The sequence below is a fragment of the Sapajus apella genome, unplaced genomic scaffold (assembly GCF_009761245.1).
Source record: "Sapajus apella isolate SASKATOON/1434 unplaced genomic scaffold, GSC_monkey_1.0 scaffold52, whole genome shotgun sequence".
Lineage (NCBI taxonomy): Eukaryota > Metazoa > Chordata > Mammalia > Primates > Cebidae > Sapajus > Sapajus apella.
This window is the reverse complement of record NW_022436992.1, coordinates 14,191,262-14,263,105: the sequence shown is the minus strand read 5'-3', so window position 1 is coordinate 14,263,105 and position 71,844 is coordinate 14,191,262. Positions and strand designations below refer to the sequence as shown.

Genomic DNA, 71,844 nt, shown 5'->3' with positions numbered 1-71,844 from the left:
CTTTCTTCCTCTCTGCCATCCTTTCCCCTCCAAGCCCTACCTTTCCCTGTGATTCTGGCCCACATGCTGCATTTCATGGTTTTATGACCTGCTTTCTGAGAGGGAATTTAATTTTCATGATTATTTATGTAAGCAAATAATTATGCTTATACAAATGAGAAATGTAGCGCTTCTGGACTTCCTGGAGATAAACTCTTATCACTTGGCTTACATCCACATTGCTAATTAAGGACCCAGGATGTGGGCGAGATATGCTAAAAGTTGGGAGGAGGCTCTGACTATGGGCCCACACCCCTGGGCAGGCAACACAGCAGTCTTCTAGGTCATTCTCACCCCAGCTTCTAGTTAAATCAGATGTTTGTGAATTACTCAGGAAGGCTATATGAGGAATGAAGAATGGGGCGGGGAAGAGGTCTGTGCAGAAGACACGCTGACTTACCCCTCTACCTCTAACCAGGATGTTGTAGCAGCCAACTACCCCCTGTCTGTCTTCCAGACCATGAGTGCTTTCCCCCACTTTTGTATCTTTCATCTTCTTCCAGCCCAGATACTTGCTGACTCCAGTCCAAGCCTGTAGGAGAGGCCACAGCCTGTCCCTACAGAGTACCCATTGCAGAATCTGACATCAAGTTGAGTTCAGACACACTGCCTTCTCCTCTCCAGGTACACAGGCTCTCCTTGAAAGCTGGTAGAAGCTGTGGAGGTGTGGTGTGTAACCTGTTTCAGAAAGACTGCCTTCTTCCAGTTGTGTTTGTGTACTGGGTTGGATGTGGGGAGGGTTATTGACTTTCCCCAATCAAGTTATTAGACCCTTTCCATTTAGTGGTAGACCATTTCTCCTTTCCAGGCCAAGGACACATAGTGCAGAGAAACAAGGAGTTGTTTGTTACCTAGGGAGAGAACTTGGCTCTAAACCTGTAATAGAAAGATCGATTCTGGTCTGGAGGGGCAATTTTAATGTTTGGCTCAGGTCTAGAAATTGGAACCCAAGGCTTTTGAACATTGTAATGCAGGGGATTAAAACAATGATGTAAGTCATTCACAAATATATTCGCTTAACATATAAAGAGATCCATCAAAACATTAGAAAAAAACAAGAACAAAAATCTAATAATACAAAATTTGTTAAACACATTTACCAAAAATTTTTTTTTTTGGTAAAAATTCAAATGTCGTAAATAAAGCTAAAGTTCCTCTTGATGACTCGCTCCTCCACTCTGTTCCACTCCAAGTAACCACTTATTTTCAGTCTGGTCAATACCCTTCCAGGACTCTCGGCCTCTGTATACCATTAGAAGCACATGGTTATGCATTGTAGAAGTGCAGTGTTTTGTTTTACATAAATGTTATCAGTTTGTTCTTTTTCCACAATTTGCCTTTTTCTCTGAATGATTTGCTTGGATATCATCCCATTTCAGTACCATCTCCTTTTTTATTTATTTATTTATTTATTTTTTTGACTTACCATGGTTTATTTAACCTTGCATCTACCAGCAGATATGTAGCAGGTTGTTTCTAGTAGATTTTGTTAAGCATTTATAAACAACACATCAGCAGATGTCCATAAATTCCTTTAGGGAAGATGCCAAATAGTGGAACTGCTGAGCCAAAGAACATACTTAAAAAACCCAAAAAAGTAGACACTACCAATTTTCTCCCCAAAATGGCTGTACCCACTTACCCATACAGAGATGATTTGGAATCTGGCTTCCTCTCAAGGTGAGATACCTTCACAATTTCATTCTTCCTGGCATGTCTTCCCTTTTGGATCTGAGGGGGCTTGTGGAATTGTATCACTCAGTCAAGGAGAGGGGGCTGAATGAGAGCTCGAACTCACAGGCTCCTCTGCTTTCTTCCCAGACCACCTGCTTTCCTGCTACCATCTATGTTCCATCTTACAGTATGGTTGCCACTTGGGTGTGTGCTCCAACAGCCGTGTCATCCTTTGCACTGCAGTTATGAAGCAGAGCTAGGAGAGGGGCTCTGCCAGCCTCTGCCCCAGCTTGGAGAACTTCAAAGAAGGAGAGTATTGAGAGTTAGCTGCCAAGCACTGGCAGCCCCCCTCAGCTCAACAGTTGTCTTTCCATGAGAAGTCAGATATATATTTTTTGATAAAATCTTTAAAAATTATTATTTTATTTCTGTATAATACATTTACATGATTCAAAAATCAAACTGTAGATCAGGCATGGTTGCTCATGCCTGTAATCCTGCAGTTTGGAAGGTCGAGACAGGAAGATCATTAGAGCCCAGGAGTTCAAGACCAGCCTGGGCAACACAGTGAGACCCTGTATCTACAAAAAAAATTTAGAAAATTAGCTGGGAATGGTGGCTGATATGGTTTGGCTCTGTGACTCAACTCAAACGTCATGTTGAATTTTAATACTCAATGTTGAGGGAGGGTCCTGGAGGAAAGTGATTGGATCATGGGGGTGGTTTCTTCCTTGCTGTTCTCATGATAATAAGTGAGTTCTCACAAGACGTGGTTGTTTGAAAGTGTGTAGCACCCCCCTCTTCACTCTCTCCTGCTCCACTGTGGTAAGACGTGCTTGTTTCCCCTTTGCCTTCCGTCACGATTGTAAGTCTCCTGAAGCCTCCCAGCCATGCTTCCTGTACAGCCTGCAGAGCTGTGAGTTAGCTAAACCTCTTTTATTCATAAATTACCCAGTCTCAGGTCATTCTTTATAGCAGTGTGAGAACGGACTAATATAGTGCGGTATGCTTGCAGTCCCACTTACTCAGGAGGCTGAGGTGGGAGGATTCTTGAGCCTGGGTGACAGAGCAAGACCTTGGCTCAAAATAAAATAAATAATAAATGGAAAAAACAAACAAACTGTATAAAATGTGTTCATTAAAGTGTCTTGCACCTACACCTGTCCCTATATATCTTACTTCTCAGCCTCCGACACTACTTTGTTCATTTCTTATGTATCTTCCAGAATTAACATAATCAAATGCAAGCACAGTGGAATGTATTACTTCCCCTATCTTTTGTTACTTCAGAGTTAGCATATCATCTTGTTCTTTTTCAGCTATCAGCATGCCTTGGAGAGGATTTCATGTTTGTGCAGAGAGCGTGTATTGCTATAAGGAAATACCCGAGACTGGGTAATTTATAAAGAAAAGTGGTTTTAATTGGCTCACAGTTTCACAGGCTGTTCCACGGGAAGCATGGCAGCATCTGCTTTTGAGGAGGCCTCAGGGTTCTTTTACTCATGCAGAAGGCAAAGTGGGAGCAGGTGTCTTACATGGCAGGAGTAGGACTGAGACAGAGAGAGAGAGAGAGAAAGAGCGAGAGCAAGAGAATGAGAAAGAGAAAGAGAGAGAAAAAGAGAGAGAGAGAGAGAGAGGAAGCCACACACTTTTAAACAACCAGATCTTGTGAGAACTCTATCACAAGAACAGCACCAAAGAACTCCACTCCCATGAGCCAATCACCCCACACCAGACCCCACCTCCAACATCGGGAATTACAGTTCAACATGAGATTTGGGCTGGGACACAGATCCAAACCATACCAGGGTGCTTTCTCATTCTTTTATATAGCTGCATAGTATTCTACGTCCTGTAGTTCATTTAGCTAGTCTCTTTTTGATAAACACTTGAGTTACTTCCATTTTTTCTTATTACAAATGATGTGCAATGAATAATTTTGATTATTTTCATTTCACGTGGGTTATGTCCATCTGTAGGGTCAATCCCCAGGAGTGAAATTGCTGGACCAAAGGGCAAGTGCACTTGTGATTTTCATAGTTAGCAAATTTTGTTCTATAAGGGTCGTATCAATTTATAGTCCCACATGTAATATTTAACAGTGAAGATTTCCCCACAGTTTGACCAACAGGTTTTGTTGTTAAACTTTTGATTTTTGTCAGTATGATGGGAAAATATTAGTATCTCAAAGTGCTTTTAATTTGCCTTTCTTTTTTTTTTTTTTTTAACTTTAAAGATCAGATTTATTTGGAGAAAACAAAAAACCCACAACCCAAAGGATGGGATTTTACATCTCAAGACATCTCCCAGGTAATAAGTCTACAGATACAAATCATTTTCATAGAAGATATTTTTGTACAAATTTTACATGTATTCAGGAGAGGGACATTAACCAATCCCCGTTTATATTTTAATGGGGCAAGGTAGGGGAGAGGGAAAAAGCGTTTTGGATACAACTATTTGGAAGGAGAGTAGACATGAAGAGGGCAAACCCTAGCTTTTCATTATCTACAATCAATGGTTTTTCTTTAAAAAAAAAAAAAAACCTTTCAATCTTTAGTATCTCTTTAAAAGCCCACTCTTAGCTACTGGCCAATCCACACCAATTATTTAAATTCACTTGGGAATCGGGCGCGGTGGCTCAAGCCTGTAATCCCAGCACTTTGGGAGGCTGAGGTGGGTGGATCACGAGGTCAAGAGATCGAGACCATCCTGGTCAACATGGTGAAACCCCGTCTCTACTAAAAATACAAAAAATTAGCTGGGCATGGTGGTGCGTGCCTATAATCCCAGCTGCTCAGGAGGTTGAGGCAGGAGAATTGCTTGAACCCAGGAGGCAGAGGTTGCAGTGAGCCGAGATCGTGCCATTGCACTCCAGCCTGGGTAACATGAGTGAAACTCCGTCTCAAAAAAAAAAAAAAAAAAAATTCACTTGGTACACACCTTTGATTTGCCTTTCTTATTACCAGTAATGTTGAACATTGTTTTACTCTGACCAAGATCAAATAGTATTTTCTTTTCTGTGAACAGACTGTTAATATCCCTTGCCTCTTGTTTTGCTGGATTTTGTTCTTTTTTTTTCCCAATGTTTTGAGGTAGTTCTTTACATGTGAAGCAAATTATCCCTTTACCTGGAATGTGAGCTACAAATACTTTTCTCCTGGCTTGTTTCGTGCTTTGACTTTTCTTCTGGTGACTCCCGCAATCCTGACAGTGTACTTTTTGCATCATTCATTCTTATACCCCCATGCCCTTGTTCACGCTGGTTCCCCTACCTGAGGGCCTTTTCTTTTCTACCTGGGAACTTTCTTTGAAGATAGGGTCTCACTCTGCCACCCAGCCTGGAGTGCAATGGTGCGATCATAGCTCACTGCAGTCTTGACCTCCTGGGCTCAAGCGATCCTCCTGTCCCAGCTTCCCAACTAGCTGGGACTACAGGTGTGTGCCAGCATGCTTGGTTGATTATTTTATTTTTTTGTAGAGATGGAGGTCTCACTATGTTTCCCAGGCTGGTCTTGAGCTCCTGGGCTCAAGCTACCTTCCTGCTTCTGCCACCCAAAGTGCTGGGATTAAAGGTGTAAGCTACCACACCTGGCCCATGTGGGGAAATTTTCTGCTTCTCCCGTTAGGCTTGATTCGTATGTCACTCTCCTCACTCCTTCCTGGATACTCCTTTTGTATTTTCTCTTACTCTACTTGGCACATTGCCTTGTTATTGCTTTTACCTACCTGCCTCTCCTATCTGAGGAGGAACTTCTTACCTTTCTTGTCTATGTATTCTTGTCTTCTAGTACATAGCACTTGCTCAACAGATGTTTGCTGCAGAGATAGAGAAATCACTGGCAGCTGTTAAGTGCCAATCCCAACTAGTTGCAGTGCTTCAGCTGATCCTGTTCCAGATGTGCACTGAATATCTTTTGGTTGAACAACAGAAATAAAGGGGATGGGTAAGGAGGATAGTCTTTGGAGGCTAAAGATGTTTCCAGGTACTTTGCAGCACTCAGCCATGAGGAGTGGGCTTCTGGTCCCCCAAGAACTCTCACAGCCCTGTTTATCTTTACTATTCAGTGTCAAATCCAAGACAAGTCAATGATCAGGAAAGACCTTTTTTTTGTTTTTTCAGTGAAGTTTATTTCAGAACTGTTGAACAGTGTGATCATACTTGCTCATTCATAATTATTCCCATTTAAATAATCTGAGCTTATACATTTTCAGTCTTAGTGAAAGGACTTGATTTTAGGAGAGCACACCAGTCCAAATTGAATTGATTCCATAGCTATTAAAAATTGGACTCTTTTACAGACACTGCTACTTTTTTGACCTCTTGAATAAATTAAATAGACCAATCAATAACACAAACAAATAAATAAATAAATAGGGAAGCAGTTGCTCATCAGAAGGTGGAAGTGAAGGACAGAGGGTTTCTTAGAACCAAATGTGGCTGTGGGTTCTGTCAGGAGGGCTTTACCTGAGTAGGAGAGGTGGGAGAGGCCTGGCTCAACAAACGGGCTGAGGATTGGCCCTGAAAGGAGAGAGCTGACCATCTTGGCTAGTGAACAGGAGATCCTCTTAGCACTACCCTAAGACAGGCACTGGGGCATTGGTGTAGACAACAGGAATGTCCAGGCTATAGCCACATTTGAAACCTTTCTGTTCCCTTTCTTCCAGCCCTAAGTGTTGAGTTTACATTCAGCACAGGACCTGCTGGATACAGCTCTCTTTAGGACACAAATTGCATGGTGAAGTCAGTTATATCTTGGCCGCCTTTGGTCCCTCCCAGGAAGACAGGCATGTTTTCTGCTTGGGAAGTGCTGATGTACCAGTTGGGGAACTGGGCAGACTCAAATTCCAGCCTGTTATTGATTTCTGTCTTGTTGAAGACAAATCGCTTTTCCATCTTCTTCTTTGGGTAATTTCTGGGGTCTACACTCTGCAGCAAAAGAGAAAGAATTTTTGTGAGGAAAGGGACAAAGATACTGTGGGAAAGATGTTCTTTGGGTTGGCTGGAGAGGAAATTGATGAGTGGGTCACAGGATCAGGAGCCAGACTCCTGAGTTATAATTGGACCCCCAACTTTCTGTATGTTTACTGAAAGAGCCCTTATTCTTTTCTAAAACTTAGTGCCAAATGCTGAGGAGCATAATGTAGGTGAGATTTTTTTTTTTTTTTTTTTTTTAAAGGCTAGACCTTCTTGAGGTAACTAGTTCCCAGGGACTTTTTACCGTAGTTTTCCTTATGGTCCTAGAATGACATCAACTTGGAAATGAAGCTTTGCTGGGAAAGCTGAAGTTGATAGTAGGGGTGATTTGGGGAGTGGAGTGGACGTGATTATGCGATTCTTTAGGTCATTCATTTTCCAAAGTGTCTATCAAATGAGAGCAGCCCTAACAATATATAATCTACAGGGTCATAACTCCAGTAGGACATAATAACACCAGCAAAATGATTTAATTTTTTGCAGCAGGATTGAAGGTTGCATGCATTTATAAACTATATTACATTTATTTATGTTAATTCAACATTGTCAAATAGGCCTGCTCTCAGCTTTTCCTAGGGGTGGGGGCAGGGAGAAGGTGGTTGTCTGGGAATATGTGACAGCTGGAGGCTGAGAAGGGCTTCATTCCATAGCTTCACTTACCTCCAGCTGTAGAGTGGGCTTCTTATCTTTCAGCACACAGGACAGGTACAGATTCTTTTCCTTGAGGCCCAAGGCCACAGGTATTTTGTCATTACTTTCTTCTCCTTGCACAAAGGACATGGAGAACACCACTGAAGAAAGAAGGGGGTCTTGTGGTTAGGGACACAGCAGTGCAAGGTCAGTCCAACCCCTGGGGCCCATGAATAGGATACATGCAATTTGGTAGCCCCTGTGGGAACACACAGTGAGGTTCCTTGGCCTAAGAGACAGGACAACTTGACTTCTCACAGACAGCAGCAGGGTCATTTGGTTGATTTCGGGTTTCCCCCAAAATGCCTGAGGGTTTCTCTGAGCTTCAGAGGGTAACAGTGGAGAATGAAGGAGGGTCTACATTTTAAATGGTAAAGGAATGAAGGAAGCCATTGTGCCACTGGCTGGCAATGTGCCCATCCAGAGGAACAGAATAATTTGATCAATGTGGAAGACAAGGAAAGAGGTAAATCCGTATTTCTGCTAGAAATCAGGCACCAAAGCTATTTCAGGAACAGAGCGTAGCCCATGGGAAGAAACTGGGAGAGGAGAGGCTGAGCTGGGAAGGTGGCTCCAAAGAGACATACTCATTTTGATCTTCCTCAGTCACAGCAGTGTCCATTGGAGGCCCCAGGGCCACTCTTACTACCCAGTTCTAAAGAAACAGGACTTTCTTGGCCTGGCTGAGAGCAAATAGCTTTCCCCTGCGAGAGGCTGCCCTTCAAGGTCAGCAGCCTTAGTTGCCCACACTCCTGTGCATAGGCTTTGGCTATTGTGGCATGATGCCAGGAAGATCACCACAGCTAATGATGGGCTCACCGCACTTGAAACATTTGCCAGTTATAGCAGAGAGATATAAGTTCCTGCTGGGCAGGAAAATTTCCCTACAAGTAATCATCTGGCATTGAGTGGGAAGGATGTTGGGGCAAGGGGGCAAGGCTGGGGATGGGGATGGACATATTATCGCTTCACCACTCTTGTTTCAGCCTCAATAACAGGAAGAGAGAACCCACAGGCAGTTAGGCCATGTCCATCAAATGACCCCATGCTGTGGAAGCATTGACACAGCACTATGCCCAAGAGACTTGGCTGGGCATAGTCTTGGGAGTGCTTAAGCCATCTAATTTCTCAGGGTCACACTCCTGTTAACTGGAGTACTGGCCGGTGCAATCAAATGTGTCATTTCTAGGACCAAACAAAAGTTCGTATATTATTTTTTAATGTTTCTTTTCACTTGTGTTGATGATTTGCCTTAAATTAACTTTCTACTCTGTTTAAAACATGGAGAATTAGCAAGCTGCCGGGAGGCCAGGTGGGGAAACCAGGATGTCTCCACGTACCTTGTTGCTCCATATCCTGTCCCTGGAGGTGGAGAGCTTTCAGTTCATATGGGCCGGACATCACCAAGCATTTTTGTTGTGCATCCCGGAGTGTGCAGTTCAGGGATCGCACAGGTGCATCGCACACATAAGACTCGTTATCCCATGCGTCGAAGATGACAGGTTCTGAAATGTGGAGCACATATGTTATTTAGGCATAAAATCAGAAGGGCAGGCCTCTTGAGGTGAGGCAGCAGAATTTGGTTTCTGGGATGACATCTGCGCATGGACGGTCAAAGTCTGATGACAACACTGGTGGGGATGAAGCTGGGAGGGGGGTGGGTAAGAACACTGGACCTGACACTATTAGATATAGGTTCCAGCTTCAGCTCTATTACTGCTCACTATGGACAAGCAACAGAGCTACTTAGGTAAAATGGTGATGGTCATAACACTAGCCCACAGGGAGGTTACAAACCTCATAGTGACAATGTAAGTGAAAGGCCCCTGAGAAAGAATGAGGGAGTTGCAGATGTTAGTAGCCATCAAGATCTTCTTTAAGAATAGTTTCCACTAAAGAGATGATTGATTTGGTTTCTAGCCTTCTTTGTTTTATCTCCCTGCTGGACTTCCTATCTTTGAAGGGCTTCGTCTCTGGAGGAATTTAGTTGGCTAGAAGCCTGATGGCTTCCAAGAGGACACAAGTGGAGATCTACTGCCTGTGTGTGGCTAAGTACCTTCTTCAAAGATGAAGGGAAAGAAGGTGCTGAGGTCATTGTCCTGGAAGGTCTGTGGGCAGTAAACCGGCATCTTCCTCAGCTTCTCCATGGCCACGACAACCGACACGACCTGCCTGAAGCCCTTGCTGTAGTGCTGGGGGGAGAGTCGCAACTGGATGCCACCATCCATAGGGCAGAGGTCCAGGTCCTGGAAAGAGCACTGTGGAGAGAGTGAGGGAGGGAGCCTGGTGAGGTGGTCCTGCCAGGAGCCATGCTTTGACAACAGAGAGGAGAAAGCTCAGAGAGGAGGAAGGGGCCTGAGAGAATCCCGAGCTTCTAAAGATCATCCCTCTCTGGGCCAGGCATGCTGGCTCACACCTGTAATCCCAGAACATTGGGAGGCCGAGATGGATGGATAATTTGAGGTCAGGAGTTCGAAACCAGCCTGGCCAACATGGTGAAACCCTGTCGCTACTAAAAATACAAAAATTAGTCAGGAGTGGTGCCAGGCACCTATAATCCCAGCTACTCGGGAAGCTGAGGAAGGAGAATTACTTGAACCCAGGAGGAGGAGGTTGCAGTGAGCTGAGATTGTATCAATGCACTCCAGCCTGGGAGACAGAGTGAGACTCCCTTTCATAAAATAAGATAAAAAAATTATTCCTCTTTGAAGCTCAGCGGCAAGTTAGAGGCAGACCCAAGACTGGAATGTGGGCTTTCTGACACCTTACAGGCTATTCTTTTAGAATAAATCCCATTTCTACCTTGTTCATCTTTTTTGTATGTGAAAACATACAAATATATTTGTATTTTTGTATTTTTTTACACCATACATGTATACCGTCTCTATATCTTTTTGTATCCCTAATGCAGTCACACTATGATTTGCTTTCTCATGTGGATGATCATAACACTTTCCATTCGCTTATGCTCACTCAGCAAGTATTCAATTTTTCTACACAGTTCTTTTGTTTTTCTTTTTCATAACATTGTCTCATGGCATTCTGCAAATCCTGTAAGAGTAGTTACTGTTTGTGAAATGTTTAAAAATTACCACTGTCTTCTTATTCAGAGAGGCTCTGTATTAAGGCTTAACTGATGTTGCCTCAAGGCATGATAATGTTTCAAAGCCTTGAAAGACAGTTAAAGAGACCTCTAAATGCACAAAAGAAAGTTGAGCACCAGAGACTTTCCTACCTGGAGCAGAACCAAGCTGCTGGAAAAGGCAATAGGGGTGAAGACCAGACAGAGAAGCCAACGGGCTCCTTCCACGGCTGGAGCCAACCAGTTATGCCAGTCTTAAAACTTTTAAAGAAATGTGTTTTAACAAGACTGAGGACTGGATTAGGAGGCTAGGGGAGGCTGCCACAAACTGGAAAAAAGTAAAGTCAGAGAAAAGTGGCTTCCTCCCAACCTGCACAACTGACCTAACTGGGCCGATGGCTGGGCCACGTAGGAGGGCTACTGAGCATCGTATAAAACAGAAGAGACAGCGGGAGTGTAACATGGCTCTCTGTAAGGATGAGTCTGAAAAATGACCATTTGCTGCCCAAATGCCCTTAGCTACCACTGAAAATATTTCAGAACCAAAGGTTGCAAGATGCCAGCATTTCAGAGATCATCTAGCTCATGCCCTTTATTTTTCAGATGAGGTCCAAAGCGGGTAAAATGACTTGTCAAGGTCACACAGCAAGTGAATAATTTTCTTTCAAGTCTCAATTCATCTTTTTGTTTACATAATTTACATCTTGTTGTTACAAGCTTCACCCCTGGAAGCAAAAAACTATTCTACTTGAAAGGGGTAGATATTTGTTAGTTCTCAAGATCATCTCTTGGTTTATGAGTTAACTCAAGTGATTGAACCTGATTGAACAAGGCTGAACCTTTCTCCTAAAAGGAGAATCAAATTTGTGTTGAAGACTTGACTGTCTTCCTAGTACAAAACAGAAATTATCACTACTACTCCCCTGTCGCCACCAAGTGTGGTCACCATCACCAACGTTAGTGAGTGACCATGGTGATAATGGTGACCAGGTGGCCAGGTCAGCAAGTGGTGCAGCCTGTGTCTCACTGGAAGAGGTGAAAGTTATTCTAAAACAAAATAGCATGGCATCAAAGTGGCTCAGAACTCTTTGAGCTTTTCCTGTGTTAGAGCCCTTCCTTGGGTTGGGAGCTAAACCCATAGTCTTACCTTCATCTGTTTAGGACCATCGACTTCAAAGAACAAGTCATCCTCGTTGCCACTGCAATAAAAACAGGGGATGGCTCAATTATGTCTTCTAAACAGATTCATTTTTCCTTCCCTGTGTACAAGACTTGACTGTTGATAAGAAACTGCAAACAGCGTGTCACTCAAAGCTGCCTGAAAATACCTGGCAAGTTCCACGGTGACAGGCACAGAACAGTCTAAGAGGCAGATTCCGGGCCTGAGAGGTGGGCACCCTGGGTGCTCCCTGTTGGATCCTGAGGCCTAACCTCCAGCCCAGGAGAGTAAGCTAAAATCTGAGCTCTCTGTCTCTCTTCCAAGCCACACTTTGCAAAGGGATTCCTTCTATTGTCGGTTTGGAATCTTTTCTCTTCATTTGCTTCCGCAGGAAGCCCTTGCAACAACACATCTGGATAGCCTCCAAGTCCCAAGGCTGGAGGGATTTGTAATGGGAAAGAAGTCTTCAAATCAGATTTACTTGGAACCCTGCTTGCCACAGAAAGGGGCAATTTAGGGGAAAAATCTGGTCTCCAAGCACAGATAACACTCCGCTCTTGAAAGAGAAGTCCTGCTCATGTTACTCATGTCTCAGTGTCCCCACTAACCTGTAGTAAGCCATCATTTCACTGGTGAGTTCAGGTACTTCTGCCATGGCTGCTTCAGACACCTGTGTAAAAAGAAGAAAATGAGTGAATTCCCCATGATAGCTATGTTCATGTGTGATTTCTCTCAGCATCCAGTACATGGCAGGCACACAAATAAGTGATCTCTGAGTGAATGAATGAATGTGTGAAAGAGATGTCCTTTGAATCTAGAGAAAAGCATTTGCTAAACCAAACCCAAACTCGCAGTGCATTTGTGAGGTGAGCTGGAGCAGAGGCTTTGACACTAACCTTTAGGGTGTCAGGTGCTAGATAAGCAGTATTCATTCCCAGAATATTTTCCGAGTCATAAGCAATTACATTACACCTTGCATTTTTGCAAAAAGCTGAGAGAGGGAGGCAGAGATGGAGAGAGCGAGGAAGAGAGGGCAGGAGAAAGAGAGGGATGGAGGAAGAGAGAGAGAGAGGGACAAAGAAGGAGAGAGAGATAGAGAGACTCCTTTAGCACCTCCCTTCCCTAGTTGTAAGGAAGTATTAGTTAAAGTCATACTTGAGCAATGAAGATTGGCTGAAGAGAATCCCAGAGCAGCCTGTTGTGCCTTGTGCCTCAAAGAGGTTTTCTATCCGCTAGTTTCTCCCTGACCGTTTTATGGTCTTCAAAAGCAGAAGTGAGAGGCTGAGTAATTTCTCTGTTGAATACCTGATTTCATAATCAAGTCAAAGGACTGGGGGGTGGCGGGAAGAGGATTGATGTAAATTTCTAGGGGAGGGAGCTGATAAGCTGAAATAACTCTCTGGTTCATGGAAAGGAGTAGCAAACTATGACACATTTTGTCAATAGATCACCATGCAAATATACATGGTTTTTCTGATAACCATTGTGCAATTGATGTCAACATTAAAATACTGGATTTTCCTAGGTTAGAAGAATGTTTAAATTTATGATATCTGGGACGAAGTGGATGACACACAGATTTGTACACACAAATACTCTTCTTCATTCACTTTTTCCTACTTAAATTTAGGAATCTTCTCACTCAGAGATGGATAAATGGGTACAATATAGGGGAAATAGCCCTCCGTGTCTGGATTGAGGGTGTGGGTCTCCACCTCAGGAGCTCTCCATCAACTGCAGGAGCCTCTGGGGAGACACTTGACTTTTCTTGGATGGGGCAGGGAACATACAGTATGCAGGGGTGCAGGCTCCTGACAGAGTTGGGGCAACCCTGGAGGTGAGCTCATGCGACACTGCAATACCAGGTGCTGTTACCCTAATCAGTCTCTTGGATAAACCAGATCAATGCTGGATGATCTCTGCCTAAAATAATTTTTTGGTGAACTCTGAAAAGTGGAATATTGTTTCTGTAAGAATATCTATCTGAGACTCTATCTCTTGGTAATGCCAGAGTTATCAGTATCTCTTTAACCGAGACACCAGCAGAGTATCTGCTCCAGGGTACTGCCCAGGGGAGCCCTCCATCTACAATGAATGAGAGTCCAGGTTATGAACAGTGCCTGGAGTCTAGGAACACCCTCCTTTGCCTCTTTGACAGATCTGCACTGTAACACTTCTTACAGCACTGAGTTGAAACCTTGCTCCCTATTCTGGTTCCTCTAGGAAGCTGTGAAATCTTTTTGAGCCAAGTTTAGCACAATGCCTGGCATGTACATTAGGTGGTAGAGTTTGCTGCTTGAATGGGCAAATGGGAATTTGACAGCATTTTTATTCAAATGAACATGTGCCAGGTATTGTGCTCATTCTGCATTATCCAAGGGAGTGAGCCCCTGTGAGAGTATTTGAGGCACGAAGGAAATAGACTCTATTGTGGGACAAGGAGCACTTCATGGACTTGCTTGCCAAGCAGTGTTCTGATTTTTAATTTGGCTCCCAGTATCTTGATATCAGGAAGGCAGACACAGAACTCCATCTTTAGTAAGTTATATTTTCCACAGGAAATCTAAAAGCTGTTCAATGTGTTAGTTTCCTGTGAATTTGAGAAGCAATACTCCATTCCTAACACTGAGCCCTCAAGAAGCTTGGTGTCTGGTCCTGTAGATAGCTGAAGGCCCTGTCTGGGTGGCCTAGGGGACTCCTCTGTTTTGCCTTCACAGGATCCACTTTGCAAATTAACAACTTGTCCCCACCAAGCCCGTGTTGTAGGAACTGCCATCTTCCTCAGAGTCTTTCTTTCTCTTTCTCTTTTTTCTTTTCTTTCTTTCTCTTTCTTTCCTTCTTTCTCTCTTTCTCCCTCCCTCCTTCCTTCTCTACTTTCTCTCTCTCTTTTTCTATCCTTCCCCCCTCTCCCTTTCTCTTTCTTTTTCCTTCTTTCTCTTTCCTTCCCTCCCTTTCTTCCTTTCTCTTTCTCTCTCTCCCTCCCCCACCCCTTTCTTTCTTTCTTTTTTTTTTTAAAGTGGAGTCTTGCTCTGTCACCCAGGCTGGAGTGCAGCGGCACAATCTTGGCTCACTGCAACCTCCACCACCCAGGTTCAAGCGATTCTCCTGCATCAGCCTCCTGAGTAGCTGGGATTACAGGTGCGCGTCACCAAGGTTGGCTAATTTTTGCATTTTTAGTAGATATGGGGTTTCACCATGTTGGCCAGGGTGGTCTCAATCTTCTGACCTCATGACCCACCCATCTCAGCCTCCCAAAGTGCTAGGATTACAGGTGTGAGCCACTGTGCCCTTCCCTTCCCTTCCCTTCCCTTCCCTTCCCTTCCCTTCCCTTCCCTTTCCTTCCCTTTCCTTCCCTTCTTCCTTCTCTCTCTCTCTCTCTTTTTCTCTCTCTCCTAGACAGAGTCTAGCTTTGTCCCCCAGGCTGGAGTGCAGTGGTGCAATCATGCATTCATTGCCTGATCAGGGCAGCCTCAAACCCTTCCACAGAGTCCTTATGTGGCAACTAGAAGGGTCTGGAGGGCTGGTGGCTCTGTGGACTCTCCTGATAGAACACAGAGATGCCTTTGGTCTGTTGATGTGATTACAAGCTGAGCAAAGGAGGATCAAAGCCAGTGAAGGGAAGGGATCGAAGCATCAGCTCTGAATTAGTCCATTCTGCTTCTGGAACTTGGGATGCTGGTCAGAAACCTTGAGCTTCCACTTCTCTATCTTCCAATTGTAGCATCCAGGACCTCAGAAGCTGCCAGCTGAAAGGAGCCTTAATGATTGTCTGGTGGGATCTAGTGGGACCATTGAGACGAAGACATGAATAGCTATTTGAATGGGAACAGCAGACAAAGAAACCAAGGCTAGGAGGGATGAAGTGACTCATCCAATAGCACAGTGTGGTTGAAGCAGCACTAGTATCCAGGTTGCATGAGCCCCTGATGCTTTTGCTCGAGGGAAATTTTGGAGCAATGGAGCAATGCTCCTGACGTAGCAGTCTCCACAGTTCTGCCATGTCTCATCCTGGCCCTGTAACCTGGACTCAAACCTGCCACCATTCCGTCCATCTCAGGAAGTGAAACCTCTTATGTCAGGCAGTCAGGTTGTGCAATGTATGTGTCAGATCCTGTCTTCCCAAGGTAACCACTCAGGCCACAGTACTTCCTTCTAATCTCCAATGGGCAGAAAATATCTCTCTGTAGATGTAGTTACACTAAGGGCAGGAGTGGAAGAGTGATGATGTAGTTGGTGAGGTAGCCTCAAGGAACTGGAACAAGCAGAAGTGGGGAGCTGGCAGTGCCAGGATGCTCCAGCTTTTGGGGAATTTTTCAGCTCTTGAGTCACTAAAGCCTTTCTCAGCTGCAAGTTTCTCTTCACCCTGGCAGATCATTCTTCCAAGATATGAGACTGACATTTATTCAAAGCAGCAAGTGCCCTGATACCATCTTGCGTCTGATCATGGGCTTCCTAGCTGGTTGGTTGACCTAATTTCATTGGTCTTCAATCATTTTGAACAAGAAGACAGCAAAATAATCATGAGTTAGTTCTTATATTGTCGTGTGTACATGTAGTGATGGCTGTTCTTTGCAGTGGGCTGTTCCTTCCTTATTCACCCTCTTGCTTAGAAAAGAACTAAGCAATCTGCCCTTACCATTTTCCTCAAGCCCCATCTCATTCTTGGCATTGGCTTCCTAACATTATTCTTATGAGTCTCATTTTCTTCCATCATTTCCATGAGTCCCTGTGGGATCTTCAAGTATGAACAGTGTCTCTGTGGATATTTCTCTCCTTTCTCTCCTGCTTCTGGGATTATTTGGGAATTGGGACTGTGATTTTTATCATATTGCTTCCACTCCTCTTACAGCATCATCTCCAATGGGCCTCTTCTTCCTCTTAAATCCAGGTACTCAGACTGGGGACATGCAGAGTCTAAGGGACATTCCATTCTTCTCCCTGGTCTGGAACAAGGAGGGCTTAGATATATGAGCAGGCGTCTGGGGCTGGCGAGGTATGTGGTCTCCAGTGGCTTTTCCCTGCTAGCTGAGTTGTTATCCCAGTCTGGGAGGCCAGTGAGACCTTGTCCCTCCTTTGCATCCATCAGAAAAATCCTCTGGGTGGGTAAGGTGGATGGCAGGGCTCCCCTACTCTATGTCTTTAATCACGCCTAATAGAGGGGATGGTAAACAGAGGGGATCCTGGTACCACTTATCCAGGGTCTGGAAACATTTTCTGTGAAGGGCCAGATAATAAATGTTTCAGGTGCAACTACTCAATCCTGCATTTTTTCAGAAAAGCAGTCAGATAATGCATAAATGAATGGGTGTGGCTGAATTTGTCTTGCAGGTCCCGGCCTTATATCATTGTATTATACCATTTTTTCTTACATACAAATTAAGAAGCAATACTTTTTTTTTTTTAAAACTGTCCTTTATTGAGCACCTACTAGGTGCCAGGTACATTTTTTCCTCATTATCTTATTAACTCTTCAAAATAATCTTTAAATTAGATAATTGATTTGACCTATGCAGAAACTGAGGTTGAGACAATAGCTTATTTAAGACCACACAAACAGTAAATGCTGGAACTATGACTCAAACATGGGTTAACGGAATCCAAACTGGATCTCACTTTAATTGTTACAAACATCTTTTGCCAGTCTCCTCCTGTCCGCTCAGTGCCCATCGGCAGGCTCCTTTCTCATTCTCAGTGATCGAATGACATTCTAAACTACATTGGCCCGGCAGATTCACCTCTGCCCCTAAGTGTTTCCACATTGTCCTTTTAGGATTGAGATACTCTTTTTTCTCTTGTTTTCCCTCCTTTCTTCTTCTGGTGGTGACGAGTTGTGTGAATTTGTTTCTCCTCTCAGGGTAGCACTGGGACTTTCCAAATCAGGCTTTTTAGTGATCTCTCTTCCCTTTTCTGAGTTTCTTCCTTATTCCTGTTCACTTTCTCATCCACAACTGGCAGCTTTGTTGCTGGATTTCCTCTGACCTTTTTTCATTCTTCTTTAAGACTTTGTCATAACTGTCAAAAGCAATCCCTTGAAGGTATCTATCCTTGGAATTGTGTGCTTACGATGCTGAAAAATACTTCTCTCCTAAAGCTATAATAAAATGCTTCTCTCCCAAAATGTCTATTGTTTCTGTATTCTACTCTCTGTTTATTACATAATCAAAGATGATTTGGTCATTTCCTCCCAGGACTTTGTTAATTTCACTTCTTCAACTGCTTCCCTCTTGCTGGCTGGAACTGAGTTTTCTATCTCCTGGGAGAAGTTGTTCTCAGCAAGGCCACTCAGGATTTGTTGGGTCCATTGGCAAAGTCTAGAACCCAGGCTCTAGGTGGCTGATTTCCTCTAATTACTGAGCAATGTAAAATGAGGAATTCTGATTGTGTAAAGGTGTTAAACTTTTGTGTGAAGGCAAAACTTCAATACCATGAATAGAGATTCCAGAATTTGACATTTTCTGATGGATTCCTTTCACTCCCTGACATTAGAATGTTAGAAGATCTACCATGAAGAATCTATGAGGCTATCTTACAAGGCCTGTTTTTCAAAATAGATTTTTACAAGGACTGATATTTGGGATGATAGTTCCAGAAAGACTCTATCAAAGTTAATTGATGATGCGTGCAAGCTGAAAGTTATATGTTAGAACTAGTTGATTTCAAAAATATTCCCTGTAGACTTTTTGCTAATGTATCTGCTCATTTTCAAAGTTCCAAATATTACAAAAGTATTTAAAGTAAAAAGCAGAAGCCCTCCACTTCTGCTGATCCACTTCCCTGTCTTAACCAGAAAGTATTTTCCCAGGCATTGCCACCCCAGAACTCACCCTCCATCCAACCATCACCTATCACAGGTTCTTTGAAGTACTCATTTTTAGTGCTTCCTAAGTGCCTGGAATCTGTTTTTTCCTCTCCTTTTCTACTGCTGCATGGTAGTTCAAGCCCTTTTCCCTTTTTCCCTAGGCCATTTGAATCATCTGCTAATTGGTGTTCCTGATTGCCATGGAAACTTCATCCATCCCTTCCTCACACGTCAGCCACAGAGGTCTCTCCAAAAAGCAAATCTGGTGACATGAAGCCCTTGCACAAAACCCATTATTGGTTCTCCATCTCCTTTGTGGATAAGTTCAAGCTCCTGAGTGTGGCGAGCAGGGCCCAGCTGGAATCCCCTGCCTTTCTCTCCTAAACCACGTATCAGCCTTTTCCAGACTATTTGCAATTCCTTGAATGTAATATTCTTTCTGGTCTCTAGGCTTTTGCACAACCTGTTCTTTCTGCCCCAAAACTCCTTCTCCTCCTTGTAGTTTGGCTATTGTCTAGTCTTTCAAGACTCAGCTCATGCTTCACCTCCTCCATGACAAGTTCCTTCCCAAGATGGGTTGTGGGTGCTCTTCCTCTGTGTTGTGTGAGTCTTGAACACCCTCAGCACACCTCCATCACTGTACTTTGTTTGCTTGTCTCCCTTGCTGTTAATGCACCTGCTTCAGGGCTGGCATATACTGCTCAGCTCCATGACTGGCTCATGGTAGTGCTCCACGAATATCAGCCAACCAAACGATGACAGCCAGGAGCCATCATGCCATCACTCATGGCTTCCATCTGGAGCTAACCTCCCCCAACAGGAAAGCATTTCCTTAGGAAAGAATATCTTTGGGTTAAATAGAAGTAGACACTCACCAGAAGCACTATGTCCAGCTCAGAATGAACTGCTCACTAAGCAGCCTTGTCAACGAGGAGGTAGCAGGCTGGCCCCAAAGACCTCGAAGTGGGAGAGTAGAGAAGCACACTTCCTGCCACAAAGGCACAGCGGACACCTTGCTTCCCTGGCTGGCTGGAAGCAGAGTGGTGTCCATGTACTTCCACGGGAATTTTGAGCCTTTAATAAAGTTTTGTGGGACAGGAAGGTGACTAGCATTGACACTCTAACCAGGAATGTGTGGTGCCACCTTTCCTGTGTCTTATTAGAAGTACTTATGGCAGGTAAATTTCTAGAGAGTCACTCCCATTTATTCTATTTTGAAATGCTTCCTGAGGGCTTTCCAAATTCACCTGGGAGCACAGGAGTTCCAGAAAGATGAAATCAAAGGTAATGGTATGCCAAGGAAAGTAGCTTTTAGAATGACTTCCATTAGCCATTCATCCATTCAGCACACCAACTGAATAGTTGGAGGGTGTGCGTGTGCGTGTGTGTGTGTGTGTGTGTGTGTGTGTGTTGTGTACACAGGGGAAGGGAAACAAAGCAAAACAACACCAGATGTGATAGTTTCCCTCAAGGAGTTTTTGCAAATGTCCACAATTTAAGACAATATGTTGTGCTGTGGCTGGTGTATAAACCATCTGCTAGGGAGAGGCCTTCCACACACACTCGGGGTGAATGTGACCTCTCTAGGACTGCCAGTGGAGCTGCGCATGCTGTTTGTGGTTGATAAACCCTGCTTCTTTACTCAGGGACTTATGTGTACCTTTCCTCTCCCTGGAAGTCTTCATTAGCTGGGCATCCAGAAGGTCTTGCACAGAGCAGAGGAAGGCACAAAGACAAGAACTTGAAACCAGCCTGGACAACAAAATGAGTTTCTATCTTTACCAAAAAAAAACAAAACAAAACAAAAAAATTACTCAGGTGTGATTGCATATGCCTGTAGTCCCAGCTACTCAGGAAGCTGAGGCAGGAGGATTCCTTGAGACCAGGAATTTGAGGCTCCAGTGAGCTATTAGGTTGGTGCAAAAGTAATCGCGATTTTTGCCATTAAAAGTAATAGCAAAGTAATGGCAGAACTTATAATGGCAAAAACTGTGATTACTTTTGCACCAGCCTAATATGATTGCACCACTGTGCCGTGTCCAGCCTGGGCAACAGAGTGAGACCCTGTCTCAAAGTAGTAAATAAAAAAAAGTAAAAATGTAAAAAAAAAGCAAAAATAAAAAAATGGGTGTTGAAATCCCTGAATTGAGGAATAACATGAAGGAGTATGATTCTGTGTATGCATGCATGGGTGTGTATCCTGAGTGCCTGGGTAGCCACCCTGGGCTAGTTCAGGTGGCAAATGGTTTTCCTCTAGTGAGGCCACCATCATCTTTTCCCCAGGGCCTGTCCATGTCTTTGGTGGCAAGATGCCTGTGGACTGGAGTCCCTCTTCAGAGGAAATACTCCTTCCAATTCTCTGGCTTTCAGGTAGAAGTCTATGTCTTCAACAGGCCCCCACTGCAATGTCATGGCTTAGTTTAGGTGGAGCCTCCTCTGAAAGCCTCCCATAGCCTAAAAGGCCCTGTCCCACCTGGCACTGCATCTCCTCTTCCCAGCTCTCAGCCTTTCTCTTTGCTCAGCCCACTCAGCATAGGCCTTCTGCTTGATCCTTGGATGTGTCAATCCTGCCCCTAAGGGACACAAGGCAATTTGTCCTTTTATTATTAAGATCTCTTCTGAGGTCAAGTGTGCTGGCTCACACCTGTAGCCCTAGCACTTTGGCAGGGCAAGGTGGGAAAATCGCTTGAGCCCAGGAGTTCCAGGCTGCAGTGAGCCATGATTGCACCACTGCACTCCAGCCTGTGTGACACAGCAAGACTCTGTTTTTTGTTTGTTTATTTGTTTTGGAGACAGTGTTTTGCTCTGTCACCCAGGCTAGAGTGCAGCAGTGTGTCTCTGCTCACTGCAGCCTCAACCTGCACGCTTTTTGTAGGGAAGTGTCTTGCTATGTTGCCCAGAGTAGCCTCAAACTCCTGTGCTCAAGAGATCCACCCACCTCAGCCATCCAAAGTGCTGGGACTAATAGGCATGAGCCACCATGCCCATTCAAGACCTTGTCTTAAAAACAAAACAAACCAAAACAAACAACTCCCCAGACCTCTCAATTCTTAAACTCATCCGTAGTTTCAGCCACACTTTGGCACATGGCTTTGTTAATTTTGTTCTCACTGTCTGAAATCATCTCCTGTTTACTCTTGACTGACAGGTCTCTGCACGAGCCCGTTGCTTAATCAGAGTAAACCCCTGTCAACTTATTCATATCATGTCCCCATGCCAGCATGGATGATTAAAATTATTCAGTGGAGACTGATTGAATGAATCATCTCCTTCCAAGTCCTCACTTGCTGGCTCCTGTCTTATGTGTCTTATGTTTTACTCCTTGTTCTTCAAAGAATATGAGTCCTGGAAAGTATTTTAGAGTCATTTACTTCAGTGCCTTTGGGTGGAGGATCACATCCCTGGGTCCTGTCCTGTAGATTGTTTTGCTCTAGCTGACTAGGCAAATGGGACTTCCTTCTGAAATTGCTGCTCAGACAAGAGAATGACTTTCCCCAACAGAGTCCCACTCCACAGGGGCTTAAAGGCATCAGAGATCTCTTGTTCATCTCTCTGGCCAGCTGCCAAAGTCAGTCAGTTTATAGCTGAGGGACAAGACTAGTTAGCAGATCAGGCAGGTCTCAGTTGCAGTTGCTCCTGCCCACACTGGGCGTTCAGTTGGAGAGAGGGCATGGCACTACACTGCCATTTGGGGAATCCCAGCACTCTGAAATCTCAGCGTCAGCTCCAGGCCATTCTCTTCAGCAGAAATGAGTCATTCAGTTCTGTCACTAGAAGTTGGGACCCTGCCTGATTGCCTTCTTACAAATGGCTGCATTGACAAGGGGATTACACTTGACTGAGTGGAGATTGGGGGAAAAGGAAATAAGCCCTCAGTGCTTTCTTGTAGCACATGTCACCCTGGCTGGCTTAACATCTGTTGTTTGTCAGAACACTTAGCTCCTACACTGACAAATATTCTCTGCTTGACCAAATTTTAGTCAGGCTCCTGAACCTTCTCCTAGGCACATTTGTACACTTTCTTGCAAAATCCTCTTTTATCTAGAAACTTCTATGCTCAATATCTAATCACCCTTGATATCTGATGACCCTTGAAATCTCACTGAATTCCCCATTCTCCACCATCCCCAAGATGGTGTCTAATTACCCTGTCCTGTTTTCAGCAAGGATCCTGTTAGGTGGGTTTAGGCAGAAGCTCCCTTAGTTTTCATGTTTCCTCTTAGTAATTTTGCATCCACGGATCTCTGCTCGGTTTCTTGGCTCTGACTATGTCCTGGCCTGTGCTCTATATGAAGTTGTGTCCAATCTCTTTCCCCCACTGCAAAGTCCCATTGCAGTGGTGCCTATAACTTCTGTGCTGGCTATGAATAAAAATCTTCCTTACAGTGAATTTAAAAATATCATTCAATAATTTTTTTTTTTGAGTCAAAGTCTTGCTCTGTTGCCCAGGCTGGGGTGCAGTGGCTTGAACTCGGCTCACTGCAACCTCCTCCTCCCAGGTTCAAGTGATTCTCCTGCCTCAGACTCCAGAGTAGCTGGGATTACAGGTACCCTCCACCATGCCAGGCTAATTTTTTGTATTTTTAGTAGAGATGGGGTTTCACCATGTTGGTCAGGCTGGTCTTGAACTCCTGACATCAGGTGATTCACCTGCCTCGGCCTCCCGAAGTTCTGGGATTATAGGAGTGAGCCACTGTGCCCTGCCAAATAATTTTTCTTTGACAACATTATCCTGTAGACAACTGGATTTCAAGGAACTAGACTTTGTGAAATCTAGCATGTTCTTTGACTTCCTTCTTCCAAAGGTTGATTTTACAGGAGGCCAATATTTTAAAATATCAAAGGCACATGGGGATTCATTTCAAGCTCACTTTGTGCCAGGGAAGGGAAATTTTTGTGAAAATTTCTTTTAAGTTCTAGTCAGTGAAAAAGCAATCTTAAGAACGAGGAAACAAACCCATCATTTTAAAAGCCAGAAAAGAACCTTTCAACATAGCATTCCCGCTTTGACTGTGACTGGTTGGGAACATACCTGCTCCTGCTCACCAGTGAGTAAGTTCCTGGAGAGCCATGACAAAATTGCCCATGTCCACTCCTCCTGTGCCATCTTACCCATAGTAAGCACTCTGCAAATGGGCTGGTGGATTCCAGGGGGCACTCAGTGGATAAGCCGGAAAAAACAAAGAGGGGATTGGATATAGCTTTGCCCTCTTGTCTATGTCCCTGGAAGTTACTCAGCTTCCTGGCCAGATGTCCTCATGTTCAAAATGTGGACAGTAAGACCCAATTCTCAGAGTTATTATAAAGATGAACAAAGTCACCCATGGGAAATCACCTAACAGAGATGGGTGTGGTTGACAAGCAGGAAAGATTCGCTTGCCCTCCTCCCTTCTCCTTCCTTCCCTTCCTAATGAGGATGGCCTTGTCTTCATGGCTGCCATCAAATCTCTGATGCCAGTGATCACCCTACAGGGATCAGTGGTCATAGGTGGGCACATGTGTTATGACTGCAAAGTGTTCAGTGGCAATATTTACTCATAAAGTGGTCAGCTGGCCTGGGCTGCAGTGGGATGGGGAATGCTGCTCTGGCGGGCATCCCTGTCCCTATGTCTCATTAGTTCCCTGAGGCCTTTGTCCAAATGGAGACCTGCACTGGGCTCACCACACAGGGGTGTCCTGAGTTTTCCAGCATCCTTAACAATTTAGCATCACACATTCTCAAAGGTTTAGATACCTTTCATATAATGTCTTTAGTACTGCTAGGAAGACACAGATGAATTAAACATGGGTACTTCTTTTCAGGGAACTTACTGTCTTGAGTACAAGGAATTAAGAGCAAGAGGTGAGAAGAGGCACTTTCTTTGGCCACTCCCATGGTCTGGTGTCTCTTAGAATCATGCTCACAGATGTCCTCTGGGATGACAGCCTCTAGCCTTCCTGCTTTCTCACCCTCTCTCTTCTCAAAGCACCAATGATTTGTCCTTATCAGGACTGCTAACCCATAGACATCTCCTCTCTCTATCAGCCCTTTCTGCTTTTCCTTCCTTTTTGAGTCAGCTTAATTTCTGTGCCCCATCTCTTCAACCATTTTCTTTCTGGTCTCCTCAGCACCCTTCCCATTTTTATTCTATTACACTCACCAGACAATACTTCAGACTGTGTTGTATCGCTGGTCTGCTTCCTCTGTATCTCCACCGGGGCTGCTAGAGGAGGTGGGGAAATGAGTTTATTCAGCCTCACAGGTGGTTGCTGCCGTGGGCATAGGACAATCACCCCCCACTGGGCTCTCACACTGCCTGCCAGTCCTACACAGCTTTTCTATTCTGCTGCCCACAGTGATATAGAAGGAAAATAAATATTGGGGCCTTCAAATCACTAAGCTAAAGGAAAAAGTCAAGCTGGGAACTGCTTAGGGCAAACCTGCTTCCCATTCTATTCAACATCATCCCTCTGTTGAGATAAATGCACATCTTATTGCCTTCCTTGGAAAGGCTAATCAGAAACTCAAAGAATGCAACTGTTTGTCTTTCACCTACCTGTGACCTGGAAGCTCCCTCCCTGCTTCAAGTTGTCCTGCCTTTCTGGATGGAACTGATGTACATCTTACATGTATTGATTGATGTCTCACATCTCCATAAAATTTATAAAACCAAGCTGTGCTCTACCTTGGGCACATGTGGCCAGGACCTCCGGAGGCTGTGCATCCTCAACCTTGGCGAAACAAACTTCCTAAATAATTGAGACCTGTCTCAGATTTTTGGGGGTTCACATTTTGGTAGCCAGGAAGGAATTCTGAGTGGAGATGCCCCTTACCTTTGACAAATCTCCTATTGTTACTTGGTACTAGCATGAGCTAACTTTATGGCTCAAATTAATAGGACAATTTGCTGAGGTCTGAAAGTATCTCCTCCAGAGAAACCCTGGTCTTCCAAAATTTGATCAAGATCAAAAGTTTATTTATTTATTTATTTTTTGAGTTTTAGTTGCTTCCAACAAGGAAGGCAAGATTTCCTGCTTCCATGATGATGGCAGGCAGGTAGCTCCTTTAAGGAGTTTGAGCTCATTCCCAGCAGGGAAGACGAGTCCAAGTTATTTTCCTGCTTCTAGAATGGTGGAGAGCCATCTTCAGCCTGAGACCCCTCCCTAGGTAAGTAGTTGAATTGGGATTTTGTCTTGGCTAACGTTTAACAACCAGCTGGTCTTAATTTCTCCTTACCATTGGAGAGAGCACTCAGTAATCATATAAGTTGTACGATTTTTTTTTTGTTTAACTGTTTGTTTGCTTCTGTTTTTGTTGTTGTTTTGGTCTTTTTCCCATTGGGTTTGACCTACTCTATCCGACTTGATCAAATCCAAAGGAAAGAATTATGGGGAACGAGGCCCCTGAAATGTCTAAATTCTGACTTGATCAAATCCAAAGGAAAGTATTATGGGGAACGAGTCCTCTGAAGTGGCTAAATTCCAACCCCCCCACCAAAAAAAGGTGGTGTGGTGGGGGAAAAAACAGACAGCAAAAAAAAAAAAAAAAAAAAAAAAAAGGAAGATTTTTTATTTTGACTACTAAAGGGACTTTATTTTAATAACAAGGCCACCTTTTTGCTAGCCAGGCCAAACTGAAAGAGCAATGGCTGCTGCCCCATGCTGCAGTTCCATAGCTAAGGTTCTGCCTTTTTTTCTACCATGACAGCCTGGGTCTGGTTCCTAAACCAGGCCTTTTCTGGTTTGATACTTGGTACTTCTGAAATAGCAGCAATTTGTCCTAGCTGAAATATGGTAGTAAGATTTTAAAAGATTTTTTAAAAAAGAGCTCAATGGTTAAAAGTCATCTTAATTAAAAGCTAACATCCAAGATGTGTGTGTATGTGTGTGTGTTTGTATTTAAAAGGCCTTTCGTTTTTTCTTTCCTCTCCTAGGAACTTGTCTATTTGAGCAAAAGTTTTTTTCTTCTCAGTTGACTGGATTCTGTTTTCTTTATTTACTTCTGCTGTCTCTCCTTTCTTTTCCACCGTCTGCTGCGGAGACCTAAAATAGATTATAATAGCCTGGGGTTCCTTAAAGAAAATGGAGAGGGTACTAGGATCCCTTTTGGGAGAAACTTCTATTTTTCCTTATGGAATCCCTAGAGTATAAACAGACAAGTTTGTTTCAGCTCTTAAACTGCTTATGTTTGTATTGTGTTACCTGATTTTTTTGACTATTATATTTTTGACTAGCTATTGAAACAGAGGCTACTCTTGGGTTTTCAAGGAAGACTGTAGTTTAGACATGTAGAAGACTTAAAAAAATTTTTTTTTAAAGTGCACTGTAAAAGCATCACATGGTTTAGCCTCGCAATAATTCTCCCTTCTTGGAGACCAGGATTCAGGGTGGGCTCTGCCCAGAGCTCAGAAATCCAGTTAAAAGATAAGTAGTCTCGGCTGGGCACGGTGGCTCACACCTGTAATCCCAGCAGTTTGAGAGGCCAAGATGGGCAGATCACCTGAGATCAGGAGTTTGAGACAGCCTGGCCCAAATGGTGGAACCCCATCTCTACTAAAAATACAAAAAAATTAGCCAGACATGGTGGTGCACACCTGTAATTCCAGCTACTTGGGAGGCTGGGGTTGGAGAATCTCTTGAACCTGAGAGGCGAAGGTTGCAGTGAGCTGAGAATGCACCATTGCACTCCAGCCTGGTTAGCTGAGTGAGACTCCGTCTCAAAAAAAAAAAAAAAAAGGTAGTGTCAGTCTAAATAAAATTGGTCTCCTATACAATCCCATGGTAGATTTCTATAATTTTATGGTGGATATGGCATCCATCTTTAATTTCCCTCTAGTACCACCAGACTTTTTCTTCTGTACCTTGAGATGTAAATTTTGCAATCTGGTTTTTCATCTAAGAGTTGTTTCCTTTAATATACAGATATACGGCTGTTTAGCTGACAACTGCCAAAGCAGTGAAACAAGTTATCAAGAACTAGAAAGTCTAAGATAGAAAAAAAAATAAAAAGGTCTTTATGAATCTATAAGATGTACTTCTATCAGCATCACTAATATGTCTTTGTATTTATGTGCTGTGTACACAAGTTTTCACTACTGAAAATATATAGAGGATCTCTAATTAATTGGCTTAAGACAATAAAAGTGCTTGAATCAAATACTTTATCAGAAAAAAGGAAAACACTAGTCAAATGCTTTTTCAAGTTTATGTCACTTAAGTAAAATCTTTAATAAATAAGTTAGCCTTAAAATTACTAGAAGCGTCTTAAGAATTGCCAGCAGTTTCTGGATTACAGCTGGGGTGGGGGTTGGTGGGGTGGGGGGAGGGTAGGATGACTTCCTTTTTTCTTGCTGCCTGTTTTTGGCTTGGGGAAGTGGCAGGACCTTGGTGACGGCGGAGCCCGCATGGCACTAATTGAGGCATGCCAGGCCCAAGTGCCTAGGGCCTGGCTGCAGAGCCAAATTGGCATTTCCAGATTGGGGCTCTGGCCGCACCCCCTTCAGGACCCTCCCCTTGTACCAAGCCGATTGTTGCGGGCAGTTTGGGCTAGCTGTCCTGGTGTGCAATTTCCCAAATTCAACAAATTCTCCAAGAAATCCATCCTTCCATGCAAAAGCTGGATTTTATGCTTTAGGTGAAGGTGGTAAAGTGCTTTCACTGTGGAGGGGGGCTGACTGATTGGAGGCCCAGCTAAGAACCTTGGGAACAACATGCTAAATGGTATCCAGGGTGTAAATATCTGTTAGAACAGAAGAAGCAAGAAAATATAAACAATCTTCATTTATCCCATTCATTTGAGGAGTGACTCATAAGAACTGTTGAAAAAACACCATCACTAACTAGAAAAATTGATGATACCATCTTCCATAATCCTATGTTACAAGGAGCTATATGAAAGGGGTTCAGTTTCAAGGACATTAAGAAAATAATGGAGGAAAAAAGTTAAAAGATCTGGGAGCAACTACAACTCTCTTGAGGTTCTGGTTGCCGATCCAGTGAAGGCTCAGAAAGACAGTAGGCAAAATGAATCAAGTCAGATTTCATTGTAGAAAGAGATTGGTATTGAAGAACAGCTTTGCAAAAGCTGTGTGGATAGAAATATTGCTGTCGTTTTTATTCCTTGTGGACATCCCGTCATTCGTAAACAATGTGCTGAAGCAGTTGACAAAGTCCTATGTGCTACACAGTCATTACTTTCAAGCCAAAAATTTTTATATTTTAATCTAACTCTGTAATAGGCATATTAGGTTCTTCTTATTACCCTGATTGAATATGCGATGTGAACTGACTTTAACTAACCAGGACTGAATTCCATTAACATTTGCTACCAAGTAGGAAAAAAAAAAAAAAACAAATGGCAGTGTTTTAGTTGGCAATATAATCTTTGAATTTCTGGATGTTTCAGGCAGTAGCTGTATTATTTATCCATTTTTTTTGCTGTTATTTAATTGAAAGCTTAGACTAAGAAGCATCATATTATAACTGATCACAATGCGTATTCATAGAATATTTATTTAATTTCTAAGTGTAAGTGAATTAATCATCTGAACTTTTTTATTCTTTTCAGTTAGGCTTAACAAATGGAGCATTCTGTATATAAATGTGGAGATTGGAGTTAATCTTCAAAAACCACATAATTTGTTTTGTGTGAAAAAGGAATGAACTATTCCATGCTGGTGGAAAGATAGAGATTATTTTTGGAGGTTTGTTTTTGTGTTTTAGGATTCTGTCCGTTTTCTTTTAAAATTTAAACATGTACTTGTGTGGACGAATTTTTAAAGTGATTTTGCCATTTTTGAAAGGGTATTTAATGGTAGAATGCCATCGAGACAGCATGCACTGACATGGAAAGATGATAAACATATATTAAGTGTAGAATGCAAGCGGGAAAACACTATGTACAGCCTGAGGCAAATCAAAGCCTGTATGTTTTTTATATGTGTAAAACAAAAGATTTGGAAAGATAAGCACCGAAGTGTTAAATGTGGTTTCTCTTGAGCGAGGGTAGGGGGATGGGCCCCAGAGGGGTTTTTGTAGGGGCCTTTTGCTTGGTATTTTTTTCATTTTGTTCTGTTTGCAACTTTTTTAAAAAAATGGAGTTTCGCTCTTGTTGCCCAGACTGGAGTGTGGTGACACGATCTCGGCTTACTGCAACCTCCGCCTCTGAGGTTCAAGTGATTCTCCTGTCTCAGCCTCCCATGCCTCCTGTGTACCTGAGATTATAGGTGCCCACAAGCATGCCTGGCTAATTTTTGTATTTTTAGTAGAAATGGGTTTCACCATATTGGCCAGGGTAGTCTCTAACTCTTGACCTCAGGTGATGTACCCACCTCTGCCTCCCAAAGTGCTGGGATTCCAGGTGTGAGCCACCACACCTGGCCCTGTTTGAATTCTTTTATAAGTATGTATTCATTTTGTTATCAGAATTTTTAGAAAATATTTTGCTAATTTAAAAGCTTGGACGTTTTCAAATGACTGCAAAACTACTTATCACTCAGCTTTAGTTTTTTCTAATCTGAGAAGGCAGGGCAATTGACCTTTTTGGTGCCAATGTGAAATTTAAATGGTTTTATGTTTTTCCTGCTTTGTGTATGAAAAATATTTCTGAGTGGTGGCTTTTAGACAGGCAGACCATGTCTTCTTATCTTGTTTCAAAATAAATATTTCTGATTTTGTAAAATGAAGTATAAAATATGTCTCAGATCTTCCAATTAATTAGTAAGGATTCATCCATAATCCTTTCTAGTTTAAATCTGCTTATGTCATTTTACTAAAAGATCTTTGTTAAACTAGTATTTTAAACATCCGTCAGCTTACGTAGGTTAAAGTAGAAGCATGTTTGTACACTGCTTGTAGTTATAGTGACAACTTTCCATGTTGAGATTCCCATATTACCTTGTGTTTTAAAGTTTCATGTGAGTTTTTGCCATTAGGATGATTAAGATGTATAGAGGACAAAATATTAAGAATTTCTTCTACCTAAATTTGTTTCCTCGACTAGTAATAGTAGTAGATACTTCTGTAATAAATTTTCTCTCAAGATCCTTAAAACCTCTTAGAAATTATAAAAATATTGACAAGAAAAAAAGCGTTGTTTAAATATTTTTTAAAAAACACTTGAATAAGAGTCAGTAGGGTATAAACTAGAAGCTTAAAAATGCTTCATAGAACACGCAGGGTTTACATAACAAGATTCTCACAACAAACCTATAGTAGAGGTGAGTAAGGCATGTTACTAAAGAGAAAAGTTTGAGGGCAAAACTGTAAAAAATTATATTTTTGTTGTATTTTCTAAGAGAAAGAGTATTGTTATGTCTTCCTAACTTATGTTGACTACTTCTTTAAGTGATGTTCATTGAAAACATTACAAATTTAAATGGGAGTTTAAAAAATTAAATAATGACTGCCCTGAAAAAAAAGAGAATTGCCAACATACATTTTTGTTTGGATTTATTAATCAAGCAATTTCATACTTATATCTGTCAAATACTATAAGGTATCAAAATTTTGCATAAGGGTTACAAAACTATAAACCCAACCCAAAACAGAATAATCTTTGCTTGTTTATTTTTTAATAAATAAGACATTGACATTGGCTTAATGAAAATAGCTACATCTTGAATTATTTAGTAAAATTACCATAACTTCTAATCTTGTGGCTTTAGGCAATCTAATCCATAGGCAGAAAGGAGGTTTGTTTCGGAAAAGGACTATAACCATCTTTGTTTCAAAGTTAAACTATAAACTAAGTTCCTCCCAAAGTTAGTTCAGCCTACACCCAGAAATGAACAAAGACAACTTGGAGGTTAGAGGCAAGATGGAGTCAGTTAGATTGGATCTTTTTCATTGTCTCTGTTATAGCAGTTTCATAACTTTAAATGATGGCTATCATAGTTTTCATAAATAATCTAGGTAAACGATTAAAATAATTAAAATAATTATTTATCCCATTACATGGGATAAATATTTGTAGACAAATGTCATAATTTAGAATGTAAAATTAAATTAAATAATAAATATTTCATTATTTGGATATTTTCAAAGAAAAACATGTTGTAGGAAAACATTCTAAAAAAAGTTTTCTTTAAAAAGGTGAATAATTTTTGTCTAATTCTAAGTTTATTGAAAGGTTGTGTATAAAACAAGGTAAAAGGAATGAGAAAATAAGGGAGATGTAAAGAAAATAATAAAAATAAAGCAGTATTTTTGGTGAGAAAGCTTAAAGAGAAATAATTTTAGGTAAGAAAGAATCATGTAAGGTAAATTTTGTCCTAGAATAAAGTGACTGGTTAAGAAAGGGATGTTCACAGCTACTTATGACAGACCCAAAGCCAACATCATACTGAATGAGCAAAAGCTGGAAGCATTCCTTTTGAAAACTGGCACAGGAAAAGGTTGCCCTCTCTTACCACTCCTATTGAACATAGTATTGGAAATTCTGGCCAGGACAATCTGGCAAGAGAAAGAAATAAAGGGTATTCAAATAGAAAGAGAGAAAGTCAAATTGTCTATGTTTGCAGATATGTGATTATATATTTAGAAAATATCATCTCAGCCCCAAAACTCCTTAAGCTGATAAACAACTTCAGCAAAATCTCAGGATACAAAATCAATGTGCAAAAATCACAAGCATTCCTATACACCAATAATAGACAAACAGAGAGCCAAATCATGAGTGAACTCTCATTCACAATTGCTACCAAGAAAATAAAATAGGAGTAAAACTTACAAGGGATGTGAAGGACCTCTTCAAGAAGAACTACAAACCACTGCTCAAGGAAATAAGAGAAGACACAAACAAATGGAAAAATATTCCATGCTAATGGATGGGAAGAATCAGTATTGTGAAAATGGCCATACTGCTCAAAGTAATATATAGATTCAATGCTATTCCCATCAAGCTATTGCTGACTTTCTCCACAGAATTGGAAAAACTACTTCAAATTTCATATGAAACCAAAAAAGAGCATATATATCCAAGAAAATTCTAATGCAAAAGAACAAAGCTGGAGGCAGCTTCATGCTACCTGACTTCAAACTATACTACAAGGCTACAGTAACCAATAAAGCATGGCACCGGTACCAAACCAGATGTATAGACCAATGGAACAGAACAGAAGCCTCAGATATAACACCACACATCTACAACCCTCTGATCTTTGACAAATCTAACAGAAACAAACAATGGGGAAAGGATTCCCTATTTAATAAATGGTCTTGGGAAAACTGGCCAGTCATATGCAGAAAACTGAAACTGGACCCCTTCCTATGCCTTATACAAAAATTAACTCAAGATGGATTAAAACCATAAAAACCCTAGAAGAAAACCTAGGCAATACCATTCAGGACATAGGCATGGGCAAAGACTTCATGATTGAAACACCAAAAGCAATTACAACAAAAGACAATTGACAAATGGAATCTAATTAAACTAAAGAGCTTCTGCATAGCAAAAGAAACTATCATCAGATTGAATAGGCAACCTACAGAATGGGAGAAAATTTTTGCAATCTGTCCATCTGACAAAGGGTTAATATCCAGAATCTACAAAGAACTTAAACAAGATTTAAGAATTTACAAGATTAAACAAGATTTAAAATTTACAAGAAAAAAGCCAACACCATCAAAAAGTGGGTGAAGGATATGAACAGACACTTCTCGAAAGAAGACATTTATGTGGCCAACAAACATATTAAGAAAAGCTCATCATCACTGATCATTAGAGAAATACAAATCAAAACCACATTGAGATACCATCTCACACCAGTTAGAATGGCAATCATTAAAAATTCTGGAGACGGGGGGATGATCCAAGATGGCTGAACAGGAACAGCTCTGGATTGCAGTTCCCAGTGAAAACTCAGAGGGTGAGTGATCACTGCATTTCCAAATGAATTTTTACTGCCCACAGACCAGGAGATTCCTGGGTGGAAAAGCACCATGAGTCTCCAGTGTGGCTGTTTCAGCCAGCCCAGCGGGTCTCTGCACAAAAACTCACACAAATCTGGATGCCATTTCAGCTGGTGACTGGAGTGCCTGGGAGACAGAGTCGTCTGTTCAACTGAAAAAAAGGGGGCTAAAACAGGGAGCCAGGTGATCTGGCTCAGCTGGTCCCACCCCAACAAAGACCAGCAATATGAAACCCTCTGGATTGAGAGTTTCACAGCAAGCACAGCTGGACCTGGGACAGTCCAGATCTGTGGGGGGAAGGGCATCCACCATTACTGAGGCAGTCCACCACTACCGAGGCAGTCTGCCATTACTGAGGCAGTCTGCCATTACTGAATCAGTTCTAACTATACACCTATATACAAAACTGCGAGGAAGTTCACACAGCAGCTGGGCAGAGCCCACAGAAGCTCATCAGTGCCTCTGCTGGCAGACTGTGACTAGGCTACCTCCTCACTGGGCACGACATCTCTGAAAAAAGGCAGTAGAATGAAGGGAACTTATAAATAAAGCCCCACCTTCCTGGGGAAAAAAGGCAGTTCTGAGTTCTGCTGCAGAAGACTTAAATGTACCTGCCCAGCAGCTCTGAACAGAACAATGGAGCTCACAGCTCAGCACTTGAGCTCCTATAAGGGACAGACTCTCTCCTCAATCAACTCCCCAAACCCCATATAACCAAAGAGACACCTCATAAAGGAGAGCTCAGGCTGACATCTGGCAAGTATCCCTCTGGGACAAATATAACAGAAGAAGAAACTGGCAGCAACCGCTACTGTTCTGCAGCTGCTGCAGGTGATCCCCAGGCAAGCAGAATCTGGAGTGGACCTCTAGCAGCCCTACAGCAGAGGGGCCTGTTAGAAGGAAAACTAAGAAACAGAAAGAAATAACTTCATCAGCAACAAAAAGGATGTCCACTCAGAGATCCCATCTGAAAGTTACCAACCACAAAGACCACAGGTAGATAAATCCATAAAGATGGGAAGAAACCAGCATAAAAAGAATGAAAATACCCCAAACCAGAGCAACTCTCCTCCTCCAAGGGATCACAACTCCTCACCAGCAAGAGAACAAGGCTGGATGGAGAATAAGTCTGACGAATTGACAGAAACAGGCTTCAGAAGGTGGGTAATAACAAATGTCTCTGAGCTGAAAGATCATGTTCCAACCTAATGAAAAGAAACTAAGAACCTTGAAAATAGGTTTGAGGAAATGCTAATGAGAACAAACAGCATAGAGAGGAATATAAATGAATTGATGGAACTGAAAAACACAACATGAGAGCTTTGTGAAGCATACACAAGATTCAGTAGCTGAATTGACCGAGCAGAAGAAAGGATATCAGAGATTGAAGATCAACTCAATGAAATAAAATGATAAGGCAAGATTAGAGAAAAAAGAGTAAAAAGAAATGAACAAAGCCTCCAAGAAATAAGAGATTATGTGAAAAGACCTAATCTACATTTGATAGGTGTACCAGAATGTGATGGAGAGAATAAACCCAAGCTGGAAAACACTCTTCAGGATTTTATCCAGGAGACCTTCCCCAACCTAGCAAGGCAGGCCAACATTCAAGTCCAGGAAATACAAAGAACACCACAAAGATATTCCTCAAGAAGAGCAACCCCAAGGCACATAATTGTCAGATTCACCAGGGTCAAAATGAAGGAAAAAATGCTAAGGGTAGCCAGAGAGAAAGGTTGGGTTATCCACAAAGGGAAGCCTGTCAGACTCACAGCAGATCTCTCGGCAGAAACCCTACAAGCTGGAAGAGAGTGGAGATCAATATTCAACATCCTTAAAGAAAAGAACTTTCAACCTAGTATTTCACATCCAGCCAAACTAAGCTTCATAAGCAAAGGAGAAATAAAATCCTTTATGAACAAGCAATTGCTCAAAGATTTCATCACCACCAGGCCTGCTTTACAAGAGCTCCTGAAAGAAGCACTAAACATAGAAAGGAACAACCAGTACCAGCCACTCCAAAATCATACAATATGGTAAAGACATTGATGCAATGAAGAAAATGCATCAACGAATGGGCAAAACAACCAGCTAGCATCAAAATGGCAGGATCTAATTCACACATAACAATATTAACCTTAAATGTAAATGGGCTAAATGCCCCAATCAAAAGACACAAACTGGCAAATCGGATGAAAAGTCAAAACCCATTGGTATGCTGTGTCCAGGAAACCAATCTCACATGCAAGGATACCCATAGGCTCAAAACAAAGGGATGAAGGAAGATCTACAAAGCAAATGGAGAACAAAAAGAAAGAAAGAAAGAAAGAAAGAAAAAACCCAAACAAACAAAACAAAACAAAAAAAGCAGGAGTTGCTATTCTTGTCTCTGATAAAATAGACTTTAAACCAACAAAGATCAAAAGAGACAAAGAAGGGCATTACATAATGGTAAAAGGATCAATGCAACAAGAAAAGCTAATGATCCTAAACATATATGCGCCCAATAGAGGAGCACCCAGATATATAAAACAAGTTATTAATGACCTACAAAGAGACTTAAACTCCCACACAATAATAGTGGGAGACTTTAGCACTCCACTCTCAATATTAGACAGAACACCGAGACAGAAAATTAACAAGGATATCCAGGACTTGAACTCTGACCTGGACCAAGCAAATCTAATAGACGTTTGCAGAACTCTCCACCCCATATCCACAGAATATATATTCTTCTTAGCACCACATCACATCTATTCTAAAATTGACCACATAATTGGAAGCAAATCACTCCTCAGCAAATGCCAAAGAACGGAAATCATAACAAATAGTCTCTCAGACCACAGTGCAATCAAATTAGAACTCAGAATTCAGAAACTAACTCAGAACCGCACAACTTCATGGAAACTGAACATCTGGCTCCTGAATGTTGACTGGATAAACAATGAAATGAAGGCAGAAATAAAGATGTTCTTTGAAACCAACGAGAATGAAGACACAAGGTACCAGAATTTCTGGGACACATTTAAAGCAGTGTCTAGAGGAAAACTAATAGCAATAAATGCCCACATGAGAAGCAAGGAAAAATCTAAAATTGACACCTATCATCAAATTGAAAGAGCTGGAGGAGCAAGATCAAAAAAACTCAAAAGCTAGCAGAAGACCACAAATAACTAAGATCAGAGCAGAACTGAATGAGATAGAGACACAAAAAACCCTTCAAAAAATCAATAAATTCAGGAGCTGGTTTTTGGAAAAGATCAACAAAATAGACAGACCGCTATCCAGATTAATAAAAAAGAAAAGGGAGAAGAATCAAATAGATGCAATAAAAAACAATAAAGGGGATATCATCATAGATTTCACAGAAATACAGACTACCATCAGAGATTACTACAAACAACTCTATGCATATAAATCAGCAAATCTGGATGAAATGGATAAATTCCTGGACACTTGCACCCTCCCAAGCCTGAACCAGGAAGAAGTCGAACCTTGAATAAACCAATAGCAAGGGCTGAAGTTTAGGCAGCAATTAATAGCCTACCAACCAAAAAAAGCCCAGGTCCAGATGGGTTCACGGCCAAATTCTACAAGAAATACAAAAAGGAGCTGGTTCCACTCCTTCTGAAACTATTCCGAACAATCCAAAAAGAGGGAATCCTCCCCAAATCATTTTATGAGACCAACATCATCCTTATGCCAAGACCCGGCAGAGACTCAACAAGAAAAGAAAACTTCAGGCCAATATCCATGATGGACATAGATGCAAAAATCTTCAATAAAATACTGGCAAATGGATTGCAACAGCAGATCAAAAAACTTATCCATCACGATCAAGTAGGCTTCATTGCAGGGTTGCAAGGCTGGTTCAACATATGCAAATCTATAAACATAATTCACCACATAAACAGAACCAAAGACAAAAACCACCTGATTATCTCAATAGATGCAGAGAAGGCCTTCAAGAAAATTCAACAGCCCTTTCTGCTAAAAACTCTGAATAAACTAGGTATTGATGGAACATATCTCAAAACAATAACAGCTATTTACAACAAACCCACAGCCAGTATCATACTGAATGTGCAAAAACTGGAAGCATTACCTTTGAAATCTGGCACTGGACAAGGATGCCCTCTCTCACCACTCCTATTCAATATAGTATTGGAAGTTCTAGCCAGAGCAATCAGGCAAGAAAATGAAATAAAATGTATTCAATTAGGAAAAGAGGAAGTCAAATTGTCTCTATTTGCAGATGACATGATTGTATATTTAGAATCCCTATTGTCTAAGCTCAACATCTCCTTAAACTGATAAGAAACTTCAGCAAAGTCTCAGGATACAAAAAATCAACGTGCAGAAATCACAAGCATTCCTATACACCAATAACAGGGACTTAAGGAGAGCTAAATCAAGAATGAACTGCCATTCACAATTGCTACAAAGAGAATAAAATACCTAGGAATACAACTAACAAAGGATGTAAAGGACCTCTTCAAGGAGAGCTACAAAGCACTGCTCAACGAAATAAGAGAGGACACAAACAGATGGAGAAACATTCCATGCTCCTGGTTAGGAAGAATCAATATCATGAAAATGGCCATACTGCCCAAATTAATTTACAGATTCAACACTATCCCCATCAAGCTACGAATGACCTTCTTCACAGAACTGGAAAAAACCACCTTACACTACATATGGAACCAAAAGAGAGCCTGCATAGCCAAGTCAATTCTTAGCAAAAAGAACAAAGCTGGAGGCATCACATTCCCTGACTTCAAACTATACTACAAGGCTACAATAATCAAAACAGCATGATACTGGTACCAAAACAAAGATATAGACCAATGAAACAGAGCAGAGGCCTCAGAGGCAATGCCACACATCTACAACCATCTGATCTTTGACAAACCTGACAAAAATAAGCAATGGGAAAGGATTCCCTGTTTAATAAATGGTGTTTGGAAAACTGGCTAGGCATGTGCAGAAAGCAGAAACTGGACCCCTTCCTGACACCTTACACTAAAATTAACTCCAAATGGATTAAAGACTTAAACATAAGACCTAACACCATAAAAATCTTGGAAGAAAACCTAGGCAAGACCATTCAGGACATAGGCATAGGCAAGGACTTCATGACTGAAACACCAAAAGCATTTGCAGCAAAAGCCAAAATAGACAAATTGGATCTAATTAAACTCCAAAACTTCTGCTCAGCAAAAGAAACAATCATTAGAATGAACCGGCAACCAACAGAATGGTAAAAATTTTTGCAATCTACACATCTGACAAAGGGCTAATATCCAGAATCTACAAAGAACTAAAACAGATTTACAAGAAACAAACAAACAAACAAAAAAACAAAAAACAAACCCATCCAAAAGTGGGTGAAGGATATGAACAAACACTTTTCAAAAGAAGACATATATGTGACCAATAAACATATGAAAATATGCTCATCATCACTGGTCATTGCGGAAATGCAAACCAAAACTACATTGAGATACCATTTCACACGTGTTAGAATGGTGATCATTAAAAAATCTGGAGACAACAGATGCTGGAGAGGATGTGGAAAAATAGGAACACTTTTACACTGTTGGTGGGAGCGTAAATTAGATCAACCATTGTGGAAGACAGTGTGGTGATTTATCAAGGATCTAGAAATAGAAATTCCATTTGACCCAGCAATCTCATACTGGGTATATACCTAAAGGATTATAAATCATTCTGTTATAAAGACACATGCACACATATGTTTATTGCAGCACTATTCACAATAGCAAAGACTTGGAACCAACCTAAATGCCCATCAATGACAGACTGGATAACAAAAATATGGCACATATACATCATGGAATACTGTGCAGCCATAAAAAAGGATTAGTTCATGTCCTTTGTAGGGACATGTTTGAAGCTGGGAGCCGTCATCCTCAGCAAACTAGCACGTGAACAGAAAAGAAAACACTGCATGTTCTCACTCATAAGTGAGAGTTGAACAATAAGAACACATGGACATGGGGAGGGGAACATCACACACTGGGGCCTGTCAGGGGATGGGGGGAGGGGGAAGGGATAGCATTAGAAAAAATGCCTAATGTAGATGATGAGTTGATGGGTGCAGCAAACCACCATGGCACATGTATACCTATGTAACAAACCTGCACGTTCTGCACATTAATCCCAGAACTTAAAGTATTAAAAACAAAAACAACAAAAACAAAAACAAAAAAACAAGAAGAAGAAAGGGATGTTGAGGAAAAACCAGAAAGTTCAAGCATGTCATGAATAGTCTATGCAAGTCACAATAAGAGGATTTATTTAAAAAACTTTTATATGATCAAGTTGTCTGTAATTAAAGGGAAATTGTAATCGTATTTCTAGGCATTAGGTTTGATGTTTTTAAAAAAACCACTTATACACTAAAAAATTGGTTAGAACAATGACATTTTCTTAAGGGGTTGATTTACTCTTAATAAATTATAAGAGACTCAGTAATTTTTTTGAACCCAAATTTAAACTTTCATTGCAACTTTTATCGCTGTTGTTGATTTCCTCTCCTTTTTAAAAAGGTGGGAAATACTAATACTCTCCTTCAACTCATTTTCAGCTCATATAAGTTTTTTTCCCCTCAGGTTCTGTTTGTTGTGACCTAGTGCTAACAATATTTTCTTAAAAGTCTAAAGCAAATATTGTCTTCTAGCATAATATTCTGTGTGTTGAAGAAGGTCTTTTGATAACTGGCCTAACAGGTTTTATGTTTTATTGAAATAATTTCTATGCCATTGTTATTAAGTTTTTGTTTGCTTAGAAAAAACTGAGATTAATAAAATTTTTAAAAAATTATGGTTATTACATCCATGTATCTTTCTGTAAGTGCTTTTAAAGTCCTTGTGACATTGAGTTATAGGGTTTGACTCCTGGGTCTTAAAAGGACAACAAATCCTGCTAAATCTTAAACACTGACAACAATTAAAGGCTCATCTTTAGGTCCAGTAGAAGGTACCAATCAAAATAAACTGCAGTCTTGAGATACAGAGCAAGAAATTAAAGCTATTGAACTAAAGGCCAAGGGACTATAGTGGAAGAGATGGGTGTTTGAGATTGTAAGGGCCAATTTTGAGAGACAAAATAAGTTCCTTTTCTCTATAAATTAATCATAATCATTAATGTCAAAGGCACACTGATGCAAGACCAGCATACAGGCCCCTGTGTCAGATTAACAAGGTTTTCTTGAAGCATTAACCTATTCCTTAATTAAGGTTATAAAAGGTTATAAAAGGCTTATAGAAGTTATAGCTTACAGTCTAGATTAAAATTTCATAGATTGTTATTAAATTTTGAAAAACAAATTTAATTGGCTTCATGCTATTTTTATTAGGGCTTATTGTTTGGAAAATTAAATATCCTGTTTCAAAGAATGAAGGCTTTCACCTTTTTTAAAAAAACAATCCTTGAGTTATCACTTTGGTCAAATGAATGACTTATTTTACAATGACCTGTGATCAAGTGTTTTAAACTTTTGATATTTGACTAACTTTCCAAAATCAAACTGTAAATTATGTCTTTTTCTGACCTAATTATCCTTTAAGATACTAGGTTCCCTAAAGTAAAAACACAAAACAAAACAAAACAACAACAACAAAAATACCAAACATAATTTCGCTTATTTGGTATAACAATTTTACAGGAAGCATTGTCAAATATGAAATGGTATTTGGTTTTCTTTGGGCTGCATTTGTATAAATATGTTATTGATATGTGTTCCAAAATTATGGGAAACTTTTAGAATTCTGATATGACTTAGTGTGCATTATCAATAATAATTATAATCATTATGGTAAATTATTGTGTGCCACGGAGGTAACAAATTTCCTTGTCAAGTGTGTCTTTGACTATGGTTGCCCTAAATCTTTTTGTCATCCATGGACAATTGTTGTCTTGCTTTGGTCCTCTTTAGAAGGTGGTTTTATAATCAGTCATAAAACTCTAACAGGTGCTATTGACTGCAGACTTCTGATAACTTTAGAGATGAAGACATCAGAATAATGGAGAAACTTTCAGGGCTCATGGAGAGCTGAAATATTCATGAATATCAAGCAGAACATGAATTAACTGCATGGATGGAACTAACAGAATACTGAAGTAATCTTTTTGACTTTTTTGCTTAAAATGTTGCTGATCCTTTGTTTTATTTTTTAGAGTCAAGGAAAGTTTTCTTTTGAGCTATTGACAGCTTTTAACAATTAAGTATACTCCTATAAACACAATTTGGAGCATATTGGTTTCTACCTGATTTCTCCAGATTTTGGAAGCAATTTGTGAGTATTTCTAACGTATGGCAATTAGTTATTTGCATAAGTACAATAAGAATCTGTTTTCATCCAGTTGGCGTCACATCTCCATCCTGCAGCCATGGCCGCCTACAAACTGGTGCTGATCCGGCATGGTGAGAGCACATGGAACCTGGAGAACCACTTCAGTGGCTGGTATGACACCGACCTCAGCCCACCGGGCCGCAAGGAGGTGAAGCATGGCAAGCAGACAGTGTGAGATGCTGGCTATGTGTTTGACATCTGCTTCACCTCAGTGCAGAAGAGAGCAATCCGGACCCTCTGGACAGTGCTAGATGCCATTGATCAGATGTGGCTGCCAGAGTGAGGACTTGGTGCCTCAATGAGCAGCAGTATGGGGGTCTAACCGGTCTCAATAAAGCAGAAACTGCTGCAAAGCATGGTGAGGCACAGGGGAAGATCTGGAGGTGCTCCTATGATGTCCCACCACCTCTGATGGAGCCCGACCATCCTTTCTACAGCAACATCAGTAAGGATTGCAGGTATGCTGACCTCATAGAAGATCAGCTACCCTCCTGTGAGAGTCTGAAGGACACCATTGCTAGAGCTCTGCCCTTCTGGAGTGAAGAAATAGTTCCTCAGATCAAGGAGGGGAAATGGGTACTGATTGTAGCCCATGGCAGTAGCCTCCGGGGCATTGTCAAGCAACTGGAGGTTCTCTCTGAAGAGGCTATCATGGAGCTGAACTTTCCGACTGGTATTCTCATTGTCTATAAATTGGACAAGAATTTGAAACCCATCAATCTCATGCAATTCCTGGAGCATGAAGGGACCATGTGTAAAGCCATGGAAGCTGTGGCTGCCCAGGGGAAGGCCAAGAAGTGAAGGCCAGTGGGCACGTTGCTGTCCCCAGGAGCACCCTCCCTGCCTGTTGCATCCCTCTACCCCTCCCTCCTGCACATGTCACACTGACCACATCTGTAGACATCTTGAGTTGTAGCTGCAGATGGGGACTGGTGGCTTCGATTTTCATTTTAGCCATTTTGTCTCCTGCACCCACGCCCTTCATACATTCTAGTCAGAATAGCACTTCTAGAGCACAAGTTCGGTCCAAGCTGTAGAAAGGCTGCTCTTATCCAAGAGAGGTGAAAGGTAGTGATGGGCTTTTGCAAGTGCTTTGTTTACTAAAGGCTTGCAGGGAGGAACATGCTAAGCCGTGACCAATGAGGAGAAGCAAGAGAGCCTGTGTGTCCCCCGGAGCCAGTCCTCTGCTCGTCTGCAGTCAGGCCACTGCCTGGGGACTCTAGTCATTCCAGTGGCAGATGAATGTAACCTGCATGGTGATGTGACAATTATTTCCTCCCTGACCCCAGAGAAGCTGGCTCTAGAAGGTTGGGATGAATCCTGAATTTAGTTTAGGTGTTACATTTACTTTTATATAAAAAAAGAAAGTATAGTGTATATAAAGAGTACAAAACAATAACCCTTGTGGGGTTTCTTGTGGTGCTTGAAATAGTACTACATATGGTCATCAAAAAATAAGCCATTCCTCATACCAATATGGGATCAGCTCCTTGACCTCTGAGGGGCAGGAGTGCTTCCTGCTGTGTGTTTTTGAATCCCTCTTCACCTTGTTTTGTGGCAGTGAACTGCCTCTTGGTCCTGTCCAAGTGTCTCGCTGATTTCTGATCATGTTCTAGTTGCTTGGCCCTGCCACATGGGTCCAGTGTTTAGCATAACTGTACTAAATCCTTTTTCCAGATAAGTATAATAAAGGAGTGATGTGCCATAAAAAAAAAAAGAATATGTTTTCATTTGTAACAGAACACAATTGGACAAACTGGTTATTTTACTAAGCTTTGACTGGAATAGTGGCTTTACTTTAAGGAATCAAATTTGACTTATGGGGCCAATAAAAGCCCCTTGGGAAAACTGGCCTCATACCTGAGTTCTATGAGTTGTTATTATTAACAATTAAGTTCTATGAGTTGTTATTAATAATAACAACTCATAGAACTTAATTCTGGGTTCCAGAATTCTATGAGTTCTATGAGTTGTTATACCCAGTTATTGAATCTGAGGGAATTGTGGGAATTTTTGAACTTATGCCAGTCATTCAAAAAATATGAGTGACTTGAGGACCCCTGGAGTGTGCCTGGCATTTGAAGGAGGAGCAGTCTTGTTTGGGACCATGCTCTTTAACTCTGGATGGTTAGTGCTGGAACTGAATTGCAGTACATCTGGTTGGGGTTTAAACAGAAGGTCCCTGAGAACAGGGACCTTGCTGTTTTGTGCTTTGTCTCTGTCTCTATCTGTCTGTCTCTCCTTTAACTTTGTACTCTCTACTTGTTTCTCCTCATCAGACCCACTCAAGTCTTGCTTATCTAAAGTAAAACAAAATGGTGAAGGCAGTACCTCCTTCATTAGTATTCTCACCCACTGCTTTGTTTCTCTTGAAAGCATGCCTTCACTTCCTTCTCCTCCTACTCACCAGCCCTCAACAATTTTGCTTCTTTCTACTACTTAATCAAAACTTCTTTCATGAAAGTTTTTCTTATACCCAGTCAATGAATAATTCTCGCTTAAAAAAATTCAAGACTTTCTCTGCATCATTTCATACTATTTGACAATTTTCTTTACTATTTGACAACCTCCTCCTACCCCAGTTTTTTTAAGTTTTTTAAATTTTATTTTATTATATTTATTTATTTTACTTTAGGTGCACACTATATCTGGCATTTCTCCCCATGTTATCCCTCCCCACCTTCTCCTCCCTCCCCACCCCCTAGTGTCTCTCCCCTTCCCCCCCCAACTGTCCCCTGTGTGTGATGCTCTTCTCCCGGAGTCCACGTGTTCTCATTGTTCAACACCCACCTATGAGTGAGAACATACGGTGCTTGGCTTTCTGTTCTTGGGTCAGTTTGCTGAGAATGATGGTTTCCAGATTCATCCAAGTCCCTGCAAAGGACACGAACTAATCATTTTTTATGGCTGTGTAGTATTCCATGGTGTATATGTGTCATATTTTCTTTGTCCAGTCTAACATTGATGGGCATTTGGGTTGGTTCCAGGTCTTTGCTATTGTACACAGGGCCGCAATGAACATATCTGTGCATGTGTCTTTATAGTAGAACGAGTTATAGTTATTTGGGTATATACCCAATAGTGGGATTGCTGGGTCAAATGGAATTTCTATTTCTAGATCCTTGAAAAATACCACGCTGTCTTCCACAATGGTTGAACTAATTTACACTCCCACCAACTGTGTAAGAGCGTTCCTATTTCTCCACATCCTCTCCAGCATCTGTTGTCTCCTGATTTTTTAATGATTGCCATTCTAACTGGCGTAAGATGATATCTCAGTGTGGTTTTGATTTGCATTTCTCTAATGACCAGTGATGATGAACATTTTTTCATGTTTCTTGGCCTCATATATGTCCTCTTTTGAAAAGTGTCTGTTCATATCCTTTGCCCACTTTTGAATGGGGTTTTTTGTTTTTTTCTTGTATATCTGTTTTAGTTCTTTGTAGATTCTGGATACTAGCCCTTTGTCAGATGGGTAGATTGCAAAAATTTTTTCCTATTCTCTTGGTTGCTGATTCACTCTAATGATGGTTGCTTTTGCTGTACGGAAGCTCTGGAATTTAATTAGATCCCATTTGTCTATCCTGGCTTTTATTGTCATTGCTTTTGGTGTTTTAGTCATGAAGTACTTACCTATGCCTATGTCCTGGAGGGTTTTGCCTACATTTTCTTCTAGTGTTTTTATAGTGTTAGATTTTATGTTTAAATCTTTGATCCATCTGGAGTTAATTTTAGTGTAAGGTGACTGGTAGGGGTTTAGTTTCTGCTTTCTGCACATTGCTAGCCAGTTTTCCCAACACCATTTATTAAGCATGGAGTCCTTTCCCCATTGCTTGTTTTTGCTGGGTTTGTCAAAGATCAGATGGTTGTAGATGTGTGGTGTTTCTTCTGGGGTCTTTGTTCTGTTCTATTGGTCTGTGTCTCTGTTTTGGTACCAGTACCATGCTGTTTTGTTTACTGTAGGCTTGCAGTATAGTTTGAAGTCAGGGAGTGTGATGCCTCCAGCTTTGTTCTTTTTGCTTAGGATTGTCTTGGCTATGCGGGTTCTCTTGTGATTCCATATGAAGTTTAAGGTGGTTTTTCCCAGTTCTGTGAAGAAGGTCATTGGTAGCTTGATGGGGATAGCATTGAATCTATAGATTACTTTGGGCAGTATAGCCATTTTCATGATGTTGATTCTTCCTAACCATGAGCATGGAATGTTTCTCCATCTGTTTGTGTCCTCTCTTATTTCGTTGAGCAGTAGTTTGTAGTTCTCCTTGAAGAGGTCCTTTACATCCTTTGTTAGTTGTATTCCTAGGTATTTTATTCTCTTTGTAGCAATTGCGAATGGCTGTTTGCTCTTGATTTTGCTCTCTGTTTGTCTGTTATTGGTACATAGGAATGCTTGTGATTTTTGCACATTGATTTTTGTATCCTGAGAGTTTGCTGAAGTTGCTTATCAGTTTGAGAAGATTTGGGGCTGAGATGATGGGGTCTTCTATCTAGAAGATACAATCATGTCATCTGCAAATAGAGACAGCTTGACTTCCTCCTTTCCTAATCGAATACGCTTTCTTTCTTTTTCTTGCCTGATTGCTCTTGCTAGAACTTCCAATACTATGTTGAATAGGAGTGGTGAGAGAGGGCATCCTTGTCTAGTGCCTGATTTCAAAGGTAATTCTTCCAGCTTTTTCTGTTCAGTATGATATTGGCTGTAGGTTTGTCATATATAGCTTTTATCATTTTATGATACACTCTATCATTACCTAGTTTATTGAGAGTTTTTAGCGTGAAGGGCTGTTGAATTTTATTGAAGGCCTTCTCTGCATCTATTGAGATAATCATGTGGTTTTTGTCTTTGCTTCCTTTTATGTGATGGATTACATTTATGGATTTGCATATGTTGAACCAGCCTTGAATCCCCGGGATGAAGCCTACTTGGCCATGATAGATAAGCTTCTTAATGTGCTGTTGCAATCTGTTTGCCAGTATTTTATTGAAGATTTTTGCTTTGATGTTCATCATGGATATTGGCCCTGAAGTTTGCTTTTTTAGTTGAGTCTCTTCCTGGTTTTGGTATCAGGATGATGTTGGTCTCATAAAATGAGTTAGGGAGGATTCCCTCCTTTTGTATTGTTTGACACAGTTTCAGAAGGAATGGAACCAGCTCCTCTTTGTACATTTGGTAGGATTCAGTTGTGAAACCATCTGGACCTGGTTGGTAGGCTATTGATTGCTGCCTCTAATTCAGCCCTTGTTATTGGTCTATTAAGGGTTTCAGCTTCCTCCTGGTTTAGTTTTGGTATAGTACAAGTGTCTAGGAATTTATATGTTTCTACTTGGTTTACTGGTTTATGTGAGTAGAACTGTTTGTAGTAATTTCTGATGGTAGTTTGTATTTCTGTGGGATCAGTGATGATATCCTCTTTATCATTTTTTATTGCATCTATTTGATTCTTCTCCGTTTTCCTTTTTATTAATCTGGCCAGCAGTCTATCTTGTTGATCTTTTCAAAAAAAACAGCTCCTGGATTTATTGATTTTTTGAAGGATTTTTTTTTTGTCTCTATCTCATTCAGTTCTGCTCTGATCATAGTTATCTCTTATCTTCTGCTAGCTTTTGAGTTTTTTGATCTTGCTCCTCTAGTTCTTTCAATTTTGATGACAGGGTGTTGATTTTAGATCATTCCTCTTTTCTCATGTGGGCATTTATTGCTATAAATTTCCCTCTCGATATTGCTTTAAAAGTGTCCCAGAAATTCTGGTAAGTTCTGTCTTCATTCTGGTTGGTTTCAAAGAACATCTTTATTTCTCCCTTTATTTCATTGTTTATCCAGTCAACATTCAGAAGCAAATTATTCAGTTTCCAAGTGGTTGTGTGGGTTTGAGTGTGTTTCTTGATCCTGAGTTCTAGTCTGATTGTGCTGTGGTCTGCTAGACTGTTTGTTATGATTTCTGTTCTTTTACATTTGCTGAGGAGTGATTTGCTTCCAATGATGTGGTCAGTTTTAGAGTAAGTGTGATGTGGTGCTGAGAAAAATGTATATTCTGTGGATTTGGGGTGGAGCATTCTGTATATGTCCATTAGATCCACTTGGTCCAGCTCTGCATTCAAGTCCTGGATATCCTTGTTAATTTTCTGTCTTGTCGATCTGTCTAATATTGACAGTGGAGTATTGAAGTCTCCCACTATTATTGTGTGGGAGTCTAAATCTCATTTTAGGTCATTAAGAACTTTCTTTATGTATCTGGGTGCTCCTGTGTTGGGGGCATATATATTTAGGATAGTTAGCTCTTCCTGTTGGATCGATCCTTTTACCATTATGTAATCTCCTTCTTTGTCTCTTTTGATGTTTGTTGGTTTGAAGTCCATTTTATCAGAGACTAGGATTGCAACCCCTGCTTTTTTTTTGTTCTCCATTTGCTTAGTAAATCTTCTTCCATCCCTTTATTTTGAGTCTATATGTGTCTTTGTAAGTGAGATGGGTTTCTTGAGTACAGCACACTGATGGGTTTTGTCTTTTTATCCAGTTTGCCAGTCTGTGTCTTTTGATTGGGGTGTTTAGGTCATTTACATTCAATGTTAATATTGTTATGTGTGAATTTAATCCTGCCCTTTTGTTACTGGCTGGTTTTCTTTCTCATTAGTTGACTCATTTTTTTCATTGCATTTTTGGTCTTTGCCAACTGGTTTGCTTTTGCAGTGACTGGTACTTGTTCCTTTCCATGCTTAGTGTTTCTTTCAGGAGCTCTTGTAGGGCAGGTCTGGTGGTGACCAAATCTCTCAATAATTGCTTGTCCAGAAAGGATTTTATTTCTTCTTCACTTATAAAGCTTAGTTTGGCTGGATATGAGATTCTGGGTTGAAAGTCCTTTTCTTTAAGGATGTTGAATACTGGCCCCCACTCTCTTCTGGCTTGTAGAGTTTCTGCTGAGAGATCTGCTGTGAGTCAGATTGGCTTCCCTTTGTGGGTGACCTGACCTTTCTCTCTGGCTGCCATTAGCATTTTTTCCTTCATTTTGAAGCTTGTGAATCTGACAATTATGTGCCTTGGGGTTGCTCTTCTTGAGGAATATCTTTGTGGAGCTCTCTGTTTTTCTTGAATTTGAAATTTGGACTGCCTTGCTAGGCTTGGGAAGTTCTCCTGGATAATATCCTGGAGTGTGTTTTCCAGGTTGGATTCATTCTCCCTGTCATATTCAGGTACACCGATCAAGCGCAGATTAGGTTTTTTCACATAATCCCATATTTCTTGGAGGCTTTGTTCATTGCTTTTCCCTCTTTTTTCTCTTGTATTGCCTTCTCTTTTTATTTCATTGAGTTGATCTTCAATCTCGGATATGCTTTCTTCTTGATCGATTTGGCTATTAAAACTTATGTTTGCTTCATGTAGTTCTCATGCTGTGTTCTTCAATTCCATCAAGTCATTTATGTTCTTCTTTAAGCTGGTTATTCTAGTTAGCATTTCATCTAACATTTCTTCAAGGCTTTTGGTTTCTTTGCATTGAGTTAGAACATGTTCCTTTAGCTCTGAAAAGTTCGTTATTATCCACCTTCTGAACCCTGTTTCCGTCAATTCTTCGCACTCCTTCTTGGTCGAGTTGTGATCCTGTGTTATTGAGGAGCTGTGATCCCTTGAAGGAGAAGAGGTGTTCTGGTCTTTGGTGGTTTCACCTTTTTTGCACTGTTTTTTTCCTGTCTTTGTGGATTTACCTGGCTGTAGTGTCAGAGAGCTGCTTGATGAGGTCGCTTGTCTGCCTGTGGGGGCGCTACTGGGTTTCTAGGAATTCCTTCAGGTTACTAGGGAAGCTTCCTGTGTCTTTTTTGTTTATGCTGGGAGATTAGGCCCGCTTCTTCTGCTGACCTGTAGGCACCGCTGGGTTGTCAAGAATGCTGTCCCGTTGCCATGTAGGCTTCCTGTGTTTTTTGTTAAAACATGTAGTCTAGTCCCACCCCTCTAGTGGTGAGTTGTGACCTTCCTCCACTGGGTTGGATCATTCAGTGTTCATCTCAGACTGTGGCACTGGCTACGCCGCCAACTGGAGTCAGAGCTTCAGCCGTCTGGGGTTTGTGGGGGAGGTTAGGGACCCGCCCAGCCCACCCGGCAGTCTCCCCCTTTCAGCTTTCTCTCTCTCCAGTCATGGGGTAGGGGCCACCCAGCTGCTCCTGCTTACAGCTCCCTCTCTTTCCGGGCAGGGGAGGGGGTGATAGCTCAGTCTGCAGATTCTTATTCAACTCCACACTTGTAATTCCCAGCGCTTGACTGGCAAAGATCCCTTGTTCTGTGTATTGCTGAGGCATTGGGGGAAGCGCTGTATCTGGACCAGAGCGCCAGAGGTGGAGCCTCTGACTCGCAGGTCAGATGCACTTTCTGGGTGAAGCAGCATCCCTCCCCATCTCTGTCTGCCCCGAGTGGGCTTTGCTCACCCTCGGACCAGACCCATTGAAATGCACCTGGCACCTCAGTTGGAGCTAGGAGATCTCTGGGCTTCTGCATCTCTCTCGCTGAGTGTTGTGCGCTGGAGTTGTGTCTAATCTGCCATCTTGGATCCTCCCTCCCAGCCCAGTTTTGTAATACTGCACTGGGATTCCTTTGTCTTTTCTTATCTCAGTCTCCCATATAATCTTCTTTTGTCTACTCTTTTTAAACTGCACGTATTGTCTACTCTCCATCCTCCTCTTTGATTCCTAGCCCATGAATGTCTTACCATCCTCCCAGATACCTGGGTGTGTCACCTTGTCAGTCTTTCCACTCATCACTCTAACCCCACATCTGATCACTCATCACATTTGATTCCTTTTGCCTCTCACATGCCTGGTGTCTCTGTGCATTTATGTCCGCTGCCTCTGTGATTGCCACAGTCCACACAAAAACAGCTTAGCCCCTCAACAGTCTCTCTGCTTCAAGTTGTGTGACCCTCCCACCTGTTCTTCATCTCACAGCCAGGGTGATGTTTCCAAAACAGATGCAATCATGTAGAGCCCAAGCCCTGGCCCATGGCAGGTGCCAGTGACCTTTTACTGCATGCATGAATGAATATTATGTCCCTGCTTAAAATCCCCAATAGTCTCCCATGGCTCTTTGCATCCAAGCTGTTTGACACGATTTCAGGTCCTCTTGACTTGGCTGTTTCACACTCCTTTTGCTGGCCTTAAATAGGTCATGCTTATCCTCCCTCTACCTGGAACACCCTCCCTCCCTTCAGCTGGCTAACTGGAACTCATCCCTTAGATGTCAGCTTTCATAGGCCTTTTCCTGCCCCACCTGCTATATAGTCGTAGGTCATTTCCTGCTCCACCTATTGTATATTTATTACATTTTATTGCAATTGTTCGTAGTATAGATTTAGACACCCATTAGCAGTATCTCAGCAGCCACATCACTCCACACTTCTGGTAACACTTGTGAGATCAGACTTGTAAAGTGTTGACACTCTATTTGGTTTAAAATGTTATCTTATTGTGGCTTAATTTTCACTTCTATAATTTTTAATGAAATTGAGCATTTAAAAGATGTTTACTAGCCATTTGTATTTGCTCTTTAAAAATCTAGGTTAGAAAGCGGAGAGAATGTATTTATTCTTTTATGAAATGTATAATACTTTTTCTGGCTGGATTATTTATATTTTTAAAATTTGTTTGTAGGAGTCTTTTTTTTTTTTTGACAGAGTCTTACTCTATCACCCAGGCTGGAGTGTAGTGGCACAATCTTGGCTCATTGCAGCTTCTGCCTTCTGGGCTCAAGTGATACTCCTGCTTCGGCTACCCAAGTAGCTGGGATTACAGGCACTTGCCACCATGCCTGGCTACTTTTTGTATTTTTAGTGGAGATGGGGTTTTGCAATGTTGGCTATGCTGGTCTCAAACTCCTGATCTCATGTGATCCAGTGGCCTCCCAAAGTGCTGGGATTCCAGCGTGAGCCTCCGCACCCAGCCGGGAGTTCTTTATATATTCTGAAAACTAATCCTTTGTGAGATATAAGTGTTGTAAATATTGAATCCCAGTTTGTGGCTTGTCTTTTTAATTTTTAATGGTGTCTCTCAATGAAAAAAGCTTAACATTTAAGTGAGGTCAAATTGATCAGCTTTTTATTTATGGTTTATTCCTTTGGCATCAGGCGTAAGGAATGTTGTTTCTTCTTGTCCCAAAGTTGCAAAGATTTCTTGTATATTTTGTTCTAAAAGTTTTAAAGTTTTGCAATTCCCATATGTACACATTTCACATTTGTTACATCTCACTGACAGCTTCCTCTGCTGCAGAGCAAGCTCCATGAGAGTGGGAAGCATGGGTCCTGCTTCTTGTTGGTCCCCAGAGCCCTGTGTCCTGAGTAGCACCTGGCAGGGAATCAGTGAGTAGCTCCTGACTGACTGACTCAATGAATGAGTGATAGGATGATTGAAAAAAGTGGTATGGGAGCTTGAAGGGAGCAAGAGATGCCTTTGAAGAGATGAAGAAGGAGATGGTGCAGGGTAGTGGTTCTCAATTCTGGGTCCACAGTGGACTCACCTGGGGACCCTTAAAATGTACCATAGAGGACCCCAACCCAAGAGACTCTGCACGACCGGTCTGAGGCGTGGTGGGGCAGCGGGTGATCCCAGTGTGCAGCCAGGGCTGAGGCTGCTGGATTTGGTGGTAAAATGATGTAGTAATCAAGGGTACAGATGTTGGTGCCAACAGACTTGGGCTTGAATTTCAGCTTTGTCGCTGACTTGCTGGGTTCTCCTGTACTCGTTGAGGCTGTTTTCTCACCTGAGAGATGGATGTGATAACACCTACCTGCTGTGGGGTTGTGAGAGTTGGAGGAGATAAGCATGTTCCTGGAATGAAGTATGTTCTTAATTCATCAAAGAATTTTTTTTTCCTTTTCAAGAATGAGGTGGCATTTGGGCCAGACTTTGACAGCTGGGCGGGAAGTGAACATGCGGTGATTGGGAGAGAAGGGCAGTTTATGTGGAGGGAATATAGCAATCAAAGAAAGTGGGCATGGGAAGACATGCTGGGGAGAGTGAGCAGGCCGGTTAGCCCTGGTAGAGTGTGCAAGAGAGCAGTGGGACATCTGCCAAGGAGACAGGTGGGTGACTAGGGTGCCAAGGGTGTGGCTTTTCTTGGGTTCGCATGAACATGGCCATCCTCCCAGATGCCCAGCCTAGCTGTGAGTGAGAAAGAGTTCTGGATTGTCTCTCTTACTCTGTCTTTTTCTCTCATTCCAGAAACAAAGCAGTGACTGGTACTTTTCTCTCATTCCAGAAACAAAGCAGTGACTAGGAGGAGGATCAGGACAAGGTGGGAGTGAAGTTCAGGGGAGCAGAAGCAAGAATGGAGGCCCCACATATGCTGGGAGATGATGAGGGTTTTGGTTCATGGGGGAGGAATACTGGGGCTCTAAAGGGACCTGGGCGTGGGGCAGGACCCTGCCTTAGGACAGGTAGAAATATTTTCCATAAAAAATGGGGTGGAGGTTGATGGTAAGACCAGACATCTTTAATTGGCTTCCTGGAGTGCCAAGCCTTTGAGATGGTCTTTAAAAGCTATTCAGTGGGCTTTGGATCTGGGGTTCACGCTCATAGGTTATTAACATAGTGACACTTGGAAACTGTTTGGGAGAACTCTAGTGAGTGTCCCAGACGTTCTGTGTTGGTGCAGGAGGTGGCTTAGGATGTGCTGCTTTAGACTCACTTCTTTGACTACACACCTGACTCATAACCTGGCTGTCCTGTAAGCACCTTCAACTTAACATGTCCTACACAGAACTCGTGATATTCCCATTCCTCCCCTAGTTCCTCGGTTCTTACCAAATGTTATTCCGGTTACCCAATTGCTCAAGTAAAAAATCTAAGACCTTCTCTTGGATTTCTGCCTGTTCCCTTACCTTCTCACCTATCCATGAGTGTGTTCTGTGGGCCCTGCCTCTGAAATAGACCCTGCCTCTGTCTCCCAGTTCACCCCGGCTGCCCATCCTGGGGCTGCACCCTCCTCCTTCCAAGCCCTCTCCCCTTCCTTCCTGGCACTGCCTGTCATGTCAAGCGTATGCATCAGTGTAACCAGGACATTTGAAGTGCAGCCAATACAATTGGGTGTAGTTATGCCTACCAGTTTTTCTTCCTTAAACATTTTATACTTTTGTTTGAAAGCATGCCACCTTTCTTCACTTGCCTACTGACAGATTTATTAGTTGACAAAATCAGCTGATAGCATCAGTACTAAGTTGGTTGTTTTGCACACACCTAGCTTTAATTATTTTCATTATCATTTACAGGAGTTATTCTTTGCAAAGGGTAACTCAGTTTTCCAAAACAAACAGAAATTTGGGGTGTGCCCATGAAGCATGACTCAGGAAATCAGATTCTTAGAGGGATCTCGGCAAGTTTCTGGGTTAATGTTAATGAGCCTGGTTGGCTACCAGGGGTGTGTCTGCCTTTGGTGGGGCCATCACTGTTCAAATGGTTGCCTGCAGCATCACCTGCCCAGGTATTGCTTGTTTCTACTGAATTGTCAAGGATCCAATTCTTTGTGGTTTAAGTAACAATACTCACATTCACAAGGAATTGATTAATAAGCCAGAATGTCAATGTATTACTTTTTTGATTAAGACCATATTTACAGTGATTGTATCTGCTCAAGATCAAATTAGGATTAGAGCTCTGACAAATATATATGTGAGAACTATGATGTTAAATACTTGAAATTTGGACTTTTCTAGACAATCTAAATATACAATTGCCATTCACTTACTTTCTGGGGATGATGATTCTTGTACTCTTATTTTAAAAGACATAGAAAACTAATTTATGAATCAGATTGCTGGCAGGGCGCGGTGGCTCATGCCTGTAATCCCAGCACTTTGGGAGGCTGAGGTATGCAGATCACGAGGTCAAGAGATCAAGACCATCCTGGCCAACATGGTGAAACCCCGTCTCTACCAAAAATACAAAAAAAAAAAAAAAAAAAATAGCTGGGCATGGTGACACGCGCCTGTGGTCCCAGCTACTCGGGAGGCTGAGGCGGAATAATCGCTTGAACCCAGGAGGTGGAGGTTGTAGTGAGCAGAGATTGTGCCACCGCACTCCAGCCTGGTGACAGAGCAAGACTCCATCCGAAAAAAAAAAAAAAAGAATCAGATTGCTTGGTTGGTTGTGGGGTGGCTCATGCCTGTAATCCTAGCATTTTGGGAGGCCAAGGTGAGTGGATCGCTTGAGCTGAGGAGTTTGAGATCAACCTGGGCAACATGGTGAAATCCTGTCTATACCAAAAATACGAAAAAAAAAAAAAAAAAAAAAAAAAAAGACTAAATTAGCTGGATGTGTGTCTGCCTGTAGTCCCAGCTACTTGGGAAGATGAGGTGGGAGAATCACTTGAGCCCAGGAGGCAGAGGTTTCGGAGAGCTGGGGTTGCATCACTGTACTCCAGCCTGGGTGATAGAGCGAGACTCCATCTCAAAAAAAAAAAAAATTGCATTGCTTTATTGCCAGTTTTCTTTCTAAAACTGAGATTGGGTCCCACCATCCCTTGGCCCCTATTTGTTAGTGGTTCTGCCTTTGTATATTAAATAAAATACAGATATCTGCTTTTGGCAACATGACTGAGTGTAGACACAGCAGGGTCTTCCTGACTCAAAATGAATAAAGCTTAGATAAAACAGAATTTGAAATACATTTCTGGACCAATAATGAGGAAAGGAGATATCTTAAATTCCTTTTTCTGTCTCCCTCTCGCTAGTCCCTCCAAGTGGGCTTAAGCAGGAGGGTTGATGAGCAGCAGGTAAACACACTTCAAAGGCAGTCTTCTTCTCTGATGGATAAAAAACTTATATCGGCCGGGCGTTGTGGCTCAAGCCTGTAATCCCAGCACTTTGGGAGGCCAAGGTGGGCGGATCGCGAGGTCAAGAGATCGAGACCATCCTGGCCAACATGGTGAAACCTCGTCTCTACTACAAAAATTAGCTGGGCATGGTGGCGTGCGCCTATAGTCCCAGCTGCTCAAGAGGCTGAGGCAGGATAATTGCTTGAACCCGGGAGGCGGAGGTTGCAGTGAGCTGAGATTGTGCCACTGCACTCCAGCTTGGCGCCTGGTGACAGAGTGAGGCTCTGTCTCAAAAACAAAAAACAAAAAACAGCAAAAAAAACCTTATATCAGCATTCCAATCAATGGGCCTCTTTAATTATGGGCCAGTAGCAAGAGGAGAGCCTGAACCCAGAGGCCTGCCTCAATCTGGGAGCTTTGAGACACATTAAAGTGGTTTCAGGTTGTTGGCATTTCTTTGCCTTTCGACCGAAGCAGACAAAAATCCTCTCTGGAGGCAAGTTCCCCAGTTTAACCACAGAGTACATCTCCCACAGACTAAGGTCAACCATGTACAAGCTCACAGTTAGAGGTCAGTCACCAAACACACAGAGCAACCAAATCCATGAATGACATGAATGAGAGTCAACAGAAACAATAACCACCAGTTGGGATGCTCTTTGGCTTGAGCTGTTAGAATTACTAAATGTGGAATAAAACTGCCGCAATAGCAAACATGCATCTACTACTTACTGTGTGCTAGGTTCTGTTATAAGAACTTTGCACATTGTGCCAGATACCGACTCATCTCCACATTCACCCTCCTACTGTACCCTCTTAATTTGCACTAGATTAAAAGGTAGAAAGGAAGAGGCAGCTATTCTGTTCTTGGCAGTGCCTCTGGCAGCACATGCAAAATGGGCAGTAGCAGTGGCAGTCACAGGTAAGTGGCCGTCTCACAGTGTGGAGTTAAAGGCATGGGACTGAGATGAGCAAGGTTCCTAAAGGGACAGTGGTGACCAGGGGCTACTGGAGTGGCTGTATGGCTCTGTGGAAGCTCACAGGAGCCTTGGATCCTGCAGTAGCAGCTTTGTGTAGTTTCTGATCTCTGAGTCACACTATCTTCCCCTTTTTTGCTCCTCCAGTTCTTCTAATTTTGTAACTGACTTCCCTGTGTATAACTCTCTGAATGAAGTAGCCAGACTGGTTTCTGTTTCCTGATATGACATTGTCTGGTACAAACTCATTTAATCCTATATCTCTATGAAGCAGGTATAATAATTATTCCTATTTTACAGACGGGGAAACAGAGGAGTAGAGAAATAAAGCCACTTGCCTAAGGTTGCACACTTAGTCAAGGGAGGGGTTGATATAACGTATAATCATGTAGAAGACGTCTAAGGAAATAAAAGACTTAATTTAAAAATAAAACTAGGCAGGTTTTAAAAAATGAAATAATCTATAAGTAAAAAATATAATTGTTGAAATACATATATTAAGGGATAAATAGCTGAAGAAAAGATTAATGAACAGGAAGGTAGTTCTGAAGAAATTAATCAGAATTCAGCATAGATAGAAAAAGTAGATGGGAATTTATAAAAGTAATTTACAAAAGTACACAGGAATTATAAAAGAGAGGTTAAATGATAGGGATCGTAGAATGAGAATTCATATTGGTCTAATTGGAGTTTTGGAAGAAGAGAATAGAGAGAATGACCAAGGCAATATTTAAAGAGATGGCTGAGAATTTTTCAGACCAATGCAAACTATGAGTTTACCAATAAAGTGTACACTTTACCAAACAGTGTACACTGGGGAAAGATAAATATACTATGAACAAATTATAATAATAATACTAAACAAAGAGAAGGTCTTAAAATCAGCAAAAAAAGATAGACTTCGTAGAAAGAAATGACAATGGCAGACTACTCAACAACAACAATGGAAACTAAATTCAGTGAAACAGTTTTTTCAAATGCTTAGTTAATCTATCTTTCAAGAATAAGGGTTAAAAGGGTGAAAATTCCTGCGTTATATAAAATATCAACATTAACAAAAAGAAGTGAAGGTAATATAAAAATGTTTTCAAATAAACAAAACTGAGAGAGCTTACCATCAACAAGCATTCATTAAATGGACTTTTAAAGGCATTCTTTAGGAAGAAGGAAAATAAACCCTAAGCAAGGTCTGAGATACAAAAAGAAATTATGAACAAAGAAACTGTTAAAATTATAGGTGAATTTAAAAAACAACTGCCTGCATAAATGATGCTATTAATAATGAGCTGATGAGGAAAAAGAAAAGGACAGACATAAAATAATAGATAACTGAAGCATGGGAAGGATTCTGGAATTACTTGAAGGTTGAAGTTCTAGGGGGTCCTTCTATCCTTCTAGAGGGGAGTGATGATATTAATTTTTTTTTTTTTTTTTTGAGATGGAGTTTCGCTCTTGTTACCCAGGCTGGAGTGCAATGGCGCGATCTCGGCTCACCTCAACCTCCGCCTCCTGGGTTCAGGCAATTCTCCTGCCTCAGCCTCCTGAGTAGCTGGGATTACAGGCACACGCCACCATGCCCAGCTAATTTTTTGTATTTTTAGTAGAGACGGGGTTTCACCATGTTGACCAGGATGGTCTCGATCTCTTGACCTCGTGATCCACCCGCCTCGGCCTCCCAAAGTGCTGGGATTACAGGCTTGAGCCATCGCGCCTGGCCGATATTAATTTTTGATGGTTACACAGTGAAAAACTTTAAGGATAATGATAAAAATAGAAATAAAGAGTATAACTTCTGAAATAGTCAAGGGAAAAACATGGAATAAGAAAACTCACCAAAAAACATCTCACTCAATAAAAAAAAAAAAAAAAAAAGGTTTGGAAGGAGAAAATCAAAGCACAGAAAAAGCAGGACAAATAGCAGTGGAAAAGAAAGAAACAGGCAGAAGAAACAGTTCCAGAAATATCACTGATACACTAAATCCCCATTAAAAAATAACACAAATAAACAACATCAAAAAATTCTAGTGACTGCAGTAGTGCTGACCAGCATAGGCTCTAAGATAAGAAGCATTATTGTGAAAGTCACCTTGTAATGATGAAAGGTTTAATTCACCAGAAAGACACAATTATCAACTTGTATATACCTAATCGAATAGTTTTATTATATTTACTTTTATTTATTTATTTATTTTTTTGAGACAGCCTGTTGCTCAGGCCGGAGTGCAGTGACTTGATCTCGGCTCACTGTAGCCTCCACCTTTTGGGGCTCAAGCTATCTTCCTGCCTCAGCCTCCTGAGTAGCTGGGACCACAGGCACATGCCACCAAGCCCTGCTAATTTTTGCATTTTTTTCTAGAGACGGGTTTCACCATGTTACAAGGCTGGTCTCAAACTCCTGGGCTCATGTGATCCGCCTACCTCGGCTTCTCAAGTGTTGGGATTATAGGTGTGAGCCATGGTGCCTGGCCTCAAATAACTATTCAAATGAAATAGAACTAGTATGGTGCTAATGAAAAATGTATAAATCCATTATCACAGAGGGATTTCAGCTTACGTCTTTTGATTATGTAAAGGTCAAACAGACCAAAAAAATGACAAAACTTAATGCAATGAACAAGTTTGATTTAATGAACATATATTGGATATGTACCCCAAAATTAGAGAATACATACTAGTTTTGAGTTCATGCAGAACATTTAGAAAAACTTAGCAGATGCCCAAACCGTAAAAAGTTGCTACCGTGCAGATTGACACACAAACTGCTGAGTCTGGAATTCAAAACCTTCCAGGCTCTTGTCTGCCTTTGCATCTTTATCCTCCGCCACATTGCAGAGCACACCCTGGGCTACTACTCACTGTTCTTGATTCAAATTCCATGTTCTGTTAGCTCGAATGATTCTCTCTGCTTGGAATAACTGCTTCATACATATTCTACTATTGAATTCCTGTCTTAGCACCCCATCTACTCCAAGACAATGTCCAATTGGGGTTACTCCCGGTCCCATTTTCTTTGATTACCCTTTTTTTTCTACTTCCATTATATTATTGATCACATCGGTGCCACAGTTTTTCACTTTTGTCTGCCTTTTCTAGACCATGAGAGTTCCTGAAGGCTTGGATCATTTCTTTTTCATTTGCTCGTTCCTCATGGCACAGTGAGTGCTTAATAAATAGCTATTGGCTGGGTGCAGTGGCTCACGCCTGTAATCCCAACACTCTGGAAGGCCGAGGTGGATAGATCACGAGGTCAAGAGATCGAAACCATCCTGGCCAACATGGTGAAACCCCGTCTCTACTAAAAATACAAAAATCAGCTGGGTGTAGTGGTGCACACCTACTAGCCTACCAAATAGTGCCAAGTCTCAGCTACTTGAGAGGCTGAGGCAGAAGAATCACTTGAACCTGGGAGGCAGAGGTTGCAGTGAGCTGAGATCACACCACTGCACTCCAGCCTGGCGACAGAGTAGGGCTCTGTCTCAAATAAATAAATAAATAAATAAATAAATAGCTATTGACTGAAATTAAACTGTATTAAATGGACATATTACACTTCTGGGCCATTCATTCTTCCTTTCTAGTGGAATCAGGAAATGGGGAACCATAACAAAGGTAGGGCTGTGCCATGTTAAGGAGCATGAAACCTTCCCCTGGGGGCCAAAAAAGAGCAGGGAAAAGAACAAAGACAAAATCTTCTTCTAAACAATGTAAGAATGTGGTCCACCTCATGCTCAGGTGGGACTTTATCAGGAAGTTATTTATGGGGACTTATAGCTGCATCATTTACCCAAATACAAATTTACCTTCAGTGCAGGGAACTGAGGACAGGAACTTTGTTGATGCAGACTCTTGATAATGAGGCTGATACTTGGAGAATTTTTATCATGCTTTGAAGAACATTGTTTTACATTTATTCATTAATACTTTAGTTGGTGGTTTAGCTTTAGCTGCAGGCTTATCTGATGTTTGGAGGTATCTTCATAAATGATGGCTTTGGTTTTAGAAGAGTTATTCTGAAGCCACTATTTCTGACAATAATCAAACAGCATGGCCATTTGTTTCATAAGGCCGTTCCTAGAATATGACGGTAAAATCTTTGTGTGGAAAAATGCTTATTCTTCTGTCCTTTGTAGTGGAATATGAATCTAGTTTGTCTTCAAAATAAAATCAAGTGATTAAAATGTAGTTTTCTCAGAAGATGAATGGAGCAAAACACTCTTTGTTTCACCTGTTGGAAATCACTCACCCATCAGGAAACTGTTCCAACTGATTCTCACTCACATGAATGAATTAAAATTAAAATAAGAGTTAATCATATTAATTTACATTTTTAAAGAAACTTTCCCATGTTTTAGATTATAGGTTGGAAAAGGTGATAGACTTACAATTTGTGTAGAATAGGCTGTTGTCCATAGTGGTTTTGCCTGTTTCAAAGCCATATCTAATTTTGCTGCAAAATGGTCTGAATTCTTCAAAAATGTTGAGTTGTATAGTGCGGCGAAGTACCGAGCCATTTACTGAAAGGAAAATTCCCAAGAAATAATTTGAACTTATTTAGAGATGCATACTACTGACAGGTACTCCAGACTTAACTATTAGCTCAGGAATAGAGAGGAGGGGAGGAGAGGAGTTAGGACTTTCAGAGTTGCTGCCAAGCCAGGCACAATCTGGTTGACTTACAACACAGGAAAGAATGGGCCAGTGAACTTCGAGGAAGAGGACTATGCATTTGATTCTACTATGCAGTGCTTATCCTACTACGATAAGCATTGGAAATACAAACTTGAGTAAGACATGGTCACTGATCTCAAGACGTGCACAGTATTTTTAGGGAAGACAAATGAAAATACTTAATAATGATAATAGTGTTATAAATGCTCTGATGGAGGTATGTGCATGGCACTGAGAGGAGGGCCAAGTGATTGAGTCTGGGAGCACTGGGAAACACTTTCGTTTTGTTTTGTTTCTGTTTTTTTAGATGAGGTCTCACTAGGTTGGCTGGGCTGATCTCAAACTCCTGGCTTCAAGCTATCTTCCAACATCGGCTTTTCAAAGTGCACAGGCATTAGCCACTGCGCCTGGCCAACGGGAACACATTTTTGGGCAGCTGCTGCTTGCACTGAATATTGAAGGAAGAATGGTACACAAAGGGAGACGGGGAGTGTCAAGCAGAAGACCGTCAGGCAGGGTCTCTGCAGGGAGGTGATGAGCGATAAGGCTGGGAAAGCAGCAGGGACCAGATTAGGAAGGACCTTGTGCACTAGGCAAGGGAAATCTGAGGGACAAAAATCAGATCTGCATTTTAGCAAGCTCATGTTTTGCATTGCAGTAGAGAAAGGGCTGCAGTTGTCCAGGTTCAAAGCTGGGAGACAGGGAGCCTTGGGGAGAAATGATGAGATCCTGAGATAAGGCAGCAGTGGTGGGAGCAGAATGGAAGAGAGGTAGTTGAGATATGTTCAAAGTAGAATCAAAATGAATGTGGTGACCAACTGGATGTGGGTGTGATCTGAGGAAGCAAAGTTGAGGATAATTCTGAGACTTCTAGGCTGACCCACTGAAGTAACATTATTCAACACCGTAAGGAAACCAGGGGAATGAGAAGCTATATTGGTTTGCTTTGGAGCAGAAGGGTGGTAATATAAGAGGAATTAATGAATTAAAGTTTGGATATGCCTTAACTTTAATTTGATATGTGCATTTGATATACCCTTGGGGCGACCCTCCAGTCATGGTTGAACATGTGTGTTTCTTAGTAACTGATAGACATCACAGACTCATGTCAGTAAGAAAACAGCAAGCTTGATTGGCTGGATATACCTGGAACACAGTACCCTCCACTGGAGCAAGTCTCTCCCTGTGAAATGAGGATAAGAAGAACTTTGACCTTGTGGAATATGTTGTTAGGAATACATGTGTTAAACAACTTAGGATACTTCCTAGAGGGTTTCATGTTTAGTAGGGGCTTGATAAGTATTACTGTTGTAATTTATTTCCAAAGTAAGATGCCATTGGAGGAATCTTTGGAATCCAAGTTAAAAATAAATAGGGCTGGATGCAATGGCTCACACCTGGTATCTCAGCACTTTGGAAGGCAAAGGCAGGAGGCTCTCTTGAGTCCAGGAATTCAAGACCAGCCTGGGTGAGATAGTGAGACCTTGTCTCTATGAAAAACAAACAAAATTAACCAGATGTGGTGGTGCGCGCCTACAGTCCCTGCTGCTTGAGAGGCTGAGGTGGGAGGATTGCTTGAGCCCATGAGATTGAGGTTGCAGTGAGCTGCAATTGTGCCACCACACTCCAGCCTGGGTGACAGAGTGAAACTATCTTTAAAAATAATAATAACAATAAAATAAGTAAGTAAAGAGAATACAAACCAGCAAACACTAATCCTTTCTAAGAATTATTGAAGTCTGGAGGGCAGATCTGAATGAAGCCCCCAGAGATGGCTGAGGGCCCTGTGGAGACCGGCCTGGCCCTGGATAGGACCAGGCAAGATCAACGAGGAGGAGGTAATGGGATTGAACAGGGTTGAAGCCATGCGGTCAGAAGAATCCATGAAGATCCAGACTAATTTTTTTTTTTTTTTTTTGGCATGAGGAGTACAGTAGTTTTAGGAATTTCAGTGAGAACAGGGTTAATGAAGGAGAGCAGGGTGGGAGAGCTGAGGGAAGGGATCTGAGAGGGCCTGACTTATGAACCGTTGCATCAGCATGGCTCACTTGCCTTCCCTTGTATCTACTTAGCAAAGGACCCTACCCCAGACCTCCAGGGCCAAGGTCATTTCCGCATAGTTATGGGCCCTGGAGGGCCTGTAGCCATGTAAGGGAGACAGTCTTAAGAGACTGCATTAACAGTCATGCTTGGCCAGTATCATTATCCTACCCCGAGCCTGATCTGAAGGGGTACATGCTCACAGGCAGCTGCTGCCCAAAATTACAGCAGCTCTTCAATCCCCAGATCCATGCTCTCCTATATTTGTTTTCCCAGGGCTTCCTGTCCTTTGACAGCAGTGAGATGCAGAATGACTTATTGAATTATTCTCCTGATAGTTTCCAACTTTTCCAAATGACAATGGGGCGTGGGGCTTGGGAATGGGAATGAGGCCCTAGGGATAGCATGCTTAGGAAAATGCTCCCAGACTGATGTAATTCTGCGGGGACAATGGCGTTTGATCATCAAGACTGATGTAAAGGATGACTAGCAGTGAGTTGGGGGTGACTCACACTGGGGCTGGGTTTGATTCTGCCTAATCCAGGCAGAGCAGAAGCACTAGTGGGCTGGTGGAGGGCCTCCAGGGCCCCACTTAGGTCCCAGAAAAACGGCTCCAGATTGTTGGTTCACATTCTAAGGACAAGCTTGGGGACCATAGGATAGAGAGAGTGGCAGGAGATGCCATGGCACCCACTCCGATACCTGCCCTGCCATCCCCCCAGGTGACATCTCTGCGGCATCTTGCCTTCCCTCCCCAAAACTGTAGTTCGGCTGAGGGCATGTGGAGGCCAAAAGGCTTCTTAGAGTGTTACTTTCCTTGAACAGCTCTGCTGGGAGAAACTGGAGGAGCTGGTTAGTCACCGAGGTAACTGCAGCAGTCAAAGGATCATCCTGGTGGCGGTGGGGTAGAAAGGTGGAGAAAGAGCATATAGCGTTTTCCTTGGAGATGTATGGACATGTCTTAGAGGAAATACTCCAATTCCGGAGCTTTGAGTCCTGCAGGAAATGTTGGAATATTAGGTTAGTCATCCCCAAGGAAGACTAAGAATTCTGGGATCACCTATCTCCTTTAATTCCCACAACAATTCTATGTAATATTATGGAACAAGGGCCAGTAACCCTCCAAGCAATGGATGTGGTAGCAAAGTACGGCCTCATGGTGAAGAGGATGTTGGTTCAAAACCTAAGACTTTAATTTATTGTTTCAAAGTGTTCTCCACTCAGTGTTTTTAAGGCATATGTAATTGACACATAAAAATTGTATATGTCTGTGGTGCACAATGTGATGTTTCAATCTATGTATACATTGTGAAATGATTACATCAAACTGAATAACATACCCCTTCACAGTATTTTGAAGGAACTAAACTCAGGTACAAAGGAGAGGTGCTGTTGCAGGGTAGGGCTGCTCTATCTAAGTAGTATGTCTGGGGGTGTCCTGGATCAGGGTCCTTTTGTGCTAGTAATAAACCTGCCCTTCCGGGGCTGCTCCACTTTCCCCACGTTTTTTTTTTTTTTCTGGGGCCTCTCTAGGAATTAGGACATGGCCACTTTCTTTGAATAGGCTTCTTACTTCAACTCTTTAAGGACAAGGGCTTGTGCTGCCCCATACACCTCAGTGTCCCCACAGCACAGAGCTGAGTGCACACTGACTGAGCGAGGAAATCCCCTTGGATTAATCTTGGTTCTAAGCATCATGGCTGAATTTCACATGTGTATGAACGACAGCATAGCCGAATAAGGATGTTTGTGCTACAATTGGAATCCTAGATTATGCAAAATTGGATAGTATACTATTGAAATTCCCAGAACTTTTTATTAGTTTTTAAAAAATTATCCAAGCTTCGAGTAAGAAATTAAACAGTGCAAGAGAGCTCACCGTGGAAAGTAAAATGCTGTGCCTCTGCTGAGAGACAGATACTGCAGCTCAGATACCACGACCATCAACAGTTTTCCGTAAGCAAACCATCTGATGGTCTATGGAATGTACAGCTCGGGAAACTTGACACTAGGGCCTGTCTCAGAAAATTACTGTTGCAGATAATAGGCATGACCATCTCACAAAGATACAGACACTGATACGGTGACTGGAGATGTCCAGTGGGGCTCATGGGCTGTTTGCTCTGTGCCCACGTGGGGCTCAGAATAGCCTGGGATTGGCTGTGGGGAGAATACTGGCGGGGGTTAGCAAGACCCCGGTTAATACTGTCCTAAGACACCTGAAAGAGTCTTTCAAGGAAACCAGACCCCAGAGGTTCTGAGGAAGGAAGGACTTTCAACTGTTTTTAGGTTTTCTAGTCCCAGAGTTTAGGGAGGAATGGTTTGGCTTTGGGCCATGTGCCCCTTTACCGAGAGGGATGGGATGTGCCCACAAGCCATTGCACTGGCTCTAGGAGAAGAGAGCAAGGCCAGGAATGAGAGACCAGGAAGCTGTGTGGTTGTAGGACGTCCCAGCAGAGGGCCTGGGGGTCAAAAGTGGTCATGGTAGTGATGGTGGAGGCCAAAGTGGAAGAAAATCAGAGGACTACAAACCCCATGGCTGCTGGTGACCTGACCGAGCTCCTACATTCTCCTCGTTCATTTTAGGCTCTGTTGCAGCAGATGATCAGCTGGTGTGAGAGAACTGCACCTGCCGTATCAGTCAAGCAAAGGTGAGTCTGAGCTATGTTGGCAGAAAACCCGAAGGCAGCAGCAGGTAGACTCGCTGAAGGCAGGCAGGCAGCTAGCTTGTCAATCGGATTTGTGTTTTTGAGGGCTCCCAACTGGGGAGCCCTCCATGATAGATCAGCTGAGATAGGAATCTAGGGCCGCCCATGCGTCAGGCTACCAGAGGGTCCCATTGGTGCTTGGGTCTTCTTTGCAGTTGGGTCTGAGGTGTGCAGGTAGAGGGTGAGCTGGTCAGAAGGGCCTGTTGCAGAGCTAACCAACACCTTCCCAGGAATGCAAACACAAGCACCCCCACGCAGGCAGGCAGGCACTTCTTTTGCCACCAGGACCTCATAGGGGCTGACCTGGCTCTGTGAGGTAGGAAAATGGGTTGAACTTAGTACAAAGAGAGAAAGAGCTTAGGAGGCCCATCCGTCCTGTGACCCTGTCCCCAGACCACAGGTGGCGACAGGTGTTGCTATTCCAAGGCTGGGCCTCAGTGCAAGCTTGTGGTTTCTTGCCCACCTGTGATGTCCTCCAACTAATGAAGGGGCTCTCCATCCTCTCTCTGCCTCTATCAAGTGGAGACTCTGGGCCCTGGGAAAGATACAGGGGGAAAATGCCATCTATTATCCAAATATATTTCACTGGGACAGGGAAGCGCTCTTTATGTCATCTGGCCCCCTTCCCCATTTACTGGCCTTGTACCCAAAGCTGGACATGCTGTGGTGAGAGGGAGGCTGAGGGGTAGATTCAGGAGAGAAACCTGCCAAGGGGGCCCAGACAACCAGGCTGACCAGAGCAATGCTTGGCCTGATTCATGGCCCATGTGTTATATCCTAGGTGTGTTGAATCTTACTAAAAAAAAAAAAGAAAAAAAAAACAACAACAACCTTTTCCTATGACAGAAGGAGCCCCAAGTTCATTATTTTCAGTTTATGCAAAGTGAGTAAGAGGGATGAGGAGTTCATGTTGATCATCCAGGAAGAAGGACTGAGGCAGACACCAGAGTGGGGGCCCATTCCCACAGTTGAGGGTGCAGAAACCTAGTCTTTAGGCAGAGAGTGCTTCCCATCAAGGCCTGGGCCCCAGTACCCCTCGCATGCTCGGTGCTTCTGGGGAGTCTTGGGAAGGGGTGTGGAGGCTTACTGTCTGATCTTGGGGAGCTTGTGTCCTGTTGAGAGAGAGGACATGCTCACATCCTCCTGCATACCAAGAACTTCCAAACACGGCTGCTTAACAGACTCCAGGGACATTTCCAAGTGAGAAGTGCAAGAATATGGAAGCAGGGACTCAAGTAGGAACCACGGAGGTCAGGGCATCCATGAAGGGGTAGCCCTGACTGAAGGACGACTGAAGGAAAAGCACCACTCTTTGTTTCCAAAACAAAGCCAGTACCTGTGGTTTCTCGTGTTATTACTGGAGAAAAGGTCAGGGCTGGGCTCTTGGGCTGCCCAAGTGTGAAGTTCTCGGGACTGAAACCTTTGCCTCCAACAGTCTCTTGGGGCCAGAGGCTGTTTTGTTCTTGTTTCCTTATTTAAGCTGCAGTGGTAGCATGCCAACACACAGGAAATCATGTCAGGAGGGCTGCTGCCACATGGGAGGGACCCACCTGAACTGCTGCAAACGGCGAGCTGGAAATCATTTACTCCATCATAGCTTAAATGGCCAGACAGGAAGCCTCGTTTATCCAAGGAAAGAGGAAGGCCTGTGGGTTTTCTTTTCTTTTCTTTCTTTCTTTCTTTTTTTTTTTTTTTAATGTGTGTGTGTGTGCTGCTAAAGTAGAAGTTTCAACAATCAAAACATACACAATAAATATTTTATTGGTTTGATTCATTTAGATGCTTCTGGGGCTAGTTTTGAACATTAGGGAATAGAATCATTTGATCATTTGAATTTACCAAAAATATGGATATTTCTAAAGTAGAAGAAATAAAGGACTTCAGTATTGGAAGGGGCCTCGGTTGCTCCCTCTCTATAGACGGGGAAGGGCATCAAGACAGATGGTGTGACTTGCCCAGAACCACTCAGCCAGGCACGAAGGGAAGCTGGGTCGGACTCACCACCACTCACACCTGGTCTTTGCATTTCATAATGCTTTACTACTGACAAAGTTTTTCGTATGCCTGATCTCATTTGATCTATGCATGTTATAGCTATGGATAACTAGTCCTTGATTCCTCCTCAAAAGCTCACAAGCATACTGTTGTATTCAGATGAGCCTAGCCTTTCCCTTCACCTATGTCCAACGTGTGAATGCTGCACCGTGCCCATTAAAGGCCTCCTGGACTGTTACTGGTGAAGTGAAGCAGACAATAGCAATTACTGTGGATCACATATCTTCTGTGTGACAAGCACGCTATCAGCCACTTCATATTTATTATTTTATTTTCTCCTTATGGCATCACTAAGCACTGGTGATTATTATCCTTCCCTCTTTGCAGGGGCATAAACAAGGCTTAGAGGAGCTAAGTAACATGCTCTTTAGGTTCTTGGAAACTGACTTTAAGTGAAACAATGTGCAGCAGGTCCTCGAATAATGTCATTTTGTTCAATGTTGTTTGTTTTGTTATACGTCATTTTGTTTAAAATTGTGGTTTCCAAGAACTTATTGATGACATTAATAGGTGCTTAGACACCAGTGTTATTTCCAAGTCAGAAGTGCAAGAATGTGAAGCAGAGACTCGATAAGGCACTGTAAGGCACTGTGGGTGTGGGTGCATCATCCACGTATTTAATCCAATATATTCAAAATGTTATCGTTTGAACATACAGTCAATATGGAAGCTGTTAATAATATATTTTACATTTTTTATTATGTGCCATGGCTTTGAAATTTGGTGTGTGTTTTACACTTCACACTTCAATTCTGACAAGCCAATTTCAAGTGCTCAATAGTCACATGTGACATGTGATCACCATGTAGGGCAGGGCCACTCTATAAGAAAAGAAAAGGGAAAGTATTTCTGGGAGGATGGTTGTTGAGAATTGACGCCATGGTTCGCTCTTAAGGACTAGCATGGAATATTGAAAATATCAGTAAGAAGTTAAATGACATAGTAGTCATTACTCCTAAAATTATTGTTATTTTTTGATTGACAAAAGTTAAACATTTCAATTTCAAGGTAGTAGTGAGATATAATAAAGAGAGAGCCAGTTCTAAGTACAGAATTGCTGGATTCAGTTAAAGCTCTGTTCTCTACCAATCGGGCCATGTCGAAGAGGCCATTTAAGTGCTTTCAGCCTCAGTTTCCTCCTTTGCAAAATGGGGATTACACTACCTGCCTCACAGAGATGTAAACTTGTGCAATGTTACCATAATTGCTGAGGCCCACCTGTTTCCTTTTAAACATTTAAATCACTGTGCCTGAAACAGGGACTTACCTGCCCTTTGTGTAGGCTCCAGAAACAGGGGTCAGCCTGTGTCCCATAGCTAAGAACATGGATTTTGGTCATTTTCTCATAGTGAACACATTTTACAGGTCCCTCAGGGAAGCACATTTTCCTATAACTCAATCTCAATCGAAGCCCTTGTTTCTCATTTTGCACTGTGGCAGAAAACTTAATCTCATTTCTTTTAGGTAAACTTCAGCAATCCAATAATATTGCAGTCATCTTATGTTTAAACTGAGCCAAGTCAGGGTTCCATTCCTGCCTCCCCTTTCTCCTTTGAGGACATCCATGAAATGGAGGGGTCTATGTAGCCTGGAGCTATTGGTGAGGGGCGGTGGTTCCATTGTGGTCTTGGGGAACTGCAGAGCTGTGTCTGGCCGGTCTGATGTCTGGTGATTGATGGCCTTGCTCCCTGTGGTTCATGCTGCAGGACAGTTCACGTCCTTCTTGTCCTGATGAGCAGCTTTTAGGCCCATGGGCCTCTCTCTCTGCTGAGAAATGGAATAGAACAGCCTCCAGATCTTCTTATGAACTCTTCTGGGGCCGCAGGGGACTCTGTATGTATCTGTGTCCACATAGTATAATTCTGTCCAGACCTTTGCTGCTGTTTCTTGTTCTGCTGTTTTTAGTCCCTGGAGGGCTTGGAGCTTCCTTGCGCTCCCTGTGAAAGCAAAGCAAAGTCCTCTAAATGTATCTGGGTTTTATCGTCCACCCCTCCCAGAGTTCAGTCCAGAGAAGGGAGCAGCCTTGGACTCTCTCCTTCCTCCCAGAGCCTCTTCCTTTTCACCAAGGCGGCCTCTTCCTCTCTGTTGGAAAGGGCTGCCTGGCTCTTGTACATAGAGTTGCAGTTTTGTGGGGTGTAGGATGAGGGAAGGCAAACTATCACATGGAATAAAAATTACCCTGTGTCAAGGAACAACCAGAGTTGTACAGTTTTTAAATGTGAAAACTGATTTTATTCAGGACTCTGGCAAGAGGTGAAGCGAGACCTCAGTATAGAGCTGGTGCAGCATAGCACATGGGACTGTATAGCCTGGGAGCAGGCTGGGACCCATGGATGAAGAATTACTACAAGGGCATGTGAGGGGTGAGCAGGTGTCCTGGCTAAACCCACTAACCACTCTTGCTGAAGAAAGTCCTGGTGATCAGACATCCCTGGGGAATTGTGGGGGATGAAGAATTTGATCAGATGGATATTGAGGGTAAGAGGATCTTGACAAACTGGCTTAGGAGGGTTTTTGGTAAAAGTGGTTTTTATAAGTAAGGGCTTATAAAAATTCAGGGACCTGACTGAGGTTTGGTCAGGCAGAGGCACTTTGTCATCTGTCACACTGGCACTGTCACTTGGCTTTCCTTTAGTCCCCAACCATTTTTTTTTTTCTGGAGTGGTTTTGGGAGACCAGAGGAGCAGGAAGTTAGGGAGAGTAGTCAGACAGGGCCAGAGAAAATAAGGAAGTGTGTGTAGGGAAAATTCTTAAATCCTCTAATTAATTTAATTTATTTATTTGAGACAAGGTCTCACACTGTTGCCCAGGCTGAAGTGCAGTGGTGTGATCCCGGCTCACTGCAGCCTCGACCTCAGGGCTCAGACAATCTTGCCACCTCAGCCTTCTGCGTAGCTGGGACTTACAGATGTGTACTTCCATGCCCGGCTAATTTTTGGATTTTTTGTAGAGATGAGGTTTCACCACGTTGGCCAGGCTTGGTCTCCAACCCCTAAGTGATCCATCCACCTTGGCCTTCCAAAGTGCTGGGATTACAGGTGTGAGCCACGGTGCCTGGCCTAAATTCTCCAATTTTAAATGCTTCCCTGCTCACTGTTTCAGATTTGGGTCACTGATAGCCATTAAATCAGCTATTTCTCCCCATGGAGAGGTAGCCAATAGTAAGCAACAAGAGTGAGGAGTCCTTTATATTGAAATAGAGGATAAGAGAATAGATAGATGTTATCTTAGCTCTAGAGTGATTTGAGAACAGTGAGTCTGTAAGCAAAGCAAAGCAAGACTCCTAGGGGCTGAGAAACAACGTCTTTCCTCGGAAGTGTTTGTGTTCTGAGCCTTAAGCTGGGAGCATCTCTAAAGATGTTTGCCATGAAGGTTTTTATCACTAGGTAGGTGCGTTTTGGAGGCTCTATCAAACAGATCCTGTGTTTATTAGAAAGCCTTGGTTCATAAAGCCCCATGCTAATCCTGTAGGTAGCAGAGCGGCCCTGGCCTGACCCAGGACTGACCGACGGACAGAGCGGGCTGGCCTCCCTCCAGGCAGGAGACTCTCTCCTGCCCCCTAGTGGGTGAATACCCACATTTCAAGGGAGCTTCTGGGTTATAAGTTTACCGGACTAGGTTCTGAGGTAGAATTAAGCAAAACAAAACTAAACGGAATAAATAAATAGAAAGAAAAACAGGTGTTATAAAAGAAATTTGGCATTTGTTTGTGTTTCAGCTCCGTGTCGATTTATTGCTTCCACAAATAGTGCCGATATGCACCAGGCACTATTCTAAAACTGAAAATATGTTATTAGATGTGCCCAGTCTGAGAGTATTAAACAATGATTGATTTGAAATTTGCTATGATTCATATTTCTGGGGGTAAGATGCAGGATTTCTTTGGGGGGCTTAGGATGTGACATTCTAGAATTCTCAAAGAATC

General features: G+C 42.2%; 1 protein-coding gene, 1 long non-coding RNA gene and 1 pseudogene across 3 annotated transcripts; 2 read left to right on the top strand and 1 right to left on the bottom strand.

The window, feature by feature from the left end:
• Positions 1–5,827: 5,827 nt before the first annotated feature.
• On the bottom strand, positions 5,828–13,082 carry IL1B (interleukin 1 beta). Of its 2 annotated transcripts, none has more exons than XM_032243663.1 (7): positions 12,778–13,082; positions 12,231–12,292; positions 11,611–11,662; positions 9,438–9,639; positions 8,722–8,886; positions 7,352–7,482; positions 5,828–6,643 (listed from the first exon to the last, which is right to left on the bottom strand). In XM_032243663.1, exons 2-7 carry the CDS (start codon positions 12,275–12,277, stop codon positions 6,434–6,436), a joined length of 807 nt encoding a protein of 268 aa, XP_032099554.1. In that variant the 5' UTR covers positions 12,278–12,292; positions 12,778–13,082; the 3' UTR covers positions 5,828–6,433. The 2 variants fall into 2 exon arrangements, with proteins under 2 accessions (XP_032099554.1, XP_032099553.1); XM_032243662.1 differs by lacking the exon at positions 12,778–13,082 and adding an exon at positions 12,519–12,754.
• An 11,951-nt stretch (positions 13,083–25,033) lies between these two features.
• Positions 25,034–29,370, top strand: LOC116526918. Its single transcript, XR_004258319.1, has 2 exons — positions 25,034–25,568; positions 28,968–29,370. It is a non-coding gene; the product is annotated as an uncharacterized LOC116526918 (long non-coding RNA).
• A 12,341-nt stretch (positions 29,371–41,711) lies between these two features.
• LOC116527020 lies at positions 41,712–43,051 on the top strand (annotated as a pseudogene).
• The last annotated feature ends 28,793 nt before the right edge of the window (positions 43,052–71,844 follow it).

Excerpts from the sequence above, each read along its gene's own strand:
- IL1B (XM_032243662.1), bottom strand. The coding sequence starts at position 12,554 with ATGAATACTGCTTATCTAGCACCTGACACCCTAAAG. Across the intron at positions 9,640-11,610 it reads ATGGTCCTAAACAGATGAAG|TGCTCTTTCCAGGACCTGGA; the intron begins GTAAGACTATGG and ends CTCTCTCCACAG. Across the intron at positions 7,483-8,721 it reads ACAGGATATGGAGCAACAAG|TGGTGTTCTCCATGTCCTTT; the intron begins GTACGTGGAGAC and ends TTCTTTCTTCAG.